Source organism: Dipodomys merriami, unplaced genomic scaffold (genome assembly GCF_024711535.1).
Source record: "Dipodomys merriami isolate MVZ:Mamm:240054 unplaced genomic scaffold, mDipMer1.0.p SCAF_57, whole genome shotgun sequence".
NCBI classification, from domain to species: domain Eukaryota; kingdom Metazoa; phylum Chordata; class Mammalia; order Rodentia; family Heteromyidae; genus Dipodomys; species Dipodomys merriami.
In genome coordinates this window covers 3,693,025-3,764,697 of record NW_027206146.1, presented here as the reverse complement: position 1 = coordinate 3,764,697, position 71,673 = coordinate 3,693,025, and the positions used below count along the sequence as shown (strand labels likewise).

Below are 71,673 nucleotides of genomic sequence, written 5' to 3'. Positions count from 1 at the left end.
GCACTTAATTGTGGCCAACTTCCTAACTCTTCTGTTTAGGGGTGTTCCCCAAACCATGGAGGCTTGGGGCTGGAGAATTTTCTTCAATGATGTGGGGTGCAAAATGGTCTTCTATCTTTGCCGAGTGAGCAGGGGGGTGTCGATGGGTAGCACTTGCTCCCTGAGCATCTTCCTTGCTGTCAGCATCAGCCAGGGGGACTCCAGGTGGGCAGGGCTGAAGGGGAGAGCCCACAAGCACATTGTCTCCACCATCTACTTCAGCTGGGGGGTCTCCCTCCTGGTGAGCATTATTTTTCTTATGTACATGACTGGACCCAAAGCGCATAATAACATGACGAGCTTAAAGCCCTATGGATACTGTTCTGCAGTGCGTCACGATCCAGCTGCTGATGTGTTGTACATGGCAATACTCTCGGTGCCTGATGTTCTGTGTCTGGGGCTCATGCTCTGGGCCAGCACCTCCATGCTTTTTGTCCTGTACAGACACAAGCAGAAAATGCGACACATCCCGAGGACCAGTGTCTCCACCAGAGCCTCTCTCGAGTCCAGAGCCATCATAAGTGTCCTCCTCCTGGTGAGCGCCTTTGTCTCCTTTTATACCGTGTCCTGCATCTGTCAAATTTGCTTGTCTGTGATTTACAAGCCCAGCCTTGTGCTACACCATATGGCAGCATTTGCTATGGGCTGTTTCCCAGCCCTCAGCCCTTTCCTACTCATGAGCGGACACTCCACTCCCTGCAGCCTCCTCTTCACCTGCACAAAAAAGAAAGAGGTCCTCCCCTGAGGACCACCAAGCTTGCATCTCTGCTGAGCTTTGCTTGGCAATTCAACAATCTCCACACCTAGATAAAAGTCATCTGCTGAGAGATAGAGGTGTGCACACATGGCCACACCTGGGCATTTGTGTGTTATGTATCTGTGTGTGTGTTCATCTGTCTCTATTTTGCTGGTCCACAAAATTATATGAAAGTGGAAATGTTAGATTTTGAAATAATGCTTATTAGATCATGTCAACTTCTTCCAGAGAAGCTGCCCCATTACCTGTTGGTGGTGTCAAGTTTAAGATAAACTGGTTAAACTCACCTAACATGTTTTCCTAATTCTATTGTGAGTCTTTTGATTTTTTCTTTCTCTCTTTGATAGTTCCCTATGCAATGAAGCAAATCATTCCTAAAGCCTTTTCTGTTCTGTAGAATAAAGTAGTTGTAAAGATAATAGCAGCTGGATGGTGGTGGTTGATGGCTGTGTTCTGATTTCCTGAGGAGGCAGGATATAAGAATCACAGTTCAAAACGAGTCTAGGCAGAAAACTCTCTGAGACTCTTGTCTCCAATAAACCACTAAGAGAAAAAAAAAGATGGAGGTGGTGCTCTGGCTGAAGTGATAGAGCACTACCTTTGAGCAAAATTGTCCCAGGGATAGAAGAGAGGCCAGAGTTCAAGCCCCACGATTGGCACAAAGAAGGAAAGGGAGAATGAGGGACACAGATGGACAGATAGACAGAGACAGACGGAGGAGAGCGAGTGAAAGCCAACAAAGAAGGAAGGAAGGAAGGAAGAAAGAAACAAAGGAAGGTAGGTAGGAAAGAAGGAAAGAAGGAAGAAGGAGAAGGAAGCAAAGAGGAAGGAAGGAAGGAAAGAAGAAAGAAAGAAAGAAAAGCAAGGAAGGAAGGAAGGAAGGAAAGAAGTCCTGCTTGTGTAGCACTGACCACAAACATCAAGGCTCCTTCCTGACAGTTACTCCCTTAGTCTTGTCCGTGTTTATTTCTTATACATAATTTATTTTCACAACTGTTTCTTTTCCTGTGTGGTCTATGTTACATATCTCTAGACTTTCTGCTAATTCAACAAGGACATAAAGTGTACTTTTGAAAAAGCACATTTTTTAATGTAAAGTTATTTTTGCAACACGAAGGCTCCTTGAGAAAGTCCCTTGCTTGGCTATTGTGACATTTCCTGCAGTGCTCCTCATGTCCTTTTTTATGAGGTCACCTTACCACAGCATCTGGGGTGCAGGTCAGGGCTGCTGTGCTTAATGAAAGGAGGGCCTCTGGTCCAGGGCTCTCCACCTCTACCCTTTTCTTCTCAGGAACGAATTTCAGGGCAACAGCAAGCCAGAAGTAGCACTGATGCCCTGGAGACAGTCACCAGCCCTGAACACAAAAGCTCAGGGACATGCCCCAGGCCCTGAGTTCAAGTCTTGGGATGGGCACAGAAAAGGAAAGCAAGCAGATGGCAGGCCTGCCTCCAGGAGCCATCCAGGGACTATGCCAGGTGATGAGTGGACTGTGGGCTCTGAGCCAGGCGCCTCCTCCTGATCCTGAAGTTCCCACAGCCACCCCACCACAGAAAGGCTTGAACCACAGGCCCTGCTGTCCCTGCACTCCCTCCCCTCACACTGGCTTTAGCCAGATTCCCTCCCCGCCCATGCCCTTATGCAGCCAAAAGTCATTCCACCGAGTACACACATACTGGGGTCTCCTTGGAGAGCTGTCTGTTGTCATTATTAACATCACACACACCTGATCCTCTCCTGACCCCTGGTGTTCCCATCCCCAGAGTTCTTCCCTGTCTGTGTTACCTTGGAGAGCGAGGATGTGGACTTAGCCTCGTAACCTAGGTGCAGCGTGTGTCCTCCACCAGCTCCCTGCCTTCTGAGGGGATGCAGGCTTTCCCTACCCCCACCCCACCCCCTCTGCACACCAGCTCCCCAGGAGCACCCCACCCTTCACCCACCTCACACTCTGTCTTGAGCATGATCCAAATCCATGACAACCCACGTCCGTGCTTCCCCTTCCCCACAGCGCTCAGCAATGCTCCACGCGCTTTTCCTCTTTTTTTTTTTTTTTTTTTTCGGTTGGCCGTGGGGCTTGAGCTCTGGGCCTAGGCGCTGTCCCTCAGCTCTTCAGCACAAGGTTAGGCTCTGCACCCCATGCAGTCCTGCAGTCCACTGGAAGCACAGCCTTCCGTTTTCATGCTGACATGCAGCCCTCCCTGGACTCGTTACTTCTGGAGACTTCGCACATTCAGGACGTCTCTCTCCATATTTGTCTCCTCCTTTCTTCCTGAGCCCCCTCAGTTCTGCGCTATCTTATTGTTTCCTGTCCACTGTGTCCTTGCCATATGGTGTCCAGACCCCCGAATCCTGTTAACCTGACGCACACCTGCTGGTCTGAGCTCACAGCAAGCTCCTGACTTGGCTTCATTCACAGCGGCACCTGGTGACTATGGTCAATATGAAGGAGGGATGAGACATGCTGGGCAGGATGAACTCGGAGCCAGGAGAGATCAAAGGGGGTGGACCCCTGGGTGCCATGCTTGCTGCCTAGAGTATAGGAGGCTTCACTAAGGATAATAGGAAGAGGAATAGGGGGGCCTTCAGCCATGGCAGGTCAAGGGAGCAGCAGGTAGGGTTACTGTGCATTCATAAACCTGTGGGGGGGGACTGCCACTGAGGCCGAGCAGGTGAGCTGTCCCGAGAGGGCAGGACATGGGAGGTGGGGCAAGTGATGGTAGGGGAGCCTGGGACTCACTGGCAGAGCTCTGCCTTCACAGCGCTGGACATTCCTGGGCAGCAGACGGAGAAGATGCCACAAGCAGAGGTGCGGGAGGTGAACCAGTTGCCCCCCCACCAGCCGTTTCACCAGCAGCATGAAGTGGACTTTGAGGTCAGAGGGCTAGAGCTCGTGGGAGATGGCCCAGAAGGTGTTGGGAGCCGACAGTAAAGTTTAAAGTTCATCTTGAACCTGGTGCTCACTTGAAGGCACATACAAGGAGCTGGCTTTCTTGAAAAACACCAGGTGCCTGGAATTGCTTTGCTATGTCTGCAGAGTTTGTTTTACTTTCTACCAGTTGACCTTGTCCTGTTTTTACTGCCCTCTGTTTTTACTGAAATTTTCCTTGTTTTTCTGGACTATTGTAACCTTACGTTACCTCTTGACTTCTAATTGTATATATTAGGGAAAGTTAAAAATAAACGGTGTTGCAGTCTTGAGCTGCAGACCTCCCGACCGCATCCTTTGTCTTATGGCTTTATTTTTCCGCATCCTTGCCCCCTAATTCAGGATTCCCTTTTGTTGCCTGCAGGCTCCGGTAAGTGACACCCGAACAGGGACCTGAAAACCTGGCATCAAGGCAGAGGCCCCTGCTAAGGTAAGAGGACTTGTCAGGAGAAAGAGAGCGGGTGATAGTACAGTCGGGAGTAAGAAATTATGGGGCAAGGTAACAGCTGCTCATTATATGTGCAGGCTCTTTAGGGCATGCTTCAAGCTCGAGGAGTGAAAGTTGGACAGAGTCAGTTAGAGAGTTTCTTTTGCTTTGTCAAGGAAGTATGCCCCTGGTCCTCAGAGTAAGGAATCATTAGTTTAGAAACTTAGCAAAAAAAAAAAAACACGACAAAAGGATTCAGGGACACTATGATACAAAAGGCCTGTAAGTTAAAACATTGCTGCTTTGTAATTGTCTAGTATCTGGGTAGTCTGCAGGTTCTGTATTGGGGTTGGCAAGAGTCTTAGCGGACGCGCTATAAGACAGCCAACTGGGCCAGTGGGAGATGTCCCCCTGATCCCCATCAGTGTAAACTATCCACTAGTGAGGATATTTGGGTTTGTCCTTAGTCTGGCACTTTCTGTCTGACAGTCTACAACGCGCCTGCTGTAAATGTGTTTTGTCTCAATGTTTGTGTGTATGTATTTTGGAATTCTTGGAATGTTTCTTCTCTCAGATTCATCCTCATGGGAGAGCCTGGAGTAGGCTGGCTAACACCCCCTCAATATCTGTTTCTCTCTAGCTCCTTCTTTGTTACTTACACTTTAAACTGAACCCTTTTTCTCCCTTTCACTGCCACCTCCTCCACCCTCTCTGGATCCAGAAGTAGGTGAGTGGTGAGGGGTGAAAAACCTGGAGGTTCTAAAAATAACTTAAAAGGGCTGGCAGGGAGAATTTGCAGCCTGATGAAACTGCCACTGACCACCTGCAAGTGACACCAGCAAGATCTTAGCCTCGGGCCTTCGCCCAGCGGGTCTGAGTATGGGGGAGAACCTGTCAGTCTGAGGGGACGGCTGCTAGGGACTTTTTTCACTTGTCCCAAGATGACTGGGAATTCTCCTCCACCTTGGAAGGCCCCTGGGTCAATGTTTGCAGGAATCTAAAAGAAAAATCCTCCGGAGGTGAGTAAAGGGGATTCGAGTCCCCTGGTAAGTGGATTTGAGTCCCACTTGTGAATTGTGGTGAGATGTCGCACCAATCACTGAGACCTGATTTTGTCTTTGTGGCCACTTGTCTGTCTTGTTTACTTCAGTGTATTTTCTGCTATGTTTTTGAGGTAGGGATAAACTGGGGGCCCATTATCTGCCAACTCAGCCTTTGGTTGTTTTCTTGTCTAGTTCTGTTTTAGAATTGATATCAGTTTTAAATGTATGTACAACTGATTTTGATTTTTTCACGCTTTAATATCTGTGTGCATTTTGTATGTGTTTGTGAACATGTTCAAGAGAAAAATTATCAGCATGCTGTAACAATTGGGTAAGTTTAAGTTTAAAATTCAAAAGGGTATGAGGTTTGTACATTACCAAAAATTTTTAAGAATTTTCCCATTTTTAAATGACTTTTTAAGGATTTTTTAACTTAGAAAATTAAAAATTCTGGTATTTTAAAATGTATAAGTCTTTTTACACTGTAATCAAGTTATCTGGCTTAACAAAAATGCCTTGGCTGTTTGGAATTTAGTTCTCTTGGCTAAAATTTGGGGATAAATATTAAAAGTTTAAAAATAAAAATTTATTTAACACTGTCAAAGACATTCCCTGTTCTGTCTGTCTAAAACTGTGTATTTTCATTCAAAAACCAAGATATAAGAAAAGGAAAAAACTTAAAAGCCAACAAAAGACCTATCTTTAGGGACAAGGGGTAAACAGGCAAAAGTGCAGTTCAGCTGGTCATACATGGTGGGACAGGCCATAGGAGGAGTCCACACATGGTAAAAGAGGACAAGCTGGCATAAACGCAGTTCACCTTACCCTAAAGAGTCAGACTAGGTTCTTGCCTATTCCATAGGAGGGTCCAAGTGGCCCAGCTTTGTTCTGTCCTTTTTCTTTACAGAGAAATACTAGAAACATGATGGTAAAAATTAGTGATGTGATCATCTGCTTAGTATTCCTAAAACTGCCCCTAGGACTTAAAAAGAAGGTTAAAAACTGTATTTGTATAATATGACTTGCTTTCAATCATGTTCTACAATTAGGATATGGTTTTAAAAGTCATAAATATGTTAAGTTTAACTTCTTGGTACAGTGATGGTGATTGTAATTCTTGAATTAAGGAAAAATTGTAATTTGATTTAAAAGTTTTAATGTGTATCAGTTTTAAAACAAGCAGCCAAGAGACAATAAGTGACATTTGGCCTCAACATTTTAACGGTTTTTTTTTATTGTAACTAAAAACTAAAATATAAAAGAATAAAAGAGATTAATAGGAGGCTTAAAAAATAGGAATGGATTTCTGGGTATAAAGTTTAAAAGTAAAATTGTTCTTAACATTTGTCTCAAAGTGGAAAAATTAAGATTACGAAAATAATTGCTTAATTGCTATTCCAGTTTGCTCTTATAGGTTTTTTAACTTTGCAGCAAGCCAAGAACAAAGCACAGAGGAGTCTTATTAGTTTGTCAGATGTAACTTTGGCTCTTAATAAGTTTCAGGTAAGAGCATGCTTAAAAGCTACTTCTATGTTGACCACCTTGTTGCTTTTAATTGGAGTAAAGTGCCTTTTTATAAGACTCATTGATCTGCAAACTAGTTCAAAACCAGCCCCGGCAGCAAAAGGACCTTGTGTGACTGTCACCTCTACTCAGCCAGCAGAATGCTGAAAGAGCAAGCAGAGTTGCTTTGGGACTCATAGTGGCAGAGTGCTAGCCTTGAGTTGTAGAGCTGAGGGACAGCATTGAGGCCCGTAGTTCAAGTCCAGCCACCAGCTAAGGGAAATACAAATGAGGCATTTATCCCAGTGTAGTGAAGACATTCCTGGGACAAGAGAAATGGAGGAGCCTCCAGAGGCAGTAAGCCACTGCTTAGATGACAGAAATGTCAGATTCCAGAGTCATTTGTGCATGGCCCTTCAAAAATTGGTCAGAGCCAGGAGGTCATGGGAAGATAGTTTGTAAGCATGCCTAAAGTCCATGACTATCTACCTTGTAGGGACAGAAACTTGTCAGTAATCTGTGATCGTACTAAAAAGCTAAAGTTATAAAATGTGGGGGATGGATTAAATCCCAACCCCTGTATGTGCTTAAAGCCCTAATAGGCTGTACTTTTGAGCTAACTCCTGCTATATAAAATTTATCTGCTCAAGAAAAAAGTTTGTAAACCTGAGAGATGTTTCTATTAACATCTGTCTAAAGGCCTGCACAGGTGACTTAGGCATTGTTAGTGTCACTAGAGGTCACATTCCTAAAGATGCTTTTACAAACCAAAGTGCTAAACAACCTACACTGCTGTAGCTAAAAAAAAAAGTCCGGCATTTATCAAAAGTTAAAATATTTTTCTTAATGACATCTAACCCTGGTAAACCTCTTTGTAAAATAGACTAAGGTTATAGGTTCCTGGGTAGATAGGATCAACCCTCCTGAGTCAGCTTGAAGAAGTTACAGAAGATGATTTTTGCCCATCATCCCCTTTTTAAAACAAGGGATCGGGGCTGGGAAGGTGGCTCAGTGGTAGAGCACTTGCCTTGCATGCTTAAGGCCCTGGGTTTGATTCCTAAGTATCACATAAGCAAAAAGAAAAAAACGGAAGTGGCACTGTGGCTCAAGTGGTAGAATGCTAACCTTGAGCTGAAGAGCTGAGGGACAGCCTCCAGGCCCAGAGTTCAGGCCCATGACTGGACCAAAAAAAAAAAAAATAAAACAAGGGACCAGAGTCATAAAAAAAATGTGACAAAATAGACAAAAAAAATACACGGAAAATACTAGTACAGGCCTGAGCCCTCTATATCTGCCTAAAAAATCAGCCTTATTTAAAAATAAACTATCTAGTTAAAAAGGTTGTCATCTTGGTAATTTGTCCTGGGCTATCGTCTGAACAGTCTTAAAGACTAGTGGGGCCACACCCTGCCAAGCCTATGTATTACTTGTATCCTTAACCAGTCTGTGTAGAAATTTACAGCCCCGCACGAGGTGTGACAGTCCCTTGGAGCCATTAAGAGACCCTGCTGCAGCTGCTGCTACAGCCTGACAGTCACCTGGAGGAAATCTACATCGTTACCCTGACCACCTCCTCATGGAAAAAGTAGACTAAACTCCTACCTGATTCCATCTTTCGGATGGCTTCCCTAATTCAGGATTCCCTTTTGTTGCCGCAAGCCTCTGTCAACAAGGACTCCACCGCCTTGTCCTGCACCACCATCTCCTCCACCGTGGCCAGTGACTCCAGCCCCGCAGGGGTGGGTCAGTGGGGTGGCACTGATGTTCTGCTCAGCCCTCCAGCCCTGAGGCCATACCCCAGGACAGCACCCCGTCCAACTCCCAACACGGCTCCATGGCTCCTGTCTTTGCCCTGGGGATGGGAACAAGAACCCTACATGCCACTCACCAGCAGGCAGTGCACATTCTCTGGGCCCCCCACCAGGCTGGTGATGGTTCCTAGCTGCTCAGCTAGGGCCAGAAGGACCTCATCCTCATTGTAGATGGTGTCTGTAGGGGCAGGGCATTCCCATCACAGCCTACCCTGGGCCCTGGCACCCTGGGATATCGGCCCCAAGATACCCAAGCTTGCTGTCAGTACCCAGAGTTTTCCCAGATGGCCAGCACAGATAACAAGATAGGAGCTGGGGGTGGGTGGGAGAGCGCTGCATGACAGGGCCACTCTGTACTCCTCAGGAAGGGGAGACTGAGTCCCATCCTGTGCAACACTGTGGTAAGCAGATTTCCTGTTCAGGTACAGTTTATACTCTCAGCACTGTTCTCTGCCAAAAATCCTTTTCTATCTGTTCAGACTCGGTTCAGTTACTGCCTCCTGGAGGCTTTGCAGGCTGTCCCTCCCCCAGCCTGCCCACAACCACCGGCCCCTGTGCCCGGCTCCCACCCGAAGACAGTGCCAAGCCCAGCCATAGTCTCAGACCTCAGGGCTGGGCAAGGCAAGCTGAGGCACCACCGATCTCTGGGATTCTTCCTTTCTGACATAGGACTTGCCACAGGAAGCACAGTACCCAGTGCTCAGAGCACCACCTCCAGAACCCCAACACTACACTCCTGTCCTTTAAGATACCAGCCTGGCATTTTGCTCTAGCCCACAATCATGCTGCAGTAACTGCTCACAAACCAATCCTGCATGTTCTGCAGGAATGAGGCCAAGGCTTTTGTTTTTCTGTCTGGACAGCACTACCTTTCCCAAAAGACACGGCGCCTGCCACATGCAACTGGAAAGGCTCCCGGTCAATGCAGTCAATTTGGCCTAGAAACCCCTCCAAGGAGAGAGCAAGACTAGCATTGGCTCGATTAAGCCACTCAACGTCTGCCACCCAAAAAAGAAAAACGATTTAGTGAGGATCCAAGCCATAAGGCCTTTAGGCTTGGGTCCTGCACTTGACAATAGCAAGTTGGTGTGCCTGAGAGTACACCCGAGGTGTGTCCCCCAGGGGAGTGTGAACCCACTCTAATGGCTCCCCCCCTTTGAATTAAAACTGCAGAAATCAGTGTAAAACCTGCAAACAACTAAAGGGAAATGGGCTCAAAAACAGAATACCTCCTCAGAGAAACTGCATCCAGGACTTCTTGGAACTGCAAAAATATTGCCCGATGGCTGTCTGTAATTGTAATAAGCTCATGGGCCATCCTGTCTTTTAGTAGGGCAAATAAGGGCACAAGACTATCTTTAGGGACAGGAACTCATGGCAACAGCCAAATGATTTCCCTAAAAGGCTCTGAAGTTGGGTTAAGGTCAGAGAGGCTGGAATATCCAGCAAAGGCTTAAGGGCCTGGCCTGAGACAAGGTAAGGTGGGTTCCAAGCACCTTAAAAGGAGGTGCCTTTTGAATTTTATTGAGGGCTATCGTAAAACTCCCCTTTTTAAATATGGTGAGAACCTGGGCCAGAAGGCCCTCCATGGGGCCCAGGTCTTGGTGCCCCAGGATTATATCATCCATGTAGGCATAGGCAAGGAAGGTACCTGAACTAAGCATAGGCCCTAAAAGTGTGGTCACATATTGTTGGCAAAAGACTTTGCTAGAAGGGATGGAGAAAGCAAACTTATCTCAGTCAGCTGGATACAGGTGGATATTAAAAAAAATCTTGAATATCAATCACAACCAAGGTATATTCTGAAGGAATAGCAGGAGTCCAGGGCCTGCCTCTTAGGGGAGGTCTTACTAACTCCATCCTTTCATTTACCTTACTTAGATCTTGGAACATATGCTAAGCCCCAGAGGCCTTTTGAATAACATATAGGGGGGGGGTGTTCCAAGGACTCAGAGAAGGGAGTATGTACCCAAGGTTTTTCTGTTACTCCACCAGAATGTGGAGGGCTACAGGTTTAGATCTGGTCAATGGCCACTGCTTCACCCAGATAGGGCTTCCTGGCTTCCACCTAATGGGAGGTTAGGATTGGGGGTGCACCTGAGCGGGTCCCCTATGTTCTTCTCTGTAATTATGAAAGTTAAAAAAATCCTTTTCCTTAATTCCCTCTAGATCCTGTTTAAGCCTTTGTGCTTCTTCCCCATTCAGGATATCATCATAGGATGTTCCATAGTCTGTAGTGACCACAGCATCCATTTGTCTTAGCATGTTTTGACCTAGTAAATTGGCAGTGAGGTTCTTTGCCACTAAAGGGAGTATCTTTCCCTGCTCTCCATCTGGGTTAGTCCATTTCATAAGGGTGACCATCTCTTTGGACTGGGAGTTGCCCCCTACCCCCAATATTGGGGGCCCAGGTGCAAGCTTCCAGTCCAAGGGCACTTCCTCCTCCCTGAGAACGGTTCCATCTGCCCCCGTGTCAATTAAACAGTGAAACTGCTTCCTGCCTATGTTATGAGAATACTCATTATAGGGCAGAGTCCCTCCACGAGGGGGGCGGTCCAACGGGCCTGGGTCATCCTGCCACGAGGCTGCCTGGGTTTTGCAGCAGAGGGGATTCCTCCTTGAGTTAATGGGGCTGGAGAATACCCCTACCCTAGTTTAAAGGCTTTCCATCTAAATCAAACTTGGATCGACAATCCTTTTCCCAATGGTATCACTTCCTGCACCTGGGGCAGGGTGTAGGGGGCAGATTGCCACCCCCTCCCCTAACCTGGTCCAGTTACTTGAGGATTATTTTAAAGAGTCCCTCTGAAAGTGCCCCTCCTACCTGCATTTAAAACAAGTCCCTCTCCCCAATGGTATTGGGGTTCCTTGGCCCTGGGCTGCAGGTGATGGGTAATAGCCTCAGTCATTGCTGATGTCTAAGCCTGTAAGGGTAAAGCTAGTGATTGGGACTTGTGCTGTTGAATTTCCACATCCTGCGAGACCACCACCCATCTGCTCAGGGAACTCTCTCTCAATCCCCACAGGCCATGGGGTGGTCTGCATTCATCCCTTCCCAGACCAGCAGCTTTACAAACTGACCTCAGAGGTTCCCTGCTGGCAGCTTGCAGTTAATACTCTGTTGGACTCGGTCTACAAACTCAGCTAGAGACTCACCAGGTTTTTGTCTCACTCCTGCTCTGGGGAACTCAGTAGGCCCATCATGCAGTTTGTACCATGCGGCAGGTCCTGCCTGCCTCACCTGGTCATAGTATGGATCAGGTATTGTGGCCTGTTGGACGCCAGTGGAGTGCCCTTCCCACGTCTCTGTTAACATGGCATAAGTAATAGGTATCTCGGGTTGACCCTGCCAGTTATTCTCTGCCCGCACTCTGCATTCCTCCTTAAAGAAAGCACACCATTTAATAAAGTGAGAACTGGTGAGGATGGCTTTGGCCACATCCAGCCATTCTGTAGGGACACACAGGTGATAAGCAATGTCCTCTAATAGGGTCTGGGCCAAGGAGAGCTCGGGCCATCCTCCACCACCGCCTTGTGGACCTCTTTAAGGTCCTTAGCTTCCCATGGATACCATTCCAAGTGCCAGTTAGCTCCTGGTGCCAGATTGACCGGATCCACTTCGGAAAGCAAATCCTGTGGCCTAGAGTCCAGGTTCCTGGGTGGCCCTTCCTTTGCAGGGTAGGCCTCCCAGTAGGTTTCTTCCTCAAACCTCGGCCCTTCCGTGGAAAGTTGGTAGGGGTCCAGGTCTTGCAGGTCCCTCTCGCAGGTTGCTTAGGGTGATGTACCTCCCCTCCAATTGGGGGAATAGATAGGAGCTCTACGACAGTAAGGGACAGTCAGGGACACCTGAGTCAGTGGGGTAACTTTCACCCTTGTTTTAACTTCCACTGTGCATGATTCAGTGCATTATCAGTTGAATTTGACCCATTTCTTTTCCTTCCCACTTCTCAAGTCCTCTTTTACTCCCTAAGGCCTAATGTTGCCTCCTCCTCCTTCTTTTGTGAGATAGCATTACCCATACTAAGGGTTTCACTTACCCTGAGGGACTGCTTAGCCTCGGCAGGCATTTTTTCCTTTCATGCCCCAAGTTGGGTGCCAGATGTCGGGTCTTGGTCTGTTCCTCATAGATGGACGGGGTCCAAGGAAAGGTAAGTGCGGCAGCTCGCCCATTCCCCAGCTTCCCTTTGCCTGGGAGACAATCAGACACAGTGGAGAGTCAAGTCAAGCAGGAAAACTCATTTATTAACACACAGCAAGCCCTTTTTAAAGCAAAAAAGAGCGAGTGGCATGGCAGGGGAGGAAAAGTAACCAATCACTGTCAAGTCACACCCTATCATGCACCTAAGCTTCCACGGTTTGATTCTGCAATAAACGTAAAGCAAATCGGGCTATGCCCACTCAACTACCTCTCTCAGCGCCATCTTTGCTGCCCATGTGCTCTACACATAGTCGTGGGGTGGGCAACACCATGGGTGAATGGGAACCTAAGAATGTACAGGTAGGACTGGACTGTACAGGTGGATCTGGGTGCTCAGTTTCTGGCTCATTAACTCCCTCTGGAATGCAGGCCATAGAACCTGAGCTTTGTTTCAGAGGATGGCCATGGTAACTACTGCACCCTGCGTTTGCATCTCAAAGCCATCACAGCAGAATCCTGACCAGTGTCTGACAGTACATCCCTTTACCTGTTTCAGGAAGGGTCCAGCCCCACGTGCCAACAGGAGTGCCACAGAGTGCAGGCAGAGGCTCTGCTAGGCCTGGCCCAGTCAGCACCCTGTCAGACCCTTTCTGCTTGATCACACTTTGACACAGTCTTCCCCATCCAATGAAATCTGCATTAAAAAAAAGTACATTATAAGCGGTTTTGAGAGCTTCCAGAGAGCTGAATATCTGAGGGTTCGTGGAGCATAGTGGGTGTAGACAAGGCACTCAGCTCCCATGGGCCTTGCCATACAAATCTTTTCAGTAGCATCCTTTATGGTGAACCTGTGAGGATTTGTCCCTGATCCTGATTCCTTTGAGCTGATCAGCTCCATGTGGGGGCACAGTCAGAAACATAGGCAAGCAACCTTGGCCTTCACATCTGCAGCAGGGGAAGTTAGGGTGAGGAGTGAACTGAATTAGAGGGGCCGGGCTGTGTCTGCTTTTCCATGAGGAAATGCTTGGGGTGGGAGGTATGACTCAGGTGGTAGAGCACCAGCCAATGAGCAAAAGCATCAGATACCTACTTCAATTCCTAGTCTCACATTATAAAAAAAGGAAGTGCGTGCTTGCTACTGGGGAGAAATGCTCAATTTTCAGAGCCACAGCTTTTCTGTTGACTGCACCAATGTTTTAAAGCTGGTTTTTGAATTGACAATTTGTACTTCTCATTGTTGCAACAGGTCCACCTGTATCCTTAAACGACTTGTTTTTCCCCATCTCCTCTACAACTTACACTGACATCAAAGGGGTTATACTGTGGGCGAGGGACATACAAAGCAACAAAGAGATAATCTTATAAATGCGTTAGAAACAAATGCATGAAAGAAAAAAACATTTAAACACATATCTAAGGGTTCATTTTCCTAACATCACATTATCTGACCTTTTCCGCTTGACTCATACATATACTAGATATTGCAAATAAGGGAAACCATGGGACCTATATTTCTTTGGGTCTGGCTTACTTCACTTAATATAATTTTTTTCCAAGTTTTTCCATTTCCTAACAAATGGGGCAATGTCAGCCAGAATTTTTATACCAAGTTTTAGAAATATTTACAGAAAGCATAACAAAAGATGGTTGCCTAACAATAAGTATGGATTTAGTTATGCCTCTATACAAGCAATTAGTAAAAGAACAATTAGAACAGGTGACATTAAAATATTTAGCTCCTACAGAGATATAGCAGTCAATACATAATGACATTGGGCGGTGATACACAACTCATAATATTTTTAAAAGTGATTAATTTGGCCAGGTTATGTTTTTGAGTGCAGCCACCAGCATCCAAACATTATGTTGAGGATGCCCAATCATCCACCACAGTCCAAGATTGTACCTGTTAGTAAGATTAGCTCCAGACCAGTCCATTAATTGAGAGTTACTTCCAGAAATATTGGTAACAAATGGATGTACATGCCTGCACCTTATTGGAACAGTTAATGCAATGGGGTATCATATTGGATGGAGAAGAACTTGCATGAACTAGATGTTCAGTTGAGAAAGATGTCATCTGTATATTGTACATTTGATTTTTTCCGTGATCCAAATTTTATGAGTCATAGCATTATAATACAGCCTGGAATGGAGCCTTTAGAGCTGGTGGTAAAGCAAAAAGGAATTCCAATGTCTGAAGCTGAGATATTTCCCATCTTGCTGTGCTGGATGAAGGGATCTGGGACTGTATTGTATGGGGATCTATTGACATGAATGAGTACTTCAACTCCCTCACAAGTTGTAGGGTGCACAATCGGGGATCTGGCACGTACGACCAATGTGTCAGCATTGGTGTCATCTGAATGAGCCTCCACAAACCTAATGCAATGCTCAGGCAACAAGCGGGATTTATTTTCTTCCTGGGAAAAAACACAAACATGTCCTTGAACCCAAGTTAAAAGCAGATCAGGGCCCGTGCCAATCACGTTAAAGGAAAAAGCTCTTTGCTCTCTTTTTTTCCCAAAACCGCTGTGCTGCAGAAAGGCCATTACAATCTAAGCTTAAAAAAATCTAGTACAAATAAAGCATGAGAAGAATATTAACAGGAGAGAAAGGGTGTAATTCCCCTATTTTAATTTAAAAATTGGGTGTTTTAACAGACCATTGGCTTGTTTAACAATTTCTTGTTCTTGAGGAATATAGAGAATATCTGTACAGTGAAAAATCTGGTAAGATTTACAAGCTTGAATGGTTGTCCGACATATGTTTAGGAAGTCCCATAGTGGGAAAGCAGTGTAGGGAAGGAGCAATACAATGTTTGCTAGTCTCCCCGGCAAGAGGAGTAGCCATAATAAAATTAGAGTAGGTATATGGTAACATGGACAAAGAGAGGCCATCCAAAAAATGGAATCAGGCAGGAGTTTAGTCTATTTTTTCCACGGTGAAGGTGGTTAGGGTAACAATGTAGACTTCCTCCAGGTGACTGTCAGGCTGTAACAGCAGTAGCAGCAGGGTCTCTCAGTGGCTTAAAGGGACTGTCATACCTTGTGCTGAGCTGTAAGTTTCTACACAGACTGGTTAAGGATACAAGTAATACATAGGCTTGGCAGGCTGTGGCCGCACTTGTTTTTTTTTTTTTTTTTGTCGGTCATGGGGCTTGAACTCTGGGCCTGGGCACTGTCCCTTAGTACTTCAGCTCAAGGTGAGCACTCTACCACTTAAGCTACAGAGCCACTTCCGGTTTTCTGGTGGTTTATTGGAGATAGGAGTTTCACAGTCTCTCCTGCCTGGGCTGGCTTTGAACTGTGATCCTCAGATCTCAGCCTCCTGAGTAGCTAGGATTACAGGCTTGAGCCACCATCACCCAGCCCCACTAATTTTTTTAAAAAAATTTTATTGTAAAGATACTATCCAGAGGGTTACATTTACATGAGCAAGGTAATGCTACACTTCCTATTGCGCATTGTTACCTCCTCCATCGTTTTTCCCTACCATCCCTTCCCTCCCTACCTTCCCCAGGTTCTTTTTTGTTTTTAATTGTGATTAAGTGATTACATAATTTCCCGAATATCACAGTATTGTAGAATAATGAGGCTCATTTAAAGTCAAAAGTTCATTCTAACTTTCCTGGAGCAAATTGTCTATCACGGTCTATGACATATAACTGTGTAGAGGCCGGGGGTAGGGGGTGGGTGGGGGAGACCAAGATGGCAACTGGGCAGTAGGGAAATGCCATAGCTCTCCTCAACCAAAAAGCGAGTTCGAGTTCCAACGCTTAATCTCCCCAAGAGACCAACAATAACAAAAAGACGAACATTCAGAGAAAAACAGGAGGTGGAAAATAACAAAAAAAAAAAAAGAGAGGAAAAGAATTTCAGAACAGAGAAGAGTGAAGACCCCTCCCCCAACCTTCACTGTCCACACAGCAGCACACCAAGCTGTAGACAGCCGGCCCAGTGGGGGCTGCTGTAGTCCTACAGACACAGGGGGCTGCCTGCAGATCACCTGCGCAGAAGCTGCCTATGGTACCGGTTTGCAGACCTGCTGATCGCCACAGAGAAACCAACCAGCTGGGAATCTCCACGAAGATCCCAACCCCACCCCTCACTCTCCAGAGCAGAGAGGCTTCATCCCGCCAAAGCCGCCCGGCACCTGCAGCAAGTCAACCCACCGCCGGGGGCTACTGGAGTCCCAGAGACACTGGGGGCTGCCTGCAGATAACCCAGAAGCCTCCTGAGGTACCGGTGTCAGACCTGCCGACTGCGATAAATGGAGAAACCCCCCAGCCCGCAACTCAGCCCCATGATGGGAGCCCCCAGAGCTACATGGGACACCCATGGAACAGCAAAGCAAAGGACATACAAGGAAGTGGTGCTGATATGGAGAGTGCAAACCCCAGCACTCAGAACCTGTAAGGAGACCCAGCCCCCCACCCCTGGCTCCACTAGTTTTTAAGACTATTTTGACAATAGCCCAGAACAATTTACCAAGATGAAAACCTTTTTAACTAGATAGTTCTTTTAATAGGGCTGATTTTCTAGGCAGGTATAGAGGCTCAGGCCTGTACTACTGTTTTCCATGTCTTTTGCTTCTGTCTATTTTGCCAATTTTTTTTTTTATGTCTCTGGTCCCTTGTTCTAAAAAGGGGATGATGGGTGAAGATTCATCTTCTGTAACTTCTTCAAGCTGATTCAGGGGGTTGATCATACCCAACCAGGAACCTATAACCTTAGTCTATTTTACAAGAGATTACCAGGGTTAGATGTCATTAAGAACAATATTTTATCTTTTGACAAATGAACAGACTTTTTTTTTTTGGCTACAGCAGTGTAGTTTGTTTAGCACTCTGGTTTGTAATAGCATCTTTAGGAATGTGACCTCTAGTGACCCTAACAATGCCTAAGTCACTTGTACAGGCCTTTAGACAGATGTTAATAGAAACACACTCTTAGGTTTACAAACTTTTTCCTTGAAGAGATAAATTTCATGTAGCTGGTGTTAACTCAAAAGTTAATGTCAATTAGGGCTTTTGGCACATAAAGGGGTTGGGATTTAAACCATCCCCCACATTTTATAACTTTAGCTTTTTAGTACTATCACAGACTACTAACAAGTTTCTGTCCCTACAATGTAGATAGTCATGGACATGAGGAATGCTTACAACCTATCTACCCATGACCTCCTGGCTCTGACCAATTTTTGAAGGGCCACGCACAAAAGACTCTAGGATCTGACATTTCTACCATCCAAGCAGTGGCTTACTCCTCTGGATGCTCCTCCATTGCTCTTGTTTCAGGAGGATCTTCTCTAAACTGGGATAAATGCCTGATTTACATTCTCTTAGCTGATCGCTGGACTTGAACTCGGGGCCTGAGTGCTGTCCCTCAGCTTTACAGCTCAAGGCTAGCACTCTGCCACTTTGAGTCCCAAAGAAACTCTTCTGAGTAGCGGTGACATTCTCACAGGGACCTTTTTCTGCAGGGGCTGGCTTTGAACCAGTTTGCAGATCAATGAGTCTTATAAAAGGCCACTTTACTCCAATTAAAAGCACCAAGGTGGCCAAATAGAAGTAGCTTTTAAGCATGCTCTTACCTGAAACTTATTAAGAGCCAAAGTTACATCTGACAAACTTGTAAGAATCCTCTGTGCTTTGCTCTAGGTTTGTTGGAAACTTAAAAAACGTATAAGAGCAAACTAGAATCGCAATTAAGCAATTATTTTGGTAATCTTAATATTTCCACTTTGAGGCAAATGTTAAGAACAATTTTACTTTTAAACTTTATATCCAGAAATCCATTGGTAATTTTTTTAAGACTCCTATTATACTCTTTTATTCTTTTATATTTTAGTTTTTAGTTACATTGAAAAAATCCCTTAAAATCTTGAGGGCAAGTGTCACTCATTGTCTCTTGGCTGCTTGTTTTAAAACAGGTACACAGTAAAACTTTTAAACTCAAATGACAATTTTTCCTTAATGCAAGAATTACAATCACCCTCCCTGTACCAAGAAGCTACACTTAACACAATTATGACTTTTAAATACATATCCTAATTGTAAAACATCATTGAAAGCAAGTCACATTATACAAATACATTTTTAACCCTCTTTTTAAGTCGACGGGGCAGTTTTAGCAATACTAATCAGACCATCACATCACTAATTTTTCCTATCATGTTTCTTGTATTTATCTGTAGAGAAAAAGGACAGAACAAAGCTGGGCCACTTGGCCCTTCCTATGGAATGGGCACACACCTAGTCTCACTCTTTAGGTAACATGAACTGCGTTTGTGCCCGCTTGACCTCTTTTACCATGTGTGGACTCCTCCCATGGCCCTTCCCACCATGTATGACCAGCTGAACTGCACTTTTGCCTGTGTACCCCTTACCCTTAAAGATAGGTCTTATGTTGGTTTTTAAGATTTTCCTTTTCTTATCTCTTGGTTTTTGAATGAAAATACACAGTTTTAGACAGATACAACAGATAATGTATTTGACAGTGTTAAACAAACTTTTATATTTAAACTTCTAATATTTATCCCAAATTTTAGCCAAGGGAAAGAAATTCCAAACAGCCAAGGCATTTTTGTTAAGCCAGATAACTTGATTACAGTGTAAACAGCCTTATGCATTTTAAAATATCAGATTTTTTAATTTTTGAAGTTAAAGAATCCTTAAAAGGTCCTTTAAAACAATGTGAAAATTCTTTAAAATTTTTGGTGATGTCCAAACCTCATAACCTTTTAAATTTTAAACTTAATCTCACCCAATTCTTACAGCATGCTGATAATCTGTATATTAAACATGTTCACAAATACATACAAAACACACACAGACCTTAAAGCACACAAAAAATCAAAATCAGTTGTACATACATTTAAAACTGGTACAAATTCTAAAACAGAACTAGACCAGATAACAACCAAATGCTGAGTGGGGGGCTAATGGGCCCCAGTTTATCCCTACCTCAGAAAACATAGAAAATAAAACACACTGAAGTAAACAAGACAGACAAGTGGCCACAAAGACAAAATCAGGTTTCAGTGAATGGGGCAACATCTCACCACCATTCACAAGTGGGACTCAAATCCACTGACCAGGGGACTCGAACCTCCTCTACTCACCTCTGGAGGACTTTTCTTTTAGATTCCTGCAAACGTTGACCCAGGGGCCTTCCAAGGTGGAGGAGAATTCCCAGTCATCTTGGGGCAAGGGAATGAAGTGCCTAGTGCCTGTCCCCCCAGACTGACAGGCTCTCCCCCATACTCAGACCCCCTGTGCCAAGACCTGAGGCTAAGATCTTGCTGGTGTCACTTGCAAGTGGTCAGTGGCATTTTTATCAGGCTGCACGTTCTCCTTGCCAGCCCTTGTAAGTTATTGTTAGATCTTCCAGGTTTTTCACCCCCCACTACTTCCCTACTTCTGGATCCAGAGAGAGTGGAGGAGGTGGCAGTGAAGGGTAGAAAGGGGGTCAGTTTAAAGTATAAGTAAAAAAGAAGGAGCTAGAGAGAAACAGATATTAAAAGGGGGTGTTAGCCAGCCTCCTCAGGGCTCTCGCATCAGGATGAATCTGAGAGAAGAAACATTCCAAGAATTCCAAAATACATACACACAAACATTGAGACAAAACAAATTTACAACATGCGCGTTGTAGACTGTCAGACAGAAAGTGCGGGACTACAGACAGGCCCAAATGTCCACACTACTGGATAGTTTACCTTGATGAGGATCTGGGGACGTTTTTCCCAGGGGCAGTTGGCTGTCTTATAGTGTGTCCGCCAAGACTCTTGCCAACTCCAATACAGAACCTGCAGGCAACACAGATACCAGACAATCACAAAGCAGCAATGTTTTAACTTACACGCCATTTTCATCATAGTGTCACTGAATCATTTTATCCACTTTTTTTTGTTAAGTTTCTAAACTAATGGTTCCTCCCTCTGGGAACCAGGGGCATACTTCCTTGACAAAGCGAATGAAACTCTCTAACTGCCTCTGTCCAACTTTCACTCATCGAGGTTGAAGCCTGCGCTTAAGAGTCTGTACATATAAAGTATGGCTCTTAACGTGCCCCATAATTTCTTACTCCCAACTATACTTTCACCCACTCTCTTTTTCCGGGTGTGTCCTCTTACCTTAGCGGGGTCCTCTGCCTTGATTCCAGGTTTTCAGGTCCCTAATCGGGTGCCACTTGCCGGAGCCTGCCGGCAACCAAAGAGAATCCTGAATTTGGGGGTAAGGAGGAGAAAAATAAAGACATAGTACAAAGCATGGGGTCGGGAAGTCTGCAGCTCAAGACTGCAGCACCGTTTATTTTTAACTTTCCCTAAAATATACTATTAGAAGTCAAGAGGTAACATAAGGTTACAATAGTCCAGAAAAACAAGGAAAATTTCAGTAAAAACAGAGTGCAGTAAAGCCAGACAAGGTCAACTGGTAGAAAGTAAAACAAACTCTGCAGACATAGCAAAGCAATCCCGGGCACCTGGTGTTTTCTAAGTTAGCCAGCTCCTTGTACGTGCCTTCAAGTGAGCACAGGGGTCAAGATAATATTAGAACTTTACTGTCGGCTCCCAACAAATATCAGAGGTAATATTAAGATATTATACTAGGAAACAAGATCCACTAATATAGCTTATGGTTACTAGATTTGAACTACTTTAATGATTGGATAATCTTATGTGTTAGTATATGATTTCGTAGATGACATTAACTATATGAAGATGTAATAGTCATACTGCAACCATTTTGAATCCCCTTTGTGAATTAATTGTACAAATATTTAGAATTGTGTTGCATTTCTGTTTTGTGGTTTAATAAAAAGATGTTTCACAAAAAAAGATGTAGTCTATTTCCATCACAAAGTATGACTAGGCCAGGAACAATAAGGAAATCCTGTCATGTGCTGCCACAACTGTAGAACTACAGATGACTGTGGAAAATGCAAGAAGTCAGACACAAAAAGGCAAATGCATTTTCTTGAAACAGACAAGAACAGGGCAGAGGAATAGTCAGCAAGACCAGAAGGGTCCAGGTGAGGAATGAAGTAACATGCAATGAGGTAGACCAGACACCCAGGGTGAGGAGTCACTGCTGATCCTCTCCTGAGCACAGTGACAAATTTCTGCTTCAAAATCACCACTGATAGTGATGAAAATGACTAGGGAATTAGAGAATGAAGTTACCTCCCCCGAAATGACCAGGCATGAAAAGAGATCACTCATCACCATGCTTTCAGGAATATGCAGGAAATGCTTACCCCTAATCTCCAAATGGGGTCTCTAGGGATGAAAACATTTTTAGAAAAAAATGGCCATTATTGCCAAAGAAACTCCAGTACAGGAAGGTCTCATTCTATTTTCTTTCTTTTTTTTTTTGTGCCAGTCCAGGTGTTTAAACTTTGGGCCTGGATGCTGATGATGAGCTCTTTTATTCCAGACTGGCAGTCTACCACCAGAGAGTGGAGATAAGAATGGGAGATAAGAATCTCATGGGCTTTCTTCACCATGGTGGCTTTGAACCTTGATTCTCTGATATCAGGCTCCAGAGATTGCATCAGTACAGGGTTCCATTTTTCTTTTCTAACAGCAGATATGATATAAAAGAAAAGGAGACTGAGATGAGGAGGGCTGGGAAGGTGGCTCAGTGGTGGAGTGCTTTCCTAGCATGCATGAAGCCCTGGGATCAATTCCTCAGCAGCACATACATAGAAAAAGCTAGAAGTGGTGCTGTGGCGCCAATGGTAGAGTGCTAGCCTTGAGCAAAAGCAGCTCAGGAACAGTGCCCAAGCCCTGAGTTCAAGTCTCAGACCTGAAAAAATTAAAAGGGAAGGGACACATTGGGTAAGGAACTTTGGGGACACATGGCTTACATACCGCTGAGGTTGTTTACAGACAGTCATTTCAAGTTGGGCCTCAGTGTCTGCTACTGGCCTACTGGGATCCAGGAGAGGTAAGCGACTGCACCCCTCCCCTGCCCCCTGGAGAAGCACCCACGAGAAAGTGAAAAGTGTCTTGATAATTGTCACATGGGGAAAAGAAAAAGTTTACTGGGAACTTGGCTTGCTACACCAGATGAAGGGAAAATCACTGCTCTCGAGGGAGACGTCCTCAGCTGCGGCCCTCCTGGATCCCTATCTAAGGAGCCCTCTGCAGCTCTGAAGTGCCCATGTGCATCTCAGAAATGACCGCCCTGTCATACACATCCTGAGAGAAGAGGCGAGCACTTGTGTTCACTGCCACTGGAGAGGCGCAGCCTGCAGGAGAGACCCCAGATTCCACACTCTGGGTAAGGTATCACCTTGAGAGCAGGGATTCTTGATTGAACCCGGTTGCATAACAAAGAAACAGGGAAGGATAGGAATGGGCTAGAACAGTGAAAAGAACAGGGGTTCCAGGCCCCTCACCCTCAAGTCCTGTTGGTTCCTAACTTTGTCTCCTCTCACAGAGTCTGTCGTGGTTTATGACAAGTTAGGAGGAATCCTGATTGTCTAGGGGCTTGGGATGATGTGTTCACATCAGCGACTCTCACATGGCATTTGACCCTAAAATTGCCCCCTCTCTGTCTCTGTGATCTACCTCCTTCATAACCTGCAACAACCCAATGCAGACCTGGTTCATCTTCCTGGTATTTCTTCTGTGAAATATGGGCTCCGAGTTGAGGAAAGGATGACACCTGGGACCCACTCCTGCAGCCAGGGTATTGAAGTGTAAGTGCATGGTGACCCTGGGAACATGTCAGACATGTGTCAAGTTTCTTTCTTTAGTTAGTCAGAGAGCTTGGACGTGAGTCTTGCCCATGTTCCTTGAGCCCTTTTTGCTCAAGACTAGGCCTCTACCACTTTGTGCCACATATCTACTTTCAGTTTGCTAGTCTTAACTGGAAAGAATAATCTCACAGGCTTTCCTTCTCTGGTTGGCTTTGAATTGGGAATCCAAAGTGTCAGCCCCTGAGTAGCTAGGATTACAGGCTTGAACCACTAGGGCCTTGCTTGTTTAGAATCTTAGATCTGATTCTACAGAGGAGAAATGCAGCCGCCTTCACCTCAGAACCAGACTCACCTTCCCTTAATGCTATTTCTCCAGGTTCACACATTTCGCTGAACATGCCATCTTCCTCTTCCCGATGGATGAATAGAATGGGATTTTTCCTAATACATGAGAGACAGTAGGAAATAATTTCCAGTGGTGTGAATGCTGGAAGGAGAATATTGTGTTCCCTTGGCACCATGCAGGCCTCAGTTTCCTAAGCCAGGGCCTCTGAATGAGACTCAAGGTACAGAGAGGATGGGAGGTGCTCATGTGTTTATGGGGGTGATCCTCTTAGCCCAGACTGTGGTTTGGTTTGTAGGTAATTTGTCTCTTCTCTCCCATTGTCTATTCCTTTCCTGCATGGGGAACAGGATGAGAGCCACAGACTTGATTCTGAGGCACTTAATTGTGGGCAACTTCCTAAGTCTTCTGTGTAGGGCTGTTCCCCAAACCATGGCGGCTTGGGGCTGGAGAAATTTCTTCAGTGATGTGGAGTGCAAAATAGTCTTCTATCTTCACCGAGTGGGCAGGGGGGTGTCGATTGTTAGCACTTGCTCCCTGAGCATCTTCCTTGCTGTCAGCATCAGCCAGGGGCACTCCAGGTGGGCAGGGCTGAAGGGGAGAGCCCACAAGCACATTGTTTCCACCCTCTACCTCAGCTGGGGGGTTTTCCTCCTGGTGAGCATTGTTAATATCAAGTTCATCACTGGACCCAAAGCATACGAAAACATGACGAGCTTTAAGGCCTATGGATACTGTTCTTCCGTGCGTCACGACCCAGCTGCTGATGTGCTGTATATGGCCCTGCTATCATTGCCTGATATTCTATGTCTGGGGTTCATGCTCTGGGCCAGTACTTCCATGCTTTTTATCCTGTTCAGACACAAGCAGAGAATGCGACACATCCAGAGGATCAGTGTCTCCACCAGAGCCTCTCTCGAGTCCAGAGCTACCATAATCATCCTCTTCCTGTTGAGCGCCTTTGTCTCCTTTTATACTTTGTCCTGCATCTGTCAGATTTGCTTGTCTGTGATTTACAACCCCAGCCCAGTGCTGCACCATATTACGGTCTTTGCTATGGGCGGTTTCCCATCACTCAGCCCTTTCCTGCTCATGAGTGTACACTCCACACCCTGCAGCCTCCTCTTCACCTGTACAAAGAAGAAGAATTTGGTCCTCCACTGAGGACCACCAAGCTTGCATCTCTGCTGAACTTTGCTTGTCTATTCAACAATCTCCATACCTAGATAAAAGTCATCTGCTGAGAGATAGAAGTGTGCACACAGGTCCACATCTGCACATTTGTGTGCTATATATCTCTGTGTGTGTTCATCTGTCTCTATTGTGCTGGCCCACAAAATTATATGAAAGAGGAAATGTTAGATTTTGAAATAATGCTTATTAGGTCATGTCAACTTTTTCCAGAGAATCTCACCCATTAAATGGTAGTCGTATCAAATACAAGATAAACTGTTTAAACTCACTTTACATGTTTTCCTAATTCCATTTTGAGTCTTTTGATTTTTTTCTTTCTTTCTTAATAGTTCCCTATGCAATGAAACTAATAATTCTTAAATCCCCTTCTGTTCTGGAGAAGAAAGTAGTTGGAAAGAAAATAGCAGGTGGCAATTGTTTCTAACATATTTATAAGATGATTTCTATGTTGCTTTGTATGTTCTTCCCACACAGTATAACCCATGCTTTCACTGTATTTGATGTTGGTATATTTTGTGGAGTGGAAGGGAAAAAACAACTCATTAAACTAGGATACAGGTGGACCCATTGCAACAATGAGATGTACAGTCGTTATGTTGAAAAATGAACTTTACAAGTTTGGTGTGGGGGGGAATAAGTTTGGGGGAGGGCTGGAGTATGGGAACGGATAGGAAGGAGAAACAAAGAGGAGGCAACAATGCTTGATAAGAGATGTACTGGTTATCTTTCCCATATAATTGTAACTCCTCTGTAGGGTATTCTCACAATAAAAAAAATAAAGAAAAAAATAGCAGCTGGGTGTGATGATTAATGCCTGAGTTCTGAGTTCATGAGGAGGCGAGATCAAAGGATCACATTTCAAAGCCAGCCTAGGCAGAAAACTCTCTGAGACTCTCATCTCCAATAAACCACCAAAAAACCCCCAAACAAACATGGAGGTGGTGCTGTGGCTGAAGTGGTAGAACACTAGCCTTGAGTCAAATTTCCCAGGGACAGAATGGAGGCCCAAATTTCAAGCCCCAGGCCTGGTTCAAGGAAGGAAAGAGAGAATGAGGGACACAGACGCACAGACAGAGACAGACAGAGAAGAGAGAGAGCAAGCCAGCAAAGAAGGAAGGAAGGAAAGAAGGAAGGAAGAAGGAAGGAAGGAAGGAAGGAAGTGCTGCTGGCGTAGCACTAACCACAAACATCAAGACTGCTTCCTGACAGTTACTCCGTTAGTCTTGTCCATGCTTATTTCTTACACATAATTTATTTTCACAACTCTTTCTTTTCCTTGGCAGTCTATGTTACATATCTGTAGACTCTGCTAATTCAACAAGCACATTAAGTGTCCTTCTGAAAAGCACCTTTGTTAATATAAAATTGTTTTTTTATTTTTATTTAAAAAATTTTTTTTAATGTAAAGATACTATACAGAGGGTTAAAGTTACATGAGTGAGGTAAAGAGTACACTTCCTCTTGAACATTGTTACCCTCTCCATTGTTTTCCCCCTACCATCCCCTCCCACCCTCCCTTCCCCGAGGTTCTTTTTTTTTTTTTTTTGATTGTGATTAAGTGATTACATAATTTCCGGAAATTCACAGTATTGTGGAATAATGATGCTCATTTAAAGTCACAAGTTCATTCTAACTTTCCTGGAGCAAATTGTCTATCACAGTCTGTAATATATAACGGTGCTCACATGTTATATACCATATATGTGATCAGCAGCATGGGGATATTTGGTAGTGGTTCAACCAGATGAGTGGGAGTTCTTTGTTTCTTAAGTCCTGTTAGTTTTGTCATATCACCTAACATTTTGGATTTAGCATCCACTTATCAGGGAGACCATGTACTGTTTGTCTCTTCGTTCTTGGCTTACCTCGCTCAACATGATTCCTTCTAGCTCCATCCATTTCCCTGCAAATGCCATTATTTTGTCATATCTAATGGCTGCATAATATTCCATTGTGTATAGACACCACAATTTTTGGATCCATTCATCTGTGGTGGGGCATCTAGGTTGTTTCCATATCCTAGCTATTGAGAACAGTGCTGCAATAAACATGGAGGTGCACGTGTCCTTGTATATTGGTTCCTGTTGTTCAGGGTAGATGCCTAGAAGTGGTATGACTGGGTCGTAAGGGAGGTCAATCTTTAGCTTTCTAAGGACCCTCCAGACTGCTTTCCAAAGTGGTTGTATGAGTGTACATTCCCACCAGCAGTGTAATAGGGTTCCTCGTTCTCCACATCCCCTCCAGCATTTGTCGTTGGCTGATTTGTGGATGTGGGACATTCTGACTGGGGTAAGGTGGTATCTCAGGGTTGTCTTTATTTGCATTTCCTTCACCACCAGGGATGATGAACATTTCCTCATGTGTTTCTTTGCCATTTTTATTTCTTCATTTGAGAAGTCCCTCTTTAGTTCCCTTGCCCATTTAGTAATTGGTTTGTTAGGTTTGGGAGGGATTAGTTTCTTGAGTTCCCTGTATATACAGGATGTTAACCCCTTGTCTGATATATTGCTGGTAAATATTTTTTCCCAATTAGTTGGTTGTCTTTCTAGCTTGGTTGCAATAGCTTGATCTGTGCAGAAGCTTTTTATTTTAAGGTAGTCCCATTTGTCGAGTCACTCTCCAACTTGTTGTGACCCTGGGACTCTGTTCAGGAAGTTCCTTCCTGTGCCTATTAGTTCAAGTGTCTCTCCTACTCTGTCCTGCAGTAGTTTCAGAGATTCAGGTTTAATGTTAAGGTCTTTAATCCATTTTGAGTTGATGTTGGTGCATGGTGATAGGCTGGGGTCCACTTTTAGTTTTCTGCATGTGGCTGCCCAGTTTTCCCAGCACCAGCGGTTGAAGAGGCTGTGTTTCTTCCATTGTATGTCTTTGGCTCCTTTGTCGAATATCAGCTGGCTGTAGGCCTGTGGATTTATTGTTTTTAAAAAACAAAGGCTCCTTGAGAAAGTCTCTTGCTTGGCTATTGTGACATTTCTGCAGTGCTACTCATGAGGTCACTTTAACACAGCCTCTGGGGTGCAGGTCAGGGCTGCTGTGCTGAATGTGAGGAGGGGTCTCCTGTCCAGGGCTCTCCACCTCCACCGTTTTCTTCTCAGGAATGAATTGAAAGGTGACAGCAAGCCAGAAGTAGCACTGATGTCCCGGGGACAGTCATCAGCCCTGAGAACAAAAGCTCAGGGATAGGACACAGGCCCTGAGTTCAAATTCTGGGACCAGCATAGAAAAGGAAAGCAAGCAGATGGCAGGCCTGCCACCAGGAGTCAGCCAGGAACTATGCCCGGTGCTGAGTGGACTCTGGGCTCTGAGCCAGGCGCCTCCTCCTGATCCTGAAGTTCCCACAGCCAAACCACCACAGAAAGGCTTGAACCACAGGCCCTGCCTTCCCTGCACTCCCTCCCCCCACGCTCCCTTTAGCCAGATTCTGTACCTGCCCCATGTCCTTAATCCAGTCCAAAGTCATTCCACCCAGCACAGGCATGCTCTGGTCTCCTTGGGGAGCTGTGTAGTGTCATCATTAACCTCACACACACCTGTTCCTCTCCTGACACTGCTGTTCCCGTCCCCAGAGGTCTTCCCCATCTGTGTCACCTTGGAGAGTGCGGATGTGGACTTAGCCTCCTGACCTAGGGGCAGCGTGTGTCCTCCACCAGCTCCCTGCCTTGTGAGGGGACGCAGGCTTTCCCTGTCCCCACTCCACCCCCTGTCAGCACTCGCTCCTGAGGAGCACCCCACCCTCTACTGACCTCACCCTCTGTTTTGAGCAGGATGCAAATCCAAGACAACCCACGCCCCGCGCTTCCCCTACCCCACAGCTCTCAGCAATGCTCCTCCTGCTTTTCCTTTGTTTTTTTTGGTTGGCCCTGGGGCTTGAACTCTGTGCCTCGGCACTGTCCCTGAGCTCTTCAGCTCAAGGTTAGGCTCTGCATCCCACCCATCCCTGCAGTCTGCTGGAATCACAGCTGCCCATCGTCATGCTGACATGCAGCCCTGCCTGGACTTGTTACTTCTTGAGAGTTCGCACATTTAGGTTGTCTTCCTCCATCTCTGTCTCCTTTCTTCCTGAACACCCTCGGTTCTACGCCATTAATATTTATGCATCCCTTTCCTGTTCCCTGTGTCCTTGCCACGCAGTGGCCGGCCACCCGGCTCCTGCTCCCCTGCTGCACACCTGCCAGCCAGAGTTCACATCCAGCTCCTGACTTGGCTTCATTCACAGCAGCACCTGGTGACTATGCTCAATATCCAGGAGGGATGAGAATGCTCACCTCTCACTTCTGGGGATGACTTGAAGCTCCTGACAAAGCCTTCCAGGAAAAATGGGTCAGCTCGTGAACCTGCTGGGAGGTCAGCTGTCCCTCACTCCCTGCACCCTTAGCTTGGGGGCTCTGGCCCCATCCCTTGTGCACCTCCTGCTGGTAGAGCAGGCCACACTGTTTGCCATCCTCACAAAACAACCACCCTGGCCAATCACTGCCATTGTGATGAAAACAGCAGAATTCAGAAGGGCCAAGAAATTCCTGGGGAGGTTTTGGGGGGAAGCGCTCATGCTAGTTCAGATCTGGGAATAACCATTGACTGACCCCTAGGACAGGCGCCATCTGACTTGTGTTCCTGGGTCACACCTGAGTCCTGGCATGATGGTGGCCACTATTGCACACTGCACACACCTTGCCTTGTCAGGTCCCTGCCAGACTGTATCTACCTTCCCATTGTTTCTACTTCATTAAAATCCCTAACTACTCACTTCTTACAACTGATAGTGCCTTGGCAGAGAAACCTTTAAAGCAGATGGATCCTTGTTATAATGAATTTTTGGCGGGTGTGGGTGGGAAATCAGTTGTGGGGCTTGAATTCAGGACCTGGGTGATGTCCCTGAGCTCTTTTACTCATGGCTAGTGCTCTACCACTTGGAGCTTAATGCCACTTCCAGTTTTCTGGTAGGGAACTGAAGAATCTGCTGGACTTTTCTGCCTAGGCTGGCTTTGAACTGTGATCCTCAGATCTCAGCCCCAGTCTCTAAGATGACAGATGCAAGCCACAGGTGTCCAGGGACTTACTCTTCAAATTATACAGGACTGGTTGACTCACACTTGCAGTTTTGGGTGGAATGCAACGTGGGCATGGTGTATGATCTTTCAATGCATTGTTGAAATTTCTTGCAGGTATGTTATATTAAATATTTTACATCTGTGCTCTTCAAGGAAATAGGTGTCTAATCCTGTCTCTAGTCTGTTCTCATTTTGATATGAGAGGGAGTTTGGTAGCATTCTTCCTTTCCTAGTTTTTGAATCTGTCCGAGAGGCATTGGTGGTAACTCTGAACACCTGGTGTAACCCATCAGTGACTCTATTTACTGCTTGATTAAAGATGAAGTTAGGTGATTAAAATCATCTTGGATCAAACCTGATGGGTCCAAAGTGCAAAGAGATGAATCCATTTCTTGTATGTTTACTAATGTGTTGGATTAATTTTCTAATATATTTCAGTGACAACTTGAATTTTAACTGTTATGATATTCTAGTTTTCTTAGTTGATGTCTTCACTGTTCTTGGCTGAAGGCTTGTCAGTCTTAGCTATATTCCCACGGAAAGTTCTTACCTTCACTTCTTTTTTTCTTTTTGTCAGTCCTGAGGCTTGAATTTTGGTCCTGGGCACTGTTCCTCAGCTCTTCAGCTTAAGGTGTGCACTCTATCACTTGAGCCACAGTTGCCACTTCCAGTTTTCTGGTGGTTGATGGGAGATGAGTCTCATGGACTTTCCTGAATCAGCTGGTTTTGAACCATGATCCTCAGATCTCAGCCTTCTGAGTAGCTAGGAATACAGGCGTTAGCCACCAGAGCTCAGCTTCTTTCACTGATTTTTTTTACATTGATCTTTTAGTCTCCATTTCTTTCATTTTTACTCTGATGTGTGTGTGTGTGTGTGTGTGTGTGTGTGTGTGTGTGTGTGTGTGTGTGTGTTTGTGTGTGTGTTTATATATGTGCCTGTCCTTTGGCTTGAACTCAGGGCCTGGGCACTGTTGCTAATCTTCTTTCTCTCCAGGCTAGTGTGCTACCACTTGAGCCACAGCTCTGCTTTGTACATTCTGGGGATAATTTATTGAAAATGAGCCTCATGGACTTTTCTGATGCCTTTGAACCACAATCTTCAGATCTGAGCTTCTTAAGTAGCTCTGATTAATGGTGAGCAGCCATCAGTTCCTGGCTGGCTCTATCCTGATTTTTATGATTCTCTTTGTATCCACTGTTCTGGGTTTGTTTTTAGATTGTGCTTCATCATTGATTGCATTTGAGACACCTGACCTTTCTCCTGGCAGGCCCGCACAGCTGTAAATTCCCTCAGAGAAGCTTTTCTGCATCCAAGAGGTTCTGGAAAGTTGTGGTATGGTTTTGATTCTTGAATTTGTAAACTTGTTCCTTCATTTGATCCTTAAGTCTTATGGCTGACTTTGGGCTCGACAGTCTATCTCTTGATGAGAGGGTGTCTTAAGCCAACATTCTAACTTGGTCTGGACTTATGGGTCCATGGCATCCAGTAATACTAGTTCATGAAACCGGGGCAGCAGTAGGCATCTGTGGGCTGGCTCGCTGTTTGTCAGCAGAAGTTAACGGTCTTTATCTCATCAACCTAACTTGGGTTTGATGTCTCCCCTGCTCTCGTGGGACAAGCAACTGGGGCTCCATTTCAGGTCTGTTCCCATTTGCTTGGGACAGTTTTTCACCCTGAACTTTCAGTTTTCAGTCTTGGCTGGTGATGTGTCATCTCTATGCAGTGTTGGTTTATAACTGGGCTGGTCCAGCTCTCCCTCCTGGCTGACAGGCACAGGGTAGAGCCAGGACACTGCTTTACAGTTCAGACAGGTGTATACAGATCTGGAAAATACTGTCAGTTTTATGTTGTATATCAATTGGCTTTGAGACAATGCTATGTGCTTATGAAAAAATGGATGATTTTCCCAGGTCAGGGGTGTGGCTCAGTGAACAGTAAGAGGACTTGAGCAGTAGGAGGATGTGAATAATAGGAGGATGGGAAGAGTAGAGCCTCCACAGGCAGCCTGGGTCCTTGGCCAGCTCTGCCATGGCAGGCAGCATGCCTAGGGGTCAAGACACTCAGTGTGAGTGTTTAGGACTAAGTCTCCCCACAGAAAAGGGCAGAGACCAAGGCCCCAAGACACTCCCCACAACACCAACTAAGAACTGAGGGCCAACTATTTCTACACCTTTATTTCTTTGTGAAAAGATGGAAAAAAGGAATAAAATATAAACAGTACAGTTGACACAAATAAATCACCAGGGTGGGGGCGGGGGGAGGGAATGGGAGGAAGGTGGGAGGCAGGTGGGGATGGGGTTCCCATCTCAGCAGCAAGAGGCAGGGACCCAGATGCTCGCATCTCTCCCTACAGGGCAGGAGTGGCATCTTCCTCCTGGCTGCTGTCCATCCCACTGTGTGTCCCTCAGCCTTTGGGAGGTGGCCGGGCAGCGTCTCCCCAGGCTGCTCAGGGAACATGAGTGGGTCCAGGTCTGGGATCAGGTCATGCATAGGGAGGGCTGTCAGCGACTCACTGGCTCCATGAGGGAGGAGCTCAGGGAGGGCTGAGCCGAGGGTGAGCCGAAGACCATGCACTGGAGGCCCAAGCACTGGCTCTTCTTCCAGCATCAGGCAAGAGACAAAACTGAAGGAACAGGTATGGGCTGGCACAGAAGCCCAGCCTGGCCCTCTTGCGCCCCTGACCAGGACCCACCACCCTCTCCCCATCCACCTGCATATCTGGCCCCCCAGCCCCTGCCTGGGCATTGCCACCCTCTGTCCCTCCGGTCCCCTGCCTGGGTACCACCAACCCTCCCACCTGCCACCACCTCCCACCCCCAGCCCACACCAGTCAAGGCCTCCTGGGCACAGTACTTGAGGTCCACATCCTGGTCTCAGGACTGGCTTGTCCTCCCTCTGCAGTGTGCTGGAAACAGAGGGGAAATGGCTGAAGCATGAAGCAGATTGGGGCCCACAGCTGGGAACTCAGTTCAGGTCTGGCCAATTCCTGCCGAATTACAACTTTCATCTCCAGATGGCTAGCGATGCTGAGCCACCCCTCACTTCCCTTCCCTTCACACCCACCTCCCCATAAGGCTCGCCACTGCTACTGCCGACTCTTCAGTCTACAGTGAAGCCGACATTGGGAGGAAGCAGCAGGGAGCAGTGGCAGCTGAACACAGTGGTGCACATCTGGAATCCCAGCCACTGAGGAAGCCCTAGTAATAGCTGGGCATGGTGGCGCCCGTTATCCTAGCGGTGTGAGCAGCATGCACAGACCAGGCAGCCTCAGCCACACATGCATTCTGTGAAATATAACCAAGGAAAAAGGGCTGGGGGCATGGCTCAAGTGGCAGAATGCTTGCCTAGCGAGGTCAACCCTCAGTATCACCACAAAGGAAGAAACAGTGTAGCTGGAGAGGAGCATAAGAACAGCAAGTCCCAGGTCACCTGTTGTCAAGGATGGGCCTGATCTTCTGCAGGGACTAAGCCACATTGAAGGGGACATTGGCAACGGGGTCCCCTGCCATGCACATGACAGAGGGCAGTATGTACTTGGTGGTGATGTCCTGCGCACACACCTCTGACAGAACCTGGCCAAGCACGTGCACACGATCAGTACAGTCAGTGACTGGCACCTGGGCCCGGGTGGCGAGGCTGAGCAAAACCTCTCTGGCATCCAAAGGTTGCAAACAACTGATACCACCTTCCTGGGACTATGATTTAAAATGAGCTCAACTCTGAAGATGCAGCCAATGGTGTATCTCACACCAGCTCACCCACGCCCAGGCCAAGGGTGCCAGAGGCCAGGAGTCCGCCCAGATCCCGATGTGTACCACTGGCCTTGGCCTCCAGCTTCTCTACTCCCAAGCTTGGTGTCACGGCAGGGCTGTGCTTGCCCCTCCTCTGGCAAGCCGGCTCCTGGGTACAGGTGGCACGTGGGCCGCACTCACGTTTATGGAGAAGATGGTGGTCATGTGGTGTACGTAGTTGGGGTCTCCAGACATGGCCAGCACCTTGGGGATGATGGTGGCATGGGCCCACTCCTTCCTGAACTTCTCCACCAGCTTCTTGAGGTTGCTGGTGGCTGCCTCACGGATGGCATAGACTGCAAGGGGGACAGGAAGGCCATGGGGGAGTTTTAGAGTGGGTCATGGCTCAAAGCCAGACTTTCCCAGGGTTCAAATATCAGGGGGCAGGGCACAGACAGAACAGTGGCGTGGACCCACCCACTGGCTGCCAGCTCCTTCTGGCAGGACTCACCATGGTCCACCAGCCATGCCATGCATAACGAGTTGAGTTTCTCATCAAAGAATTCCACTCCGTGCCAGAGGAGAGAGGTGGTGAGGACTCCAAGGGTCCCCCCGTACCTGGCAAGCCCTGGATCATGCACCAGCTGCCCAGCCAGCAGGGGCATGTACTCGATGATGGCCATCTGCACCGGCCACTTGGCATCCTCGGCTAGCTCCACGATGGTGAGCAGCAGCGACTGGATGCTGGATGCCTATCACCTCCTTCACACAGTCCAGGTTGGAGATGATGTTCAGCTGCACCTCCGTGCACTGTAGAGGATAGGACTCCAGTGATGCCTGGCCCAAGGCAGCCCAGAATGGGGGGAGGGGAGTGCCACCCACAGCAACACCTTACAGAGTTGCCATCTCCCCAGGGCCACTGCCCCATGCCCAGGCTGGCCCTGGGGATATCCAATAGACTCCAGGATGGTGATTGATCACCTGGGTGGGAGACTTGGGGAGGGGAGATTCACCTTGTCTTTCAGCTGGACCAGGAAGAGGGGCAGGAGGTGCTCGATGGTGTTGTCTTTGACCAGGATGGGAGAGAGGCCCATGATGATGAAGGCCAAGGTGGACTTCGCTTGCTGGTTGGCATATGACACCAGTTCCTGGGAGGGAGAAGTGAGGGAGGCCCCAGGGGACCTGCTTCAGCCTTCTCTGCACATGATTGACAGGGGACATGAGGGTGGGCTGCAGGGTCCATGCCTCCATCTCCTTGGCTGCAGCCTGTGACCTAGGTGCCTGGGGCGTTTCCACAGCCTATTCTGTGCCCTCTTTCCTGCCCAGCTGGATCCTTCCACCAAACCTGTTACCTTGATGCACAGCAAGATCTGGGTCATGATCACGATCTCCCGACAATCTGCGGAGAGTTTCTCGCAGAACGCTGCAGGCCAGGTTGGGGGATGAGATGGAGCTGGCTGCACCTCCACCTTGAGTCCCCCTCAAGGTGGGGCCATGGGCACCCACCTTTCACTTTTGTGGGAGGCCGCAGCCCTCAACTCGGCCTTGCAATTCTTCATCAGGTTCTGGAAGGCGGGCACCAGGTCTGTCTTGGTGATCTCAGGCCCCACTGCTTTCTGTAGCTGTAAACCTGGAACCAGGGAGAGGCGGGGTGTGTGGAGTAAAAGAGGGTCTGCCAGCCTCTCTCCTCAGCTATTGAGGCCAAAATCCAGGTAGAACCGGTGCAGATGTGTGGAGACTGGGCAGGCTGTTCTCCCCAGAGCCGGGCCTCATCCCCAGCAGCATGTGCTGAAGCCACAGACCTTAGTTCACATTATCACAAATGGGGCTTTCTGTGACCAGATCAGAAAATATGCCAGGGATGCATAGTTTGCCGCTTTTACATTTATACTAAAATATAGTGGGCTGAGTCACTAAATGGGCAGGGGAGCTAAGGAGAGACATCTCTGAAGAGGGAAGAATGGCAAAGAAACACATGAGGAAATGCTCATCATCTCTGTGCATGAAGGAAGTACAAATCACAACAACCCTGAGATTCCATCTTAATCCAGTTAGATTGGCCAGCATTGTGAATTGGAACAAATGCTGGTGGAGATGTGGAGAAAAGGAACCCTACTGTGCACCTGGTGGCAATGTGAACTAATGCAGCCACTCAGCACAGCAGTCTGCAGGTTCCTCCAAATACTGAACACAGACCTTCCCTACCACCCACTCCTGGGCATCTACACTGAGTATCATGACAAAGACACCTGCACACCCATGTTCACTGCCACAGTACTCACAATAGCCAAGATATGCAAACAGCCCAGATGCCCACAGTAGATGAGTGGACCCACAAAATGTGGACAATGAAACTTTACACAGTCATTAGGAAGCATAAAATAATGTCATTTGCAAGGAAATGGATGGAACTAGAACAAATCATGAGAAGTGAGGTAAGTCAAGATTGAAGATTAATGGTGCATGTTCTCTGATCTAAGGAAGTTAGATCTAAAATGCACTGGGATATGACAAATGCCACAGGATTCCAGAGACTCACACACAGTGAGACCAAAGGAGAGTAGTCTTAGCAGAGAATCACAAAGGCCCAATGCCTAAACATCTCTTCATATTTATATAAAATATTACACATACTGAAACAAATCCCAAGATGTGGAAACAAGATATATATATAGGTTTTAGCTTTTGATACTTTTGTGTTCTTTATCTGATAAAGAGTCTGTTCTCATGTTATCTCCAGGAGGGTCCAGGGAGGGGAAAAATGATGGAAAAAATGTGCATCCATGGAGCTCACAGGACACTGATGAAAGTGAACTGCACAACTTGTGAGTAAAGATGGGAGGGAGGGGCTGGGAGGGAATGAGAGAAGAGCAGACACTGTACAAAAAGAAATGTCCTCATTCTCTGACTCATGCATGCCATTGTAATCCCTCTGTACATCCCCTCTATAATAACAGTACCCATGTATAAAATGGGCTGTGCACAGCAGCTCACACTTACAATCTAGCTAGCTTTACAGGAGGCAGAGTTAGGAGAATTGGAGTCCAAGGTTAGCCTAGGCAAAGGTGGAGATCCTAGCTGAAAAATAAATCCAAAGGCCTCAAGAAGGGAGGCACCTGCCCAGGGAGCACAAGGCCTCACTTCACAGCCCTAGTTGCCAGTATGAACACACGTCTGGACGAATGTGTGCCTAGTGACTCTGCCTTTTCTTGGTTGCCAGAGATGCCTTACTCTTGCTCCTGACCACCACTTGCTCCTGACCATCATCAGAGCCGATGGGTCCACACTAAGGGCACCCACACAAGGGTAGCCCTCCAAGGGCTTCATGCTCTTTTACCAGTGTAACTGGTATGGAGTGCTGGTGAGCAGCCCTGTTTCTACCTCATCTCTTTGTCTGTCTGCAGCTTCCACTGCTGGGCAGCACAAGAGTCTCGCTTGGAGCCCAGGACAGAGAGCTTCACTTTCCCACCTTTCCAGGTCCTTGCCTTGTACAAAGCAGGGCGAGTGACAGCTTCCCGGTGTGAATGTGCACCACTGACCCTGCCAAGATCCAGCCCTGGCTTCTCTGCCCATGAAGGTCAGTCCGCCTGCTCCCATGCAGGACAGACACGAATCCCTCTTCCCTTCACCCTTGGCCCTGCCTGTCCACTACAGGCCTCACCCACCTCAGTGAACTTGTCAGCCACCATGTAGCATCAGGACTTGTCCTTGGCTGCCTGGTGCAGTGTGGTCATCACCAGGGCCTACAGAGCCACCTGGGGCAGGAGCTGGGCGATCTTCACACATGCCTCCACCGCTAGCAACTGCATGGAGTCCTGGGGAGCAGAAGGGGTGCTGAGTGCCCACGGGGCATAAGGGCAGAGGGCCCAGTGGCAGGATGGGGGAAGGTCCAAGAGGGGGAAGAGGAAGGGCGGAGCAGGGACCCACCTGCTCATCAGAGGCTAGGTTGGAGAACATGGGGATGATCTCACTCTTGACGTTGTCCAGCTCCAGGACCTTGGCCAACTCCCCCAGCTTGGAAGTTGTGGCCTGCCACACCATGGGGGTGTCATCTGAGCAGAGGTTCTGGAAGTACCTGGGGATCCAGAGTGACGCTGGGCAGGAGGAACTCAAGGAACCGAGAGAGGTCAGAGGGCATGGACCATTGGGCTCCATGGTTGCTGCCCAGGGCATTGGAGGCTTCATGCAGGGTAGAAGGAAGAGGAAGGGGGGGGACCTTGTGCCAGGACAACTCAAGGGAGTAGCAGGTAGGGTTACTGCACATTCATGCACCCATGGGAGGGAGGGTACTGCCACTGAGGCCTAGCAGGTGAGCTGATCCGAGGGGACAGCCAAGGGCGGTGGGGCAGGCGGTGGCAAGGGAGCTCTGGACTCACTGGTGGAGCTCTGCCTTCACAGCACCACACACTCGGGGGCAGCAGACTGAGAAAAGGCCACAGGCCGAGCTGCGGGAGGTGAACCAGTCGCCCCCCGCTAGCCGTTTCACCAGGGGCATGAAAGTGGGCTTCGAGGTCAGAGGGCAAGTGCTCGTGGGAGATGGCCCACAAGGACACCACCACCTTGTCCCGCACCACCTTCTCCTCCACAGTGGCCAAAGACTCCAGTGGAGGGCTTCAGGGGTAGGGGAGGGGCGAGTGGCACTGATGCTCTGCTCAGCCCTCCAGCCCTGAGGCCATGCCCCTGGACAGCAGCCCACCCCTCTACCATCCCAGCTCCATGGCTCTTGTGTCTGCCTCAGGGATGGGAGCAAGGACCACGCATGCCACTCACCAGCAGGCTGAGGTGTGGGAGGTGAACCAGTCGCCCTCCTCTAGCCATTTCACCAGGGGCACGAAGTGAGCTAAGGGGTCACAGGGCTAGTGCTCATGGGAGATGGCCCACAAGGACTCCACTGCCTTTTCCCACACGACCGTCTCCTCCATGGTGGACGAAGACTCTAGTGGGGGCTGCAGGGGCAGGGGAGGGGCGGGTAGCACTGATGCTCTGCTCAGCCCTCCAGCCCTGAGGCCATCCCCCTGGACAGCAGCCCACCCCTCTACCATCCCAGCTCCATGGCTCCTGTCTCTGCCCCGAGGATGGGAGCAAGGATCACGCATGCCACTCACCAGCAGGCAGTACACATACTCTGCCCCCCCCCACCAGGCCCGTGAAGGTTCCCAACTGCTCAGCCAGGGCCAGAAGGACCTCATCCTCAGTGTAGATGGTATCTGTAGGGGCAGGGCATTCCCATCACAACACACTCAGGGGCCCCGGCACCCTGCTATCCTGGTTCCAGGATGCGCAAGCTTGCTGTCAGAACCCAGAGTTTTCACATATGGCCATATGAAACTTGAAAATGAATGTTTTATTGAATTTGCTTTGATATATAGGCTTAGTCTTTTATTACACGGTTACTTAAGAAGATGTACAAGAAAATAACCATGTTGTTAAAATGTGACCAAAGTCATGTACTGAATGCTCAGCTTTATGTATGTACCTGTTCACCATTGTGTGCCTCTCCTCCATCTGCCTCATCCTCCCCAGTTACCTTCTCCTAAGTCAAGATAGTTGCACATTTGTAAAAGTATTTTGAGTAGTAATCACCCGACAGTAATCTCATCTGTAAGTCCTGAAGTTAACCAAAACCTTGCCTAAAGTTTGTCAGTTGTACTTTCTAATAATAAGATAGGACTGATGGTTTCTCTTTAATCATTTGAAAGCAGATTTGGACTATAAAGAGGATTGTTGAAACTAAATTATCAAATTGAGATCTGTTTAAAAACAAAGAACCAACTTGCTTTTGCATGAAATAACCCACTTGCTTTCTGAAAAGATAAGAATTTTGGTTATGGGCGCTGAAGGTGGCTCAGTAGTAGAGTGCTTACCTTGCATGTATGAGGCCCTGGACTTAATTCCTCTGCACCACATAAGCAAAAAGAAAAAAGCCGGAAGTGGTGCTATGGCTTAAGTTGTAGAGCGCTAGCCTTGAGCTGAAAAGCTGAGGGACAGCGCCCAGGCCTAGAATTCAGGCCCCATGACTGGACCCCCCCCCCAAAAAAAAATTTTTTTTTGGTTATGTATTGATTAGAAGTAGAAAGTCTGGGAGGAATACATAGAAATAGGTAAAAAAATAATGTGATAAAAGTAGCAACCAACTCCAAATGTTTTCACTCCCGATTTGTATTGTCTCCGGCACAGAGCAGATCTTCCAGGAAACATATATATAAATATATGAAAATGGGTTAAGTTTGACTGATCTTACATACACCACATGCTATGCTATTCCAGCTCTAGGATTTGGTTGCAAGGTTTATTTGTTGTACCTAGTCAATGAACTGTTACCAAATTCCTTGAAGAATACTAGAATCTTGAATGAGAGAATTTTATATGTATAATAATTGGTAAGCTCAGTATTTTTTAAATTTTTTGTATTGTAAAGATACTATACAGAGGGTTACAGTTACATGAGCAAGGTAAAGAGTACACTTCCTATTGAGTATTGTTTCCCCCTCCATTGTTTTCCCCCTACCATCCCTTCACTCCCTACATTTCCTGATGTTCTTTTTTTTTTTTTTTTTAAATTTCACAGTATTGTGGAATAATGATGCTCATTTAAAGTCACAAGTTCATTCTAACTTTCCTGGGGCAAATTGTCTATCAAAGTCTATAACATATAATTGTGTACACTATACACCATACATGTGATCAGCAGCATTTTTATCTCACTCTGTCAATTTAACTAATTGGTTGGTAGAATTTTAGTCATTCTCATAACAATTTCTAAAAATTTAGTTCATAGATTCCATTTGGTAAAGGAATCACTATCAGAGGTAATATTAAGTTATTAAACTAGGAAACAAGATCCACTAATATAGCTTATGGTTATTAGATTTGAACTACTTTAATCATGGGATAATCTTATGTGCTAATATAAGATTTCATAAATGATTTTAACTATATGAAGATGTAATTGTCATATAGCAAACATCCCTTTTGCATCCCTTTTGTGACCTAATTTCACAAATATTTAAAATTGTGTTGCATTTCTGCTTTGCTGTTTAAGAAAAAGATGTTTCACACACAAAAAAGAAGATGTAGTCTATTTCCATCACAAAGTATGACTAGGCCAGGAACAAGAAGGAAATCCTGTCATTTGCTGCCACATCTGTAGAACTACAGATTGCTGTGGGAAATGTAAGAAGTCAGACACAGAAAGGCAAATGCATGTTTGTGAAACAGACAAGAACAAGGCAGAGGAATTGTCATCAAGACCAGAAGGGTCCAGGTGAGGAATGGAGTCACATGCAATGAGGTAGACCAGAAACCCAGGGTGAGGAGTCACTGCTGATCCTCTCCTGAGCACAGTGACAAATTTCTGCTTCAAAATCACCACTGCTAAGATGAAAATGAGTAGGGAATTAGAGAATGAAGCTACCTCCTCAGAAACGATCAGCCATGAAAAGATATCACCCTGCTTTCAGGAATATGCATGAAATGCTTACCTCTAATCTCCAAATGAGTTCTCTAGGGATGAAAACATTTTTAGAAAAGAATGGCCATTATTGCCAAAGAAATTCCTGCACAGAAATGTCTCATTCTATTTTCTTTCTTTCTTTCTTTTGTGCCAGTCCAGCGGTTTGAACTCTGGGCCTGGATGCTGTTGCTGAGCTTTTTTGTTCCAGGCTGGTACTCTATCACCAGAGAGTGGAGATAAGAATTGGAGATAAGAATCTCATGGGCTGAACAAGTTTATACTCCCACCAACAATGAAGTAAGCTTCCCTTCTGTCCACATCCCCTCCAGCATCTGTTGTTATTAGAGTTCTTGATTTTTCCATTCTAACTGGGGTGAGGTGGTATCTCAATGTTGTTTTGATTAGCATTTCTTTTATGGCTAGGGAGGTTGAGCATTTCTTCATGTGTCTATTGGCCATCCTTCTTTCCTCTTCAGAGAAGTTTCTCTTTAAGTCTTTAGCCCACTTATTTATTGGGCAGTTGTTTCTTTGAAGATTTGTTGTTGGGGGATTTAATTTTTTGGACTCCAGGTATATTTTAGATATGAGACCCTTGTCTGTTGTATAGCTAGTGAAGATCTTTTCCAATCTGTTGGCTTTCTATTGATCATGCTAGCTATGTCATTTGCCATGCAGAAGCTCTGCAATTTCATGCAATCCCATTTGTCCAACCTTTTTTTGATTTGTTGTGTTTCTGGATCTCTATTAAGAATATTTCTGCCTGTGCCAAGGAGACCGATGATTTCTCCTATTCCATCCTGTAATATTTTCAGAGTGTCTGCTTTGTCTCCAAGGTCTTTGATCCATTTGGAGTTGATTCTGGTGCAGAGTGATATATAAGGATCTAGCTTTAGTTTTCTACAAGTAGTTAACCAATTTTGCCAACACCATTTACTGAAGAGGCCAACACCATTTACTGCTCCCTTATCGAAGATTAGATAGCTATAGGTCTGTAGGTTCATTTCTGGGTTTTCAATTCTATTCAATTGGTCCTGAGCTCTGTTCTTGTGCCAATACCAAGCTGTTTTGATTACTATGGCTTTATAGTAGAGTTTGAAATTTGGTATTGATATTCCTTCAGCACTGTTCTTTCTGTTGAGGATTGTTTTTTCTATTCAGGGTCTTTTATTGTTCCATATGAATTTTTGGATTGCCTCTTCTATTTCCTTGAAGAATGAGGTTGGAATTTTGATAGGTATCACATTGAATTTGTAGATAGCCTTGGGACGTATTGCCATCTTCCAATCCAGGAGCATGGGAGTTTTTGCCACTTTTGATTTCCTTTTTCAAGTTTTTAAAGTTTTCATCATAGAGGTCCTTCACTTCTTTGGTTAAGTTAATTCCTAAGTATTTTATTTTTTGTAGGGCTATTACGAATGGAGTTGCTTTCCTAATTTTAGCCACAACTTTCTCTTTGTTAGCATACAGAAAAGCCATTGATTTTTGAGGGTTAATTTTATACCCAGCTGCTTTGCCAAAGTTTTGAATCAGCTTGAGTAATTTGGGAGTGGAATCTGTGGGATTCTTTAAATACAAGATTATGTCATCTGCAAAGAGGGAGAGTTTTATTTCTCCTTTTCCTATTTGGATCCCCTTTATGTTTTCATCTTGTCTGATTGCTGTAGCTAGGCATTCTAATACTAGTTGAAGAGCAGTGGATAGAGTGGACAGCCTTGTCTCATTCCTGAGTTTAGAGGAAATGGCTTTAGTTTTTCACCATTGAGTATAATGCTGGCTGTAGGTTTGTCATATACAGCCTTTATTGTATTGAGGAAGGTTCCATGGATTCCTAATTTTTCCAGAACCTTTATCATAAAGTGGTGGTGGATCTTGTCAAATGCTTTTTCTGCATCTATTGAGAAAACCATGTGCTTCTTATCCTTGCTCTTGTTGATGTGATGAATTATATTAATTGATTTGCGTATATTGAACCAGCTTTGCATCGCTGAAATGAATCCTTTTTGATCGTGGTGTATGATTTTTTGGATGAATTGTTGAAGTTGATTGGCCAAACTTTTGTTTAGTTTTGCATCAATGTTCATCAAAGAAATGGGTCTATAGTTCTCTTTCTTTGATGAATCCCTGCCTGGTTTTGGCATGAGAGTTATGATGGCTTCATAGAATGAGTTTGGTAGTGAACTTTCTCTTTCAATTTCATTGAAGAGTTGAAGTAGTATTGGTGTGAGCTCTGCTTTGAAGGCTTTGTAGAATCCACTGTAAAACCATCTGGTCCTGGACTTTTCTTAGATGGGAGGACTCATATTGCTGTTTCTATTTCAATACTTGATATGGCCCTGTTAAGATGGTTTAACTCATCTTGGTTTAGTTTTGGCAGGACATTTTCTTTTGTGCAGTGAGTACCTGCTGTTCTCTCTTTCCCTCCCAGCCCCTCCCTCCCATCTTTACTCACAAGTTGTGCAGTTCACTTTCATCAATGTCCAGTGTTCTCCATGGATGCACTTTTTTTTCCCATCCTTTTTCCCTCCTTGGACCCTCCCAAAGATAACATGAGAACAGACTGTTTATCAGATAAAGAACACAGAAGAATCAAAAGCTAAAACCAAAAAATATATATGTATTTTGTTTCCACATCTTGGGATTTGTTTCCATAGGTGTAATATTTTATATGAATATGAAGAGATGCTTAGGCATTGGACCTTTGTGATTCTCTCCTAAGACTATTCTCCTTTGGTCTCACTGTGTGTGAGTCTCTGGAATCTTGTGGCATTTGTCATATCCCAGTGCATTTTAGATCTAACTTCCTTATATCAGAGAACGTGTACTGTTAATCTCCAATCTTGACTTACTTTACTTCACATAATTTGCAAATGACATCATTTTATTCTTTCTAATGGTTGTGTAAAGTTCCATTGTCCACATTGTGGGTCCACTCATCTACTGTGGGGTATCTAGGCTGTTTCCATATCTTAGCTATTGTGAGTAGTGTGGCAGTGAACATGGGTGTGCAGGTGTTCTTGTCATAACGCTCTGTGTAGATGCCCAGGAATGGGTGGGAGGGAAGGTCTGTGTTTAGTATTTGGAGGAACCTGCAGACTGCTGTGCTGAGTGGCTGCACTACTTCACATTGCCACCAGCTGCACAGTAGGGCTCCTTTTCTCCACGTCCCTGCCAGCATTTGTTCGAATTCACAATGCTGGCCAATCTAACTGGATTAAGATGGAATCTCAGGGTTGTTGTGATTTGTACTTCCTTCAAGCCCAGGAATGATGAGCATATCCTCCTGTGTTTCTTTGCCATTCTTCTCTCTTCTGAGAAGTCTTTCCTTAGCTCCCCTGCCCGTTTAGTGACTCAGCCCACTATATTTTAGCATAAATGTAAAAGCGGGAGAGTCTGCATCCCTGGCATGTTTTTGGATCCAGTCACAGAAAGCCCTACTTCCGACAATGTGAATTAAGGTCTGTGGTTTTGGTGCACCCTGCTGGGGACGTGGCCTGGCTCTGGGGCGAGCAGCCTGCCTAGTCTCCACACCTCTGCACTGCTTCTGCCTGGACTTTGGCCTCAATAACTGAGGAGAGAGGCTGCCAGACCCCCTTTCTCTCCACACACCCTGCCTCTCCCTGGTTCCAGGTTGATAGCTCCAGAAAGCAGTGGGGCCTGAGATCACCAGGACAGACCTGGTGCCTGCTTTCTAAACCTGATAAAGGACTGCGAGGCCAAGGTGAGGGCCGTGGCCTCCCACAAGGTGAAAGGTGGGTGCCCATGACCCATGCTTGAGAAGGAGGGCTCAGGGTGGCGGTGCAGCCGGCACCATCGCATCCTCCGCCCTGGCCTGCAGAGTTCTGCGAGAACCTCTCTGCATATTGTCGGGAGAACGTGATCATGACCCAGATCTTGCTGTGCATCAAGGTAACTGGATTGGGGGAGGGAGTCAGCTGGGCATTAAAGAGGGCCCAGAACAGGCTGTGGAAATACCCCATGCACCTGGGTCATAGTCTTCAGCCAAGGAGATGGAGGCAGGACCCCTGCAGCCTGTCCCCAAACCCCCTGCCAATCATGTGCAGAGGAGGCTGAGGCAGGTCCCCCGGGGCCTCCCTCCCTTCTCCCTCCCAGGAACTGGTGTCAGATGCCAACCAGCATGTGAAGTCTGCCCTGGCCTCTGTCATCATGGGCCTCTCTCCCCTCCTGGGCAAAGACAACACCATCGAGCACCTCCTGCCACTCTTCCTGGCCCAACTGAGGGACAGGTGAGTATCCCATTTCGGAGTCCCCCACCCAGGTGATCGATTGCCATCGCAGAGTCCAGCAGGTATACCCAGGGTAATTTTGGGGCTGGGCAGTTGCCCTGGGGAGATGGCAGGTCTGTAGGGTGTTGCTGTGGGGTGGCACTCCTCTCCCCCCATTCTGGGCCCCCTTGGGCCAGGCATCACTGGAGCCCCATCCTCTGCAGTGCCCGGAGGTGTGGCTGAACATCATCTCCAACCTGGACTATGTGAAGGAGATTTTCGCCATCCTGCAGCTGTCCAAGTTGCTTCTGCCAGCAATCGTGGAGCTAGCCGAGGATGCCAAGTGGCAGGTGCGGTTGGCCATCATTGAGTACATGTCCCTGGTGGCTAGACAGCTGGTGCCTGATCCAGGGCATGCCAGGTAGGGCAGGGAGGGGAGAGGAGGCTGGCTATCCTCCTTCACCCTCTGAGCCCTCAACACCTCTCTCCTCTGGCAGGGAGTGGAATTCTTTGATGAGAAACTCAACTCATTTTGCATAGCATGGCTGGTGGACCATGGTGAGTCCTGCCATAAGGAGCTGGCAGCCAGTGGGCAGGGCACGCCACTGTTCTGTCTGTGTAGCCCCCTGCTGTTGTAACCTTGAGGGAGGCTGGCGCTGAGCGCTGACCCACTCTAAAACTCTCCCATGGCCTTCCTGTCCCCCTTGCAGTCTATGCCATCTGTGAGGCAGCCATCAACAACCTCAAGAAGGTGGTGGAGAAGTTCAGGAAGGAGTGGGCCCATGCCACCATCATCCCCAAAGTGCTGGCCATGTCTGGAGACCCCAACTCCCTGCACTGCATGACCACCCTCTTCTGCATAAACGTGAGTGTGGCTCGTGCACCAACTGCACCCAGGAGCCGGATTGCCAGGGGAGAGGCACACACAGCCCCGCCGTGACACCAAGTTTGGGAGTGGAGTGATTGGGGGTCAGGGCCAGCTGTACACATCCAGAGCTGGGTGTACTCCAGGCCTCCGGCACCCTTGGACTGGGTGTGGGTGACCTGGTGTGAGACACACCATTGGCTGCATTTTCAGAGTTGAGCTCATTGTAAATTGTAGTTGCGGGGAGGTTGTGTCAGTTGTGTGTGCCTTTTGGATGCTGGTGAGGGTTCTTGAAGCATCGACACCCGGGCCCAGGTGTCAGGCACTGACTGTACTGATTGTGTGCCCTTGCTTGGCCAGGTTCTGTCAGAGGTGTGCAGGCAGGACATCACCACCAAGCACACGCTGCCCACCATTGTTCGAATGGCAGGGGACCCCGTTGCCAAAGTCCGCTTCAATGTAGCCAAGTCCCTGCAGAAGATCGGGCCCATCCTCCACAACAGGTGAGCTGGGACTCGCTGTTCTTATGCTCCTCTCCAGCTACACTGTTTCTTCCTTTGTGGTGATTCTGAGGGTTGACCTCACTTGGCAAGCATTCTGCCACTTGAGCCATGTGCCCAGTGCTTTTTGCTTGGTTATATTTCACAGAGTGAATGTGTGGCCCAGGCTGCCTGGTCTGTGCATGCTGCTCACACTGCTAGGAATAGGGGTGCCACCACGTCCAGCTATTGCTAGGGCTTCCTCAGTAGCTGGGATTACAGATGTGCACCACTGTGTTCAGCTGCCACTGCTCCCTGCTGCTTCCTGCCAGTGTCGGCTTCACTGTAGACTGAGGAGTCAGCAGTGGAGGTGGCGAGCCTAATGGGGAAGGGATGTGAAGGGAAGGGAGGTGAGGGGTGGCTCAGCATTGCTAGCAGTCTGGAGATGCAAGGAGGTGGCAAGGCCTGAACTGAGTTCACAGCTGTGGGCCCCATCAGCTTCAGGCTCCAGCCCTTTCCCCTCTGCTTCCAGCACCCTGCAGAGCGAAGTCAAGCCAGTCCTGGAGAAGCTGACCCAGGACCAGGACTTTGCCCAGGAGGCCTTGACTGGTGCGGGCTGTGGGTGGGCGTGCAGTGGCAGGTGAGAGGGGTGGTGGTGCCTGGGCAGGGGACAAGGAGGGCCAGAGGGTGGCAGTGCATATGCAGGGGCTGGGGGCCAGACAGGCAGGTGGATGGGGAAAGGGTGGTGGGGCCTGGGCAGGGGCGCAAGAGGGCCAGGCTGGGCTTCTGAGCTGGCCCAATCCTGTTCCTCCAATTCTGTCTCTTGCCTGATGCTGGAAGAAGAGCCAGTGCTTGGGCTTCCAGTGCCTGGCCTCCGGCCCACCCTCCGCTCAGCCCTCCCTGAGCTCCTCCCTCAAGGAGCCAGTGTGTCCCTGACAGCTCTCCCTGTGCTTGGCCTGATCCCAGACCTGGCCCCATGCACGTTCCTTGAGCCACCTGGGGAGACAGTGCCCGGCCCCCTCCCAAAGTCTGAGGGACACACGGTGGGATAGACAGCAGCCAGGAGGAAGATGCCACTCCTGCCCTGTAGGGAGAGACCCGAGCATCCGGGTCACTGCCTCTTGCTGCTGAGATGGGGACCCCATCCCTACCTCCCTCCCACTTCCCTCCCCTTCCCGTCCCCCACCCCCTACCCCGGTGGTTTATTTGTGTCAACTGTACTGTTTATGTTTTATTCCCTTTTCCCCTCTTTTCACAAAGAAATAAAGGTATAGAAACAGTTGACCCTCAGGTGTTAGTGGGTGTTGGGGGGAGTGTCCTGGGGACTTGGTCTCTGCCCTTTTCTGCGAGGACACTTAGTCGAAGCACTCACACTGAGTGTCCTGACCCCTAGGCATGCTGCCTGCTGTGGCAGAGCTGGCCAAGGACCGGAGCTGCCTGCGGAGGCCCTACTGTTCACATCCTCCTATTATTCACATCCTCCTACTGCTCAAGTCCTCTTACTGTTCACTGAGCCACACCCCTGCCCTGGGAAAATCATCCATGTTTTTTGATGGGCACATAGCATTGTCTCAAAGCCTGGGTTTCCCACTGGGTACCGCAAGCATTCCCAAGGCCCCTGTGGTCAAGGATATCAGTGTGAGTCTCCTTTACAGCTTTATATCTTTGTTTTTTTTTTTTTTTTTTTTTTTTGCTTACTCATGTGTATTAAACTCTGATCCTGGCTACTGGACCTCAGCTCATCAGCTGAGAGTGAGCACTCTACCACCTGAGCCACAGCCTCACTTCTGGTTTTCTGGTGGTTTATTGGAGATATGAGTCTCATGGTCTTTCCTGCCCTGGCTGGCTTTGAACGGTGATCCTCATATATCAGCCTTCTGAGTAGCTAGGATGACAGGAGTGAGCCACCAGCACCTGTCTAGATTTGTGTCTTTTAAAGTCTGGATTCTACCTGAGAAAAACATATTTATATTTCTTGTGTGGCTTGTTTTCCTTCCCAGGATGTGTGATGAATTCCAGTTCAATTCATTTTCCTGCACGTGCCAGGCTTCATGGAAAGTTGTTTTATTAGCTGAACAGACAAATATATGAGATAGAAACGAGTAGACGGCAATAGATTGCATATGAAAAATTTGGAGCTATTTGGTGGTGGGGAATTGATATACCGCATAAAGCAGACAGTATTTCCCGGATCTGTATACACCTGCCTGAACTGTAAAGCAGTGACCCGGCTCTACCCTGTGCCTCTCAGCCAGGAGGGAGAGCTGGCCCGGCCCAGTTATAAACCAGCACTGCATAGAGATGACACTTCACCAGCCAAGACTGAAAACTGAAAGTTCAGGGTGGAAAGCCATGCCAAGCAAATGGGAACTGACCTGAAAGGAAACCCCAGTTGCTTGTCCCATGAGAGCAGGGGAGACACCAAACCCAATTTAGGTTGATGAGATAAAGACCATCACCCTCTGCTGACAGACAGCGAGCCAGCACACTGATGCCTACTGCTGCCCCGGTTTCATGAACTAGTACTACTGGAGGCCATAGACCCTTAAGTCCAGGCCAAGTTAGAATGTTGGCTTAAGACCCCCTCTCATCAAGAGATAGGCTATCGAGCCCAAAGTCAGCCATAAGACTTAAGGATCAAATGAAGGAACAAGTTTAAAAATTCAAGAATCAAAACCATAGCACAACTTTCCAGAACCTCTGGGATGCAGCAAAAGCTTCTCAGGGAATTTATAGCTCTTGGGCCTGGCATGAAAACAGGTGTCTCAAATGACATCAATGATGAAGCACAATATAAAAACAAACCCAGAACAGTGGATAGAAATATAATCATAAGGTCTGGGAAGGTGACTCAGTGGTAGAGCACTTGCCTTGCATGCTTGAGTCCCTAGGTTCAATTCCTCAGCACCACACATGCAGGAAAAAAAAGCCGGAAGTGGTGCTGTGGCTCATGTGGAAGACTGCTAGCCTTGAGCTGAAGAGCTGAGGGACAGTGCCCAGGCCCAGAGTTCAAGTCTCAGAACTGGAAAAAAAGAGAAGGGACACTTTGGGTAAGAAACTTTGGGGACACAAGGCTTACACAACTCTGAGGTTGTTTACAGACAGTTATCTCAAGTTGGGCCTCAGTGTCTCCTGCCGGCCTACTGGGATCCAGGAGAGGTAAGTGACTGCACCACTCCCCTGTCCCCCTGAAGAAGCACCCACATGAAAGTGAAAAGTGTCTTGATAATTGTCACATGGGGGAAAAGAAAAAGTTTACTGAGAACTTGGCTTGCCACCCCAGGTGAACGGAAAATCACCACTCCTGCAGGAGCTGACCTCAGCTGCTGACCTCTTGTACCCCTATCTAAGTAGCCCTCTGCAGCTCTGAAGTGCCCATGTGCATCTCAGAAATGACCTGCCCTGGGGGCTGGGAAGGTGGCTCAGCGGTAGAGTGCATGCCTTGCAAGCATGAGGCCCTGGGTTCGATTCCTCAGCACCACATAAACAGAAAAAGCTGGAAGTGGCACTGAGGCTCTAGTGGTAGAGCGCTAGCCTTGAGCTGAAGAGCTGAGGGACAGTGCCCAGACCCAGAGTTCAGGCCTCATGACCGGCAAAAAAAAAAAAAAAAGAAAAAAATGACCCGCCCTGCCATGCACACCCTGAGAGAAGAGGCGAGCACTTGTGTTCACTGCCATTGGAGAGGCGCAGCCTGCAGGAGAGACCCCAGGTTCCACACTCTGGGTAAGGGATCACCTTAGGAGTAGGGATTCTGGATTGAACCCGGATGTATAACAAAGAAACAGGGAAGGATAGGAATGGGCTAGGACAGTGAAAAGGACTGAGGTTCTAGGCCCCCCTTACCCCCAAGCCCTGTTGGTTCCTCACTTCCTCTCCCTCACAGAGTCTGTCCTGGTTTATGACAAGTGAGGAGGAATCCTGATTGTCCAGGGTCTGGGGAAGATTTGTTCACATCAGCGACTCTAGAATGGCATTTGAACCTAAAATTGCCCCTCTCATTCTCTGTCATCCACCTCCTCCTTCACCCCCACCATCCCCACCGCAGACTTGGTTCATCTTCCTGGTATTTCTTCTGTGAAATGTGGGCTCTGTGTTGAGGAAATGGTGAAACCTGGGACCCACTCCCGCAGCCAGTGTATTGAGGTATAAGTGCATGTGACCCCAGGAATGTGTCACGCATGTTTCAAGTTTCTTTCTTTAGTCAGTCAGCTTGAACTTGGGGGTTGCCCATGTTCCTTGAGCCCATTTTGCTCATGACTAGGCCTCTACCACTTTGAGCCACAGGTCTACTTCTGGTTTGCTGGTGCTTAACTGGAGAGAAGAGTCTCACAGACTTTACTTTTCTGGTCTGGCTTTGAATTGGGAATCCAAGGTCTCAGCCCCTCAGTAGCTAGGATTACAGGCTTGAGCCACTAGGGCCTTGCTTGTTTAGAATCTTAGATCTGATTCTACAGAGGAGAAATATAGCTGCCTTCACCTCAGAACCAGACTCACCTTCCCTTAATACCATTTCTCCAGGTTCACCCATTTCCCTGAACATGCCATCTTCCACTTCCCAATGGATGAATAGAATTGGATTTTTCCTAATACATGAGAGATAGTAGGACAGTATTTCCAGTGGTCTGAATGCTGGATGGAGAATGCTGAGTTCCCTTGGCACCATGAATGCCTCAGTTTCCCAAGCCAGAGCCTCTGAATGAGACTCAAGGAACAGAGAGGATGGGAGATGCCCATGTGTCTATGGGGGTGATCCTCTTAGGCCAGACTGTGGTTGGGTTTGTAGGTAATTTGTCTCTTCTCTCCCATTGTCTATTCCTTTCCTGCCTGGGGAACAGGATGAGAGCCACACACTTGATTCTTAGGCACTTAATTGTGACCAACTTTCTATGTCTTCTGTGTAGGAGTGTTCCCCAAACCATGGTGGCTTTGTGCTGGAGAATTTTCTTAAATGATGTGGGGTGCAAAATGGTCTTCTATCTTCACTGAGTGGGCAGGAGGTGTCGATTGTTAGCACTTGCTCCCTGAGCATCTTCCTTGCTGTCAGCATCAGTCATGGAGACTCCAGTTGGGCAGGGCTGAAGGGGAGAGCCCACAAGCATATTGTCTCCACAGTGTACCTCAGCTGGGGGTGTCTTCCTCCTCCTGAGAATTGTTTGTCTCATGTACATGATCGGACCCAACGCACATGACAACATGACGAACTTATAGGCCTATGGATACTGTTCTTCCATGTGTGATGATCCAGTTGCTGATGTACTGCATGTGGCCATACTCTCAGTGCCTGATGTTCTGTGTCTGGGGCTCATGCCCTGGGCCAGCACCTCCATGCTCTTTGTCCTGTACAGGCACAAGCAGAGAATGCGACACATCCAGAGGACCAGTGTCTCCACCAGAGCCCCTCTGGAGTCCAGAGCCACCATAAGCATCCTCCTCCTGGTGAGCGCCTTTGTCTCCTTTTATACCATGTCCTGCATCTGTCAGATTTGCTTGTCTGTGATTTACAACCCCAGCCCTGTGCTGCACCATATAGCGGAATTTGCTTCAGGCTGTTTCCCATCCCTCAGCCCTTTCCTGCTCATGAGCGGACACTCAACTCCCTGCAGCTTCCTCTTCACCTGCACAAAGAAGAAGAAAGTGGTCCTCCGCTGAGGACCATCAAGCTGGCATCTCTGCTGAACTTTGCTTGGCCATTCAACAATCTCCACACCTAGATAAAAGTCATCTGCTGGGAGATAGAGGTGTGCACACATGTGCACACCTCTCCATTTGTGTGCTATATATCTCGTTTGTGTTCATCTGTCTCTGTTTTGCTGGCCCACAGAATTATATGAATGTGGAAATATGAGATTTTGAATAATTCTTATTAGGTCATGTCAAGTTCCTCCAGAGAATCTGCCCCATTAATTGGTAGTTGTGTGAAATTCAAGATAAACTGGTTAAACTCACTTAACAGGTTTTCCTAATTCCATTTTGAGTCTTTTGATTTTTCTTTCTTTCTTTCTTAATAGTTTCCTATGCAATGAAGCAAATAATTCTTAAAGCCCTTTCTTTTCTGGAGAAGAAAGTAGTTGGAAAGAAAATATCAGCTGGCAATTGTTTCTAACATATTTATGAGATGATTTCTATGTTGCTTTGTATGTCTTTCCTCCACGGTATAACCCATGCTTTCACTGTATTTGATGTTGATATAATTTGTGGAGGAGAAGGGAAAAAGAAATCTTTTAACTAGGGATACAGGTGGACCCATTGCAACAATGAGACTTACAAGTCGTTATGTCAAAAAATGAACTTTACTAAGCCAGGCCCAAAGAAGCATAGGTCCCATGGTTTCCCTTATTTGCAATATCTAGTATAGGTATGAGTCAAGCGGAAAAGGTCAGATAATGTGATGTTAGGAAAATGAACCCTTAAATATGTATTTTAATGTTATCGTTTCTTTCATGCATGTGTTTCTAATGCATTTATAAGATTATTTCCTTGTTGCTTTGTATGTCCCTCCCCCACAGTGTAACCCCCGCTTTCACTATATTTGATGTCAGTATAACATGTGGAGGAGATGGGGACAAACAAGTCGTTTAAGGATTCAGGTGGACCTCTTGCAACAATGAGAAGTACAAAATGTCATGTCAAAACCAGCTTTACAATGTCGGTGTGGGGGGGGAGGGGGGTATAATTGGGTGGGGGGAGGGGGGTAAAATTGGGTGGGGGGAGGGGGGAGGCGGGGAAGGGAAGTGAAGGGTAAACAAAGGAGGAGGCTGCAATGCTTGGTAAGAAATGTATGCATTATCCTGCCCATGTAATTGTAGCCCCTCTGTACAGTATGTTCTCAAATAAAATAAAATACAAAAAAAAATGAACTTTACAACTTTGGTGTGGGGGAGAATCAGGTTGGGGGAGGGTGGGAGTATGGGAAGGGTTGGGAAGGGGAAACAAAGAGGAGGCAACAATGCTTGATAGGAAACATACTCGTTATCTTGCCCATATAATTGTAACTCCTCTGTAGGGTATTCTCACAATAAAAAAAATAAAGAAAAGAAAATATCACCTGGGTGTGGTGGTTGATGCCTGTGTTCTGAGTTCATGAGGAGGCGAGATCTAAGGATCACATTTCAAAGCCAGTCTAGGCAGAAAACTCTCTGAGATTCTCATCTCCAATAAACCACTAAAAAAACAAACAAACATGGATGTGGTGCTGTGGCTGAAGTGGTAGAGCATTAGCTTTGAGTAAAATCTTCCCAGGGACAGAATGGAGGCCCAGATTTTAAGCCCCAGGCCTGGCACAAAGAAGGAAAGTGAGAATGAGGGACACAGACACACAGACAGAGACCAACAGAGAAGAGAGAGGGCAAGCCAGCAAAGAAGGAAGGAAGGAAGGAGGGAAGGAAGGAAGGAAGGAAGGAAGGAAGGAAGGAAGTAAGGAAGAAGGAAGGAAGCAAGGAAGCAAGGAAGAAAGGAAGGAAGGAAGGAAGGAGGAAGGAGGAAGTAGGGAGGAAGGAAGAAAGGAAGTGAAAGACCCTAGCCCCCTAGGATACTTTCGTCAATGGGAGTGCGCCCCAGAAAACTCAGACTCCAGGCCGGGAGATGCAATAAGCATTTGACGTTATTTGACGTTTGCGCAAACGGACTCTCTGTCCCGAGCAGACAGGGAGCCCTGAGCAGCGGCTACAAGCCTTTTTAAAGGCAAAAACCACAAGATTAATGCATAACACAAAGCATCCCATGATTGGTCCATTTAAAGGTCAACATATACGCCAATAATCACCTTGCCACGCGGGAAATTTTGTAACACTCTTTGTAAAATGACTGGCTCATGGTTGGTTTAAGGGGGGTTTACATGGCTACAGGCCCATGATTGGTTGACACTTGGCTCAGCTTGTGGTCTTGCCAGGTGGTCGTTGTCAAGGTTTGTCCCAGGGATTGCTGCTTAATTAATCTGGAACTGAAGAACATGTACTATCTATAACCGCTGTCCTTGTCCTGGGTGGGCTGATATCCGGACATCTGGGCCAGCCAATATCCTTGAGTCACTGCCTAGTTTTATCTCCCAGGGAAGGGGGTCTGAATGCAAGCCTATTTATAGAAGCAAAATCAGCAGTTAGCAAGTTAGTAATGGTAATGGTAAAAGTGAGGTTTTTAATTTTTAACCCTTCAGAAGGAAGGAAGGAAGGAAGGAAGAAAGGAAGGAAGGAAGAAAAAAAGGGAGTCCTGCTGGTGTACCACTGACCACAAACATCAAGGCTCCTTCCTGACAGTTAATCCCTTAGTCTTGTCCGTGCTTATTTCTTTTTTTTTTTTTGGTCGGCTGTGGGGCTTGAACTCTGGGCCTGGGCGCACTGTCCCTCAGCTCTTCAGCTCAAGGCGAGCACTCTACCACTTGAGCTACAGCGCCACTTCCGGTTTTCTGGTGGTTTATTGGAGATAGGAGTCTCACGGTCTCTCCTGCCCGGGCTGGCTTTGAACCGCGATCCTCAGATCTCAGCCTCCTGAGTAGCTAGGATTACAGGCGTGAGCCACCAGCGCCCGGTCGTGCTTATTTCTTACACATAATTTATTTTCACAATTCTTTCTTTTCCTTGGCAGTCTATGTTACATATCTCTAGACTCTGCTAATTCAACAAGGACATCAAGTGTACTTTTGAAAAGCACCTTTTAAATATAAAGTTGTTTTTAAAACATGAAGGCTCCTTGAGAAAGTCCCTTGCTTGGCTATTGTGACATTTCCTGCAGTGCTCCTCATGTCTCTTGTTATGAGGTCACTTTACCACAGCCTCTGGGGTGCAGGTCAGGGCTGCTGTGCTGAATATGAGCAGGGGCCTCCTGTCCAGGGCTCTCCACCTCCACCCTTCTGTTCTCAGGAATGAATTTCAGGGTGACAGCAAGCCAGAAGTAGCACTGATTTCCCAGGGACAGTCACCAACCCTGAGCACAAGGCTCAGGGATAGGACCCAGGCCCTGAGTTCAAGTCCTGGGAACCACACACAACAGGAAAGCAAGCAGATGGCAGGCCTACCTCCTGAAGCCATCCAGGGACTATGCCAGGTGCTGAGTGGACTGTGGGCACTGAGCCAGGCGCCTCCTCCTGATCCTGAAGTTCCCACAGCCACCCCACCACAGAAAGGCTTGAACCACAGGCCCTGCCATCCCTGCACTCCCTCTCCCCACACTGGCTTTAGCTAGATTCCCTCCATGCCCCATCCCCTTAATCCAGCCCAAAGACATTCCACCCAGCACACCCATGTTCTGGGCTCCATGGGGGAGCTGTCTGTTGTCATTATTAACCTCACACACACCTGGTCCTCTCCTGACCCCTGGTGTTCCCGTCCCCATAGGTCCTCCCCATCTGTGTCACCTTGGAGAGTGTGGATGTGGACTTAGTCTCCTGACCTAGGGGCATCGCACGTCCTCCACCAGCTCCCTGCCTTGTGAGGGGACGCAGGCATTCCCTGCCCCCAACCCACCCCCTCTCAGCACCCGATCCCCAGGAGCACCCCACCCTCCAGCCATCTCACACTCTGTCTTGAGCATGATCCAAATCCAAGACAACCCAAGCCCTGCACTACCCCTCCCCCACAGCGCTCAGCAAGCTCCACACGCTTTTCCTCTTTTATTTTTTGGTTGGCCTTGGGGCTTGAACTCTGGGCCTAGGTGCTGTCCCTGAGCTCTTCAGCTCAAGGTTAGGCTCTGCACCCCATGCACCCCTGCAGTACAGTGGATGCACAGACACCCATCGTCATGCTGACATGCAGCCCTGTCTGGACTTGTTACTTCTGGAGTGTTCCCACATTTAGCAGGTCTTTCTCTGCTGCAGACTGGCTCTGTCGGGATGATGGAGGACACCTAGTGGAGGTAACTGGAATAGGTGGGGAGATGGCAAACAGACAACTCACACACAAGAAAGAGGCTTTGTCAGGACGACGGAGGACACCTAGTGGAGCTAACTGGTATAGGTGGGGAGATGGCAAACAGACAACTCACACACAAGAGGAGTGAATGCTGAGTGTGATTTATTGCAGAGGATAACAAGCTTTTATAGTGAAAGTCTCCATGAGAAAGGGCAAAATTTTACACAATCTTGCTGCAAGACTTCGTTCTTGGGTGGTCACCAGCTGGTTGCCTGATCTTGTTTTTTGAATGACGAGTTATGACGATAGGCACTTGTTCCAGGCTTTACCTCTATTTTTAAGAAATACAATTTTTTCGATGTTTATCACCTATTAACCACTAACCAGAGCATATGGGCAAGGTGCTGAACAGAAAGGCATGAACTCTAGTACTTCATAGTTACTTTTGTTTAGTTTTATACTTTATAAGTTTCAAATCTTTTCTAAGCAATTGTGCTTCTTTGCCATTCTTTAGAGGGTCCCCAATTTGTGGCCCAAAATCATGATATTCAGTATACTTAGTTAAATCTGGCCATATATCAAATTTAAGCTCATAGTGTCTTTTCTGTAACCCTTTCACATAATCGTTTACTCTTCTCCATAGAGGCCTTAACTGTCTCATAAGATCTTTCTTGTTCCTTCTTTGATAGTAAGCACCAAGGAGGCCTAGATCTAGCAAGTCTCTCAGTAAATGAAAGAGAGTAATAGGAAGTTCTTTCTCCTAAGTAGTTTTCCCAACGGTTGCGATCCTTATCATACACACCTGTTAAAGGCTATGGATCTGGGGGAAGTCTTTAGGGTCCTCTAGATAATGGAGGATCCCACCATTTTCCTCTGATAAGCCATTGCCACCTTCCATCTACCAACTTTTTAGGAATCTTATTTAGCTTTTGGTCTAAATATCTCTCTACAGCTTTCTTATCTACAGAATATCTATATGAGTCTATTGTATATGCTTTAGGATTAAACGGAAGTCTCCAATAGCCATACACTCTTTCTGCTCTAGCCGTGCCTACAGATTCTTGTAAATCTCTTACAAACAATTCCTTCTGCTGAAGTGACGTCATGAAACCCCCAATACTTTTATATTTACTTATGACTTGTCTACTAGCCTCCATAAGAGGGGCTTTCAGGGTAGCACTTAACTCTGGTGAGTTATTCATATTCTCAAGATACGCATCAGATGTTGGAATCGTCAACACTTCCAAGAAAGAGCCTTGAATAAGGGAACGTTGAGCATGAGTAAGTAGAACAAGCAGCAGGAACAGTAAAAGATTAATAGACACTCCTATACAGTGAAGAAAAGAAAAGCAGGAACAGAAACACATCTTTCCCAGGGGTTTGCCAGCCTTTTCCAGGAGGTAGGCCTTTTTGAAGCCCCATTCTCAGATCTGAAAGCAGGTTTCCCATGCTAAGCAGACTCCACTGGAGTAGGCGTGGCATTTCTCCATCTCTGTCTCCTCCTTTTCTCCTGAGCACCCTCAGTTCTGTGCCACCATCTTGTACGAATCCCTTTCCTGTCCCCTGTGTCCTTGCCACACTGTGGCCGGACCCCCCAACTCCTGTTCCCCCACCGCACACCTGCCAGCAAGATCTCACAGCCAGTTCCTGACTTGGATTCATTCACAGCAGCATCTCGTGACTATGCTCAATATGAAGGAGGGATGAGACATGCTCACCTCTCACTTGTGGGGATGACTTGAAGCTCCTAACAAAGCCTCCCAGGAAAAATGGGTTGTGACACAAAGGTGCGACTCAGCTCATGAACCAGCTGGGAGGTCAGCTCCTTCCCCACACTCTGCATGCTTAGCTTCGGGGCTCCATGCCCCACCCCTTGTGCACCTCCTGCTGGTAGAGCATGCCCCACTGTGTTGCCATCCTCGCAAAAGAACCAGCCTGGAGAAGCGCGGCCACTGGGATCAATCAGTGGAATTCTGAAGGGCCAAGAAAGTCCTGTCCTGGAGAATATTTGGGGGGAAGCCCTCATGCCTGGTTAGATCTGGGAGTAACCATTGACTGACGCTTAGGACAGGCGCCATCTGACTTTGTTCCTGGGTCACACCCAAGTCCAGGCATGATGGTAGCCACTATTGCACATTGCAAACACCTTGCCTAGTTAAGTCCCTGCCAGACTGTATCTACCTTCCCATTGTTTCTACTTCATTAAAATCCAAACTACTCACTTCTTACAGCTGATAGTGCTTTGGTGGAGAAACCTTTAAAGCAGATGGATCCTTGTTATAATGACTTTTTTCAGGGGAGGGTGGCAGCGGGAAAATCAGTAGTCGAGCTTGAACTCAGAGCCTGGGTGCTGTCCCTCAGCTCTTTTACTCATGGCTAGTGCTCTACCACTTGGAGCTTAGTGCCACTTCCAGTTTCCTGGGGTCCCTGCACCCTGGGATCCCGGCCCCAAGATGCACAACCTAACTGTCAGTACGCAGAGTTTTTACATATGGCCAGCACAGAGAAAAAGATACGAGCTGGAGGTGGGTGGGGGAGCACTGTGTGACAGGGCCACTCTACACTCCTCAGGGAGGGGAGACTGAGTCCCATCCTGTGCAACACAGTGGCATGCAGATTTCCTGCTCAGGTACAGCTTACACTCTCAGCACTGTTCTCTGCCAAAAATCCTTTTCTATCGGTTCAGACTCGGTTCAGCTACTGCCTCCTGGAGGTGTTTCAGGCTGTCCCTCCCCGTGCCTGCCCCCAACCACCGGCCCCTTGCCCGGCTTCCACCCGAAGACAGCGCCAAGCCCAGCCACAGTCTCAGGCCTCAGGGCTGGGCAGGGGAGGCTGGGGCACCGGCAATCTCAAGGATTCTTCCTTTCTGACCTAGGACTCACCACAGGAAGAGAAGCACCCAGGCTCAGAGCACCACCTACAGAACAGCGACACTACACTGCTGTCCTTTAAGGTGTCAGCCTGGCATTTTGCTCTAGCCCACAATCATGCTGCAGTAATCACTCACAAAAACAATCCTGCATGTTCTGCAGGCGTGAGGCTGAGGCTTCTGCTTTTCTGTGTGGACAGCACCACGTTTTCCCATAGATGGATCCTGCCACATGCGACTGGAGAGGCTCCCAGGCAGCAAGTACAGAGAAGAAGGAACCTAACGCCACTTGGGACTCTGACCCCAAGTGTCTGGATCCCCTGGAAGCTCTTGGTCTGAAGCTCCCACATTCCCCTCATCCACTGCCCCAGTTCTTTCCATCCAGGCAGGCAGAATATTGTCTGATGAGACTGTCCTCCCAGCCGACACTTAGGAGTTAAATGGACTGAATGCTCTTCATGTCTCTAGCATGAGTCACATGACAGTTTCCACCTTGCAGAGCCCAAGGCAGGTCTCAGGCTGGGAGCCTCATTCTGGGTCTGCAGCTGTCTTCCAGCAGACTTCCGAGAGGACATCCTGCCTCCACCTTCTTCCTCAGCCTTCCCCTCAACACAGTCCTGCAGTACATAAAGCTTGTCTACCTGCATCTCACTCTCTGTACTCCATTATCCAGGGCCCCTGCTGTGGGCTTCTCTTATTAAGCAGAAGCCATCTCCAGGCACCCCAACTTCACTGTGCCCCAAGAGTCCCCACCTGTAAGAAGGGGAGGAGTTCACTTCTGGTCCTTTCCACTCCAAAGGCCAAGGTGATGGTGGAAAGCTTCTTGATGCTGTTGAGGCAAAGCTGAGGAGAGAATAAGGAGGGAGAATGTCAGTAATCCCAGTCTCAAGGGAGCTCCACAGTGCTGGGATCAGACGCTCAGCACACCCTCCATGCCATCCTCTGACCTGGATCTCACAGTTCAGTAGAAACAGCGCACTTTCTGAGTTCATGTAAGATCACACACGCTGCCCACCACTGGCTACTACACCACATACTCCACTTAGTAGCTGGGGCTGCATAGCATGCATGCATGCATGCTCTAGGCAAGGCCCTAGACAAGGCACACACACCTGAAACCTCACTGAACCCTCAAAGCAATCGTACAAGGCATGATGCTGGCTCACAGCGTCAATCCTGAGAGGCACAGCACAAGGCAGAACCTCTTGCCAGCTGACAGAGCTAAGAGGATGGTTGGCAGAGCAGGCATTTAAACTCAAGACGTGACTTACGGTGATGATGAGAGAACAAACAATAGGATACTATTACTACAAAAGCAAAAGTCATGTATGCTGATGCACACCTGTAATCCCAGTATTCAGCAGACTGATGTGGAAGAATCGTGACTTCAAAACCAGCCTGAGGTACATAGGAAGATCTTTTCTCAAACTAACAATGACAACAGAGGGGCAACCTCAGCAGTGTTGTGGGCAGCACCATGGGTGAACACAAACCCAAGACTGTACAGGTGGGTCTGGGTGCACAGTTTCTTGCTCATTAACTCTCTCCAGAATGCAGGCCATAGGACCAGAGCTTTGTTTCAGGAGAGGGCCATGGTAACTACTGCACCCAGCGTTTCCATCTCACAGCCATGGCAGTAGAACCCTGATCCGTGTCGGATGGTACATTCCAACACCTGTTACAGGACGGGTCCAGCCCAATGTGCCAACAGGATGGCCACAGGGTGCAGGTGGTGGCACTGCTATGCCACCAGCCTGACCCTGTCTGCACCCTGTCACACCCTTTCTGCTTGATCACACTTTGACACAGTCTTCCCCATCCAATGAAATCCGCATTAAAAAAAGTACAAATTGAGAGGAAAAAGCACAACATTAATCAAGTGTTGGAACTCCAACACACACTTGAAGATCTCTCAGCAAGAGTAGATGCAGTTAAGGACGAAACCCTGAGGCTAAAATCAGAAGACCAAGTTTTTGGACAATATATAGAAAACCTCATGCCTGCTTCTAGTGTTTTCCAAACAACTGACATGAAAAGGAAAAGAAAGTAAGGGATTGAGTTCCCTTCTCATTTATGGAATTGCTGTTTCTCTCTCCTTCTCTCTCTCTCCCTTTCCTTCTCTCCATCCCTTCACCTACCCTCCTTCTCTCCCCCTTTAAAACTTGGGTAGATTCCAAATGTTACAGTACCTTTGTTTGTGGCTTCATTGAATGTTTATGAAAATAATTTCAAATCTAGGCAAAATTAACTACTTAACAGGAGACTTCCATGAGTCTGTATATTATGTTTGTCTAAGAAACTGTGCAGATGTATTGTACAGACTTTATAATTAGACTTGCATATATTTATGAAACTTGAAAATGAATGTTTTATTGAATTTGCTTTGATATATAGGCTTAGTCTTTTATTACACGCTTACTTATTAAGATATACAAGAAAACAACCGTGTTGTGAAAATGTGACCAAAACCATGTACTTAATGCATGGCTTGATGTATGTATCTGTTCACCATTGTGTGCCTCTCCTCCATCTGCCTCATCCTCCCCATTTACCTTCTCCTAAGTCAAGATAGTTTCACATTTGTAAAAGTACTTTGAGTAGTAATCTCCGGACAGTAATCTGATCTGTAAGTCCTGAAGTTAAGCAAAACCTTGCCTAAAGTTTGTCAGTTGTACCTTCTAATCATAAGATAGGACTAATGGTTTCTCTTTAATCATTTGAAAACAGATTTGGGCTATAAAGTGGATTTTAAGTTGAAACTAAATTATCAAATTGAGATCTGTTTAAAAACAAAGAACCAACTTGCTTTTGCACGAAATAACCCACTTGCTATCTGAAAAGATAAGAATTTTGGTTATGGGCTGTGAAGGTGGCTCAGTGGTAGAGTGCTTGCCTTGCATGTATGAGGCCCTGGGTTTGATTCCTCAGCACCACATAAGCAAAAAGAAAAAAACTGGAACTGGCACTATGGCTCAAGTTGTAGAGCGCTAGCCTTGAGCTGAAGAGCTGAGGGACAGCACCCAGACCTAGAGTTCAGGCCCCACGACCAGCCCCCGCCCCCTAAAATAAAGAATTTTGGTTATGTATCGATTAGAAGTAGAAAGTCTGGGAGGAATACACAGAAATAGGTAAATAATAATGTGATAAATGTAGCAACCAATTCCAAATGTTTTCACTCCAGATTTGTATTATCTCTGCACAGAACAGATCCTTCAGGGAATATATATATATCTATATATACATATATAGATCTATATATGTATATATAGATCTCTATATATATACATATAGATCTATATATGTATATATATATATGAAAATGGGGTAAGTTTGACTCATTTTACATATACCACATGCTATGCTATTCCAGCTCTAGGGTTTGGTGGCAAGGTTATTTGTTGTACCTAGCCAATTAAATGTTACCAAATTCCTTGAAGAGTGTACTGGTATTAGAATCATGAATGAGACAATTTTATATGTATAATAATTGGTAAGCTCAGTATTTTTATCTCACTCTGTAAATTCAACTAATTGGTTGGTAGAATTTTAGTCATGCTCAGAATGAGGTTCCGGGAAGATGGCAGAGGAGAAGCTGGAATCTGAACAAGCTCTCGCATAGAAAGTAGTTTTAGAGTTCCAGTGAACAGTCCTAAGCCAGAGAATCACACCAAGTGTGCCATCACAGGACAGAGAGTTAGACAAGAGAGGGGAAGCCAAGGAAACACATCAGCTGCCGCTCCAGCGGCGGGATCGCGGCGGCGACCACCGCCGCGGGGTCATACCTGAGACACAGAGAGTCGGGGACGAAGGAGCCAGACGCATCGGACGAGCGGATTCTACTCAACACCAACAAGAACCGACAAGGAGCGAACATCTTCATCCTGCTGTTTGCAGACCAGAGAAGACCCAGGATCCAAGACTCGGCGTGAGTACAAGCCCGACGTCCTCACTCCTCAGGGAGCAGAGGAGGGAAGGCCACCCCTCCCCCCCCAGCACCGGTGATCTCCATCTTGGATACCGACAAAGCTCGGAGGAGCTGCTAGCTCCAGCTCAGGCCTTGGAATAAAATGAGTCATTTAGCAGGTCACAAGAACTTAACGGTGAAGTGACCTGCCAGACTCAGCTCCATCCAGGGAAAAGTCACCCAGCTCAGGCGCCAGCCATTGGAGTGCCTTGCCTCACTGGGTAACCAGAGCCAGAGGCTGCCCCTCCCTCTAGCAGCCACCACAATCAATTGAAAAACAGAAACCCTGAGAATGGCTCCAGGCTGGGCGCTGTGAGCTTTATCACAAAATAGCCCCAGGGAAAAGCTACTGATTGTTGAAAGGCCTCAACTCTACCCAGAACCTAGCCTCATCACCACATCCCCCTCTTTTGTGATTCTCAATGCAGACCACCCTCCCAGAAAACTAACCTGGGAGGGGGATCTCAAAATCTTGGGTAAAGCAGAGCATTTTTCTGCCTCTTCCAACCAACCGACTTAAGAAACCAATCAAGCCACAGGACCTCAAGCTGACCAGAGACTCCAACAAGAGACTGGTTGCAGACAAAAGGGAGATACAGGATTCTTCCCACTCCTCCCCCCCCCCAAAAAAAAATCAAAAGACTTTTTTTTCTTTCTTTTTTTTTTGTTTTTTTTCTTTTTTTTCTTCTTCTTCTTTTCTTTTTTTTTGCTTGTTTTTTGTTTTTTTGTTACCTTATATATATATATATATATTTATAAATTTTTTTCCCTTCTAAAACTTTTATTAATCTTTAATTTTTGCCTCTTCTGAAAAAATAATTGTTTTCCAGTAACTTTTTTTTTTCTCATCTTATAATTTTTATTTTAGGAATACGTGAATGAGCGTTTTCCTTTCTTTTCTTGTCTTCTTTCTCTTTTTCTTTCTTTCTTAATTATCTTTTTGTTTTTTATCTAGCTCTACTGAACTTCTGATCTTTTCTTCTCCCTTTCCCATCCTTAAAGTTTTTCACATCTCCTCTATGTCCCTCCCCTTCTCTGAATATATTCACATTCCTCTCTAAATAGACGGTCTTTTAACCTCTATAATAACATTAATTTTTACATTTCTATTCTTTTTCTGGTCTCTCTTTATTCCCCTTTCCATCTCTTCTTTTTCTCTCTCTCTCTACTTGCATCCTACTCAACCCATTTCCTGCACTGTGATTAGGACAAAGTTAACTCCCCCTGTGCCTCCCCATACCAATCTATTCCTATTTTTTACCCACATCTCTCCCTAATCCTAATAATTTCTGGTTTTCCAAATTCTTTTCTGTGGTTCGAAGTCCTTTAACATATAGTTGTTTGATGTTGAATAGATGTATCTGTTGAACTAGATTGTATCTGTAGACTATTGACTGTACAAATGCAAACTTTGGTTGATGGTTGCCTTAAGATAGTGTTCTAGCACAAAACTGGTGCAATCTTTATCTCAAATGGGCCGAGTAAGCCGGAAAAACACAAGAAAAATGGCAAATTCGGGTATCTCAATTCCCAACCTTGATAATCAGGGATTAGAACAGATAAAGAATAATCCAGAGGAGAGTTCCCAAATAGCTCTACAAACACTAATAGCAAACATGATAAATGAGAAGTTTGACAATGTACAAAGGACTCTGTATGAGCGTGATAGGGAGAGAGCGGAGACATCCCAGAAGTCTATACAGGAATATCATAAGCGTGAGGAAGCTACTCAAAAACTGATACAGGATTTGCGTGAACAACTTGAAAATACTCAAAGAGAAAGGGAGGAATGGCGTGAGCAGGCAGAGAACACTCAAAGAGAACTGCAGGAATCCCACAGAAGGGAGGAAACTAATCAAAGAATAATTCACGAATTAAGAGACCAGGTAGAGAATACACAAAGATCCCTAAAGGCATTCATGGAATCCATTAACAAAGAGCTGAAGGAAGTCAGGGAGACCACAAAGAGAATGCTGAATGGAACCCAACAGAAGGAATGGGAGCCCAAAGAAACCATAACCAATCAACTAAGTGATTTGAGAACAAACACTGAACACCAAATTAAGGAAGTAAAGAAATTCATACAAGACCTAAAACAGAGCTAAAACAAAGAACTTGAAGCCATCAAAACTGACCAATTAGAAGGAAAAGAGATAAAAAACAAAGTAGAGAGTCTTCACAGCAGGTTAGACCATGCAGAAGATCGAATCTCAGGGATTGAAGACAGCCTAGATATTATAGAGAAAGAACATACAACCATCCAAGACAAGTCCAAGAAATATGATAGGTCTATCCAACACCTGGAAGACACCATCAGAAGGCCCAATCTAAGGATAATGGGTGTAGAGGAGCACCTAGAAACAGAAGTTAATGGTCTAGGAAATTTGTTTAACAGGATCCTAGCAGAGAACTTCCCAAACATACAAAAAGATAAGCCTATTCAGATACAAGAAGCTTCTGGAACCCCAAATAGACCAGACCAGAATAGGACATCCCACCATAACATTATAATCCACACAGGATCAACCCAGACCAAGGAAAAGATCCTTAAAGCTGTCAAGGAGAAAAAGTTAATCACCTATAAAGGGAAACCAATTAGAATCACCTCAGATTTCTCAGCAGAGACAATCAAAGCAAGAAGAGCCTGGAATGATGTATGCCATGCCCTAAAAACAAACAACTATCAACCAAGAATACTGTACCCAGCTAAACTCTCCTTCATAACTGAAGGCCAATTAAAAACCTTCCACAGCAAAGAAAAATTGAAACAATACATCTCCACCAAACCAGCCCTGCAAAAGATTCTTAAAGATGTCCTACACATAGAAAACCAACAAGAACGCAACAAAGGCCAAGAAACTGCACCCAAACTGAGAATCCAAGAACCTTAGGAAGAACCCAGTTTTCACAGCCCCCAAGAAGGTGGATAACATGGCAGGAACTCCCAAATACCTCTCAGTCCTATCTCTTAACGTTAACGGACTGAACTCTCCAATTAAGCGACATAGACTGTCTAGTTGGATTATAAAAACCAAGACCCTTCTATCTGCTGCCTGCAGGAGTCACATCTTGCCCGTAAAAACAAACACATTTTCAATGTTAAAGGCTGGAACAAAATCTACCAAGCAAACGGCCCTCATAAACAGGCTGGAGTTGCAATCCTAATATCAGATAAAATAGACTTCAAATTAAAATTCGTGAGAAGAGATAAAGAAGGTCACTACATACTAATTAAAGGATCTCTCCTTCAGGAGGATATTACAATTCTAAATATCTATTCGCCAAACAATGGAGCACCCAAATTTATCCAAGAAACACTACTTTCCCTCAAATCCCATATAGATCCAAAGACATTAATTGTTGGGGATTTTAACACACCACTCTCCCCACTAGATAGATCAACTCGGCAAAAACTCAACAGAGAAACCACAGATCTAAACAGCTGCATAGATCAACTAGACTTAACAGACCTTTACCGAACATTTCACCCAGGAGCATCAGAATACACGTTCTTCTCAGCAGCACATGGAACGTTTTCTAAAATAGACCACATTTTAGGCCACAAAGCAAACTTGTCTAAAATCGGAAACATTGAAGTTATACCTTGCATTCTCTCTGACCACAAGGGAATAAAATTAGAACTCAACACCAAAAGCCACCAAAGAAAGTCCGGTATCACATGGAGGCTGAACAACACACTGCTGAATCATGAGTGGGTCATGGAAGAGATTAGAAAGGAAATTCAAATGTTCATGCTATTCAACAAAAATGAACACACAAACTACCAGCTCCTCTGGGACACAGCAAAGGCAGTACTCAGAGGCAAGTTTATAGCTCTGAGCTCCTACATCAACAAATTGGAGAGATCGGAAACTAACAATTTAATGACACATCTAAACCTCCTTGAAAAAGAGCAGCAAGATAAACCCCGATCCAGTAGACGGAAAGAAATAATCAAAATTAAATCAGAATTAAATGAATTTGAATCCAAAAAAACTATAGAAAGAATCAACAAAACAAAGAGTTGGTTCTTCGAAAAACTTAACAAAATTGACAGACCCTTAGCAAACCTTATCAGAAAAAGGAGAGAACACACCCAAATTAATAAACTCAGAGATGAGAATGGAAACATCACCACGGAAACAACCAAGATTCAGAACATTATAAGGGAATACTTCTCAAAACTTTATGCTAATAAGTTTGAGAACTTGACAGAAATGGACCTTTTCCTAGCAAATATTGACATGCCAAAACTAAACCAAGATGATTTAAACCAGCTTAACAGGCCCATATCAAGCATTGAAATAGAAACAGCAATAAGAGACCTCCCAGCTAAGAAAAGTCCAGGACCAGATGGTTTTACAGCGGAATTTTATAAGGCCTTCAAAGCAGAGCTCACACCAATTCTCCTCCAACTCTTCAATGAAATTGAAAGAGAAAGCTCACTACCGAACACATTCTATGAAGCCATCATAACCCTCATCCCAAAACCAGGCAGGGACTCATCAAAGAAAGAGAACTATAGACCCATTTCTTTGATGAACATTGATGCAAAACTTCTCAACAAAATTTTGGCCAATCGACTTCAACAATTCATCCAAAAAATCATACACCATGATCAAACAGGATTCATTTCAGGGATGCAAAGCTGGTTCAATATACGCAAATCAATTAATATTATTCATCACATCAACAGAAGCAAGAATAAAAACCACATGGCTATCTCAATAGATGCAGAAAAAGCATTTGACAAGATCCAACACCCCTTTATGATGAAGGTTCTGGAAAAATTAGGAATCCATGGAACATTCCTCAATACAATAAAGGTTGTATATGACAAACCTACAGCCAGCATTATACTCAATGGTGAAAAACTAAAGCCATTTCCTCTTAACTCAGGAACAGGACAAGGATGCCTACTCTCTCCACTTCTCTTCAATCTAGTATTAGAATGCCTTGCTACAGCAATAAGACAAGATGCAGACATAAAGGGGATCCAAATAGGGAAAGAAGAAATAAAACTCTCCCTCTTTGCAGATGACATGATCTTCTATTTAAAGAATCCCATAGACTCCACTCCCAAATTACTCAAGCTGATTCAAAACTTTGGCAAAGTAGCAGGTTATAAAATTAGCCCCCAAAAATCAATGGCTTTTCTATATGCCAACAATGAGAAAAGTGTGGCTGAAATTAGGAAAGTAACTCCATTTGTAATAGCCCCACAAAAAATAAAATACCTAGGAATTAACTTAACCAAAGAAGTGAAGGACCTCTATGATGAAAACTTTAAAATCTTGAAAAAGGAAATCAACACAGAACTTAAAAAATGGCAAAACCTCCCATGCTCCTGGATTGGCAAGATTAACATCGTGAAAATGGCAATACTTCCCAAGGCTATCTACAAATTCAACGCGATACCTATCAATATTCCACCCTCATTCTTCAAGGAAATAGAAGAGGCAATCCAAGAATTCATATGGAACAATAAAAGACCCCGAATAGCAAAAATGCTCCTCAACGGAAAGAACACTGCTGGAGGAATATCAATACCAAATTTCAAACTCTACTATAAAGCCATAGTAATCAAAACAGCTTGGTATTGGCATAAGAACAGACCTCAGGACCAATGGAATAGAATTGAAAACCCAGAAATGAACCTACAGACCTATAGCCATCTAATCTTCGATAAGGAAGCTAAAACAATAGAATGGAAGAAAGACAGCCTCTTCAGTAAATGGTGCTGGCAAAATTGGTTAACTACATGTAGAAAACTAAAGCTAGATCCTTATATATCACCCTGCACCAGAATCAACTCCAAATGGATCAAAGACCTTGAACTCAAAGCAGACACTCTGAAAACATTACAGGATGGAATAGGAGAAACCCTAGGTCTCCTTGGCTCAGGTCGAAATTTTCTGAATAGAGACCCGGAAGCACAACAAATCAAAGAAAGGTTGGACAAATGGGATTGCATAAGATTGCAGAGCTTCTGCAGGGCAAATGACATAGCTGGCAAGATCAATAGAAAGCCCACCGATTGGGAGAAGATCTTTACTAGCCATACAACGGACAAGGGTCTCATATCTAAAATATACTTGGAACTCAAAAAATTAAACCACCCAACAACAAATCCTCAAAGAAACAACTGCCCAATAAATAAGTGGGCGAAAGACTTAAAGAGAAGCTTCTCTGAAGAAGAAAGAAGGATGGCCAATAGACACATGAAGAAATGTTCAACATCCCTAGCCATAAAAGAAATGCAAATCAAAACAACATTGAGATATCACCTCACTCCAGTTAGAACAGCAAAAATCAACAACTCTAACAACAACAGATGCTGGAGGGGATGTGGACAGAAAGGAACCTTACTTCATTGTTGGTGGGAATGTAAACTTGTTCAACCACTTTGGAAAGCAGTATGGAGGTTCCTCAAAAGACTTCACATAGATCTCTCCTATGATCCAGCAATCCCACTTTTGGGCATTTACCCAAATGTTTACAAACAAGACCACACTAAAGCTACCAGCACAACTATGTTTATTGCAGCATTATTTACCATAGCTAAGATATGGAACCAACCCAGATGCCCCTCAGTAGATGAATGGATCAAGAAAATGTGGTATATATACACAATGGAATTCTATGCCTCCATCAGAAAAAATGACATTTCCCCATTTGTTAGGAAATGGAAAGGTTTGGAAAAAATTATATTAAGTGAAGTAAGCCAGGCCCAAAGAAACATAGGTCCCATGGTTTCCCTTATTTGCAATATCTAGTATAGGTATGAGTCAAGCGGAAAAGGTCAGATAATGTGATGTTAGGAAAATGAACCCTTAATTATGTATTTTAATGTTTTCGTTTCTTTCATGCATGTGTTTCTAACGCATTTATAAGATTATCTCTTTGTTGCTTTGTATGTCCCTCCCCCACAGTGTAACCCCCGCTTTCACTATATTTGATGTCAGTATAACATGTGGAGGAGATGGGGACAAACAAGTCGTTTAAGGATTCAGGTGGACCTGTTGCAACAATGAGAAGTACAAAATGTCATGTCAAAACCAGCTTTACAATCTCAGTGTGTGGGGGGGGAGGGGGGTATAATTCGGTGGGGGGAGGGGGGAGGCGGGGAAGGGAGGTGAAGGGTAAACAAAGGAGGAGGCTGCAATGCTTGGTAAGAAATGTATGCATTATCCTGCCCATGTAATTGTAGCCCCTCTGTACAGTATGTTCTCAAATAAAATAAAATAAAATTAAAACACACACACACACACATACACACACACACACACACAAAAAGAATTTTAGTCATGCTCATAACATTTTCTAAAAATTTAGTTCATAGATTCCATTTGGTAAAGGAATCAATATCAGAGGTAATATTAAGATATTGTACTAGGAAATGAGATCCACTAATATAATTTACGGTTATTCGATTTGGACTACTTTAATCATGGGATAATCTTATGTGTTAGTATAAGATTTCATAAATGAGAGTTCCAGGAAGATGGTGGAGGAGAAGGTGGAGGCAAAACAAGCTCTTGCCTAGAAAGCAGTTTTAGAGTTCCAGTGAACAGTCCTAAGCCAGAGAATCACACCAAGTGTGCCATCACAGGACAGAGAGTTAGGCCAGAGAGGGAAAATCCAGACAAGGAGACAGATTGGAGCTCTTGCCAGCTGCTGCTGCTGCAGCGGCAGCGGCGGCACCGGTGGTACCGCCATTCCTGAAACAAAGCGAGTCTGGGACGAAAGAGGCAGGTGTGGCAGGCGAGCAGATTCTACTCAACACTAGCAAGAACTGACAAGGAGCCGGCATCTTCATCCTGCAGTTCGCAGACCAGAGATGACCCAGGAACCAAAACTCGGCCTGAGTAGAAGACTGATATCCTTACTCCTTCTCAGGGAGCAGAGGAGGGAAGGCCACCCCTCCCCCCTGTACCGGAGATCTCCATCTTGGATACTGACAAAGCTCAGCGGAGCTGCTAGCTCCAACTCAGGCCTTGGAATAAAACTAGGGTCATTTAGCAGGTCACAAGAACTTAACGGCGTGACCTGCCAGACTCAGCTCCACCCAGGGAAAAGTCACCCAGTTTGGGCGCCAGCCCTAAGAGTGGCTTTCTTCACCAGGTAATCAGAGCCAGAGGCTGCCCCTCCCTTTAGCAGCCTTGACATCAGTAAACAGAAACCCAGAGAGTGGCTCCAGGCTGGGCTCTGTGAGTTTCTCACAAACTAGCCCTCGGGAAAAGCTACTGTTTGCTGAAAGGCCTCAACTCTACCCAGAACCTAGCCTCATCACAGCATCTCCAAACTTGA

General features: G+C 46.2%; 2 protein-coding genes and 2 pseudogenes across 2 annotated transcripts in view; 3 read left to right on the top strand and 1 right to left on the bottom strand.

Moving 5' to 3' along the window:
* The window catches only part of LOC138812438 (vomeronasal type-1 receptor 4-like), an 829-nt gene extending 45 nt beyond the window's left edge, over positions 1-784 (top strand). The window contains exon 1 of the mRNA XM_070000382.1: positions 1-784. This exon is cut by the window's left edge and continues 45 nt beyond it. Coding sequence (XP_069856483.1) covers positions 1-784 — 784 coding nt within the window.
* Positions 785-24,045: 23,261 nt separating this feature from the next.
* On the top strand, positions 24,046-24,858 carry LOC138812437 (vomeronasal type-1 receptor 4-like). Its single transcript, XM_070000381.1, has one exon. It carries the CDS (start codon positions 24,046-24,048, stop codon positions 24,856-24,858), a length of 813 nt encoding a protein of 270 aa, XP_069856482.1.
* Positions 24,859-32,341: 7,483 nt separating this feature from the next.
* Positions 32,342-60,391, bottom strand: LOC138812436 (serine/threonine-protein phosphatase 2A 65 kDa regulatory subunit A alpha isoform-like; annotated as a pseudogene).
* LOC138812383 (serine/threonine-protein phosphatase 2A 65 kDa regulatory subunit A alpha isoform-like) lies at positions 44,118-52,399 on the top strand (annotated as a pseudogene).
* Positions 60,392-71,673: the final 11,282 nt, after the last annotated feature.

What these genes read in the sequence shown, in the direction of transcription:
- LOC138812437 (XM_070000381.1), top strand. Translation starts at nt 24,046, where the DNA reads ATGAGAGCCACAGACTTGATTCTGAGGCACTTAATTGTGGGCAACTTC.